General features: G+C 39.4%; 3 protein-coding genes across 3 annotated transcripts; all 3 read right to left on the reverse strand.

The window, feature by feature from the left end:
- Nucleotides 1-16,561: 16,561 nt before the first annotated feature.
- On the reverse strand, nucleotides 16,562-17,129 carry insl3 (insulin-like 3 (Leydig cell)). Its single transcript, XM_053487282.1, has 2 exons — nucleotides 16,943-17,129; nucleotides 16,562-16,804 (listed from the first exon to the last, which is right to left on the reverse strand). The coding sequence occupies exons 1-2, from the start codon at nucleotides 17,127-17,129 to the stop codon at nucleotides 16,575-16,577; spliced, it is 417 nt and encodes a 138-aa protein (XP_053343257.1). The 3' UTR covers nucleotides 16,562-16,574.
- Nucleotides 17,130-21,610: 4,481 nt separating this feature from the next.
- Nucleotides 21,611-27,711, reverse strand: si:rp71-39b20.4 (potassium voltage-gated channel subfamily V member 2). Its single transcript, XM_053486374.1, has 2 exons — nucleotides 26,395-27,711; nucleotides 21,611-21,880 (listed from the first exon to the last, which is right to left on the reverse strand). The coding sequence occupies exons 1-2, from the start codon at nucleotides 27,709-27,711 to the stop codon at nucleotides 21,611-21,613; spliced, it is 1,587 nt and encodes a 528-aa protein (XP_053342349.1).
- Nucleotides 27,712-30,817: 3,106 nt separating this feature from the next.
- angptl4 (angiopoietin-like 4) lies at nucleotides 30,818-35,210 on the reverse strand. The gene is made up of 7 exons (XM_053487255.1): nucleotides 34,659-35,210; nucleotides 33,912-34,022; nucleotides 33,749-33,821; nucleotides 32,585-32,698; nucleotides 32,306-32,401; nucleotides 31,860-32,138; nucleotides 30,818-31,763 (listed from the first exon to the last, which is right to left on the reverse strand). Exons 1-7 carry the CDS (start codon nucleotides 35,133-35,135, stop codon nucleotides 31,597-31,599), a joined length of 1,317 nt encoding a protein of 438 aa, XP_053343230.1. The 5' UTR covers nucleotides 35,136-35,210; the 3' UTR covers nucleotides 30,818-31,596.
- Between the last annotated feature and the right edge of the window lie 36,879 nt (nucleotides 35,211-72,089).

Consider the following 72,089-nt stretch of genomic DNA (forward strand, 5'->3'; position numbering starts at 1 on the left):
GAGAATCAGACAGAGTCTGATAAGCAGCTGGTGTTATCCGGGTATTTTAATGACCTTTAAGCAAAAATACAACATGTACTGTATTCACCTGTTATACAAATCACTGTTTTAACTTTGACTAGTTTTGGAAGAATAATTTTTATTTTCATGTGTGCATGTTTTAATTGTTGGGGGATTGTTTGGGTATAAAAAAAATGGAGACAATTGGCAAAAATTAGAGACAACTTTGGTTTAAATAGTCAAAGAGTTGGGCTAATAATAATAATAAATATTAATATTATTACTGGTCATAGAAACAAATAAAAACAGTTAAACACTTGATCATATGTATCTGTGCTAGTTTGTGTTTGTGATTATGTGACCAATAATCAGGTTTTCTCAGTATAAAATTTTTTTTGGGTTATAAGAACTCCATCAAAAGAGCAAAGACAAACTTAGAAGGAGTGGAAGGTGAGAAACCTCAATGGAGAATACTGACTACGACATGGGGCTAATTGCTCTGTGTTTTTTTTTTTTTTGCGGGGGGACACTACTGACTGTTAGATGTTGCTAAGATGGGTTTCCTGCTGGTGTGCAAATGTGTTTGTGTTAAAGCTAGCTCAGACAAACCTGACGAATGCAGGAGCGTGCACACCCCCACACACACACACACACCGGTGGCACTTTAACCGTTAGTGCGTCAATGTTGTCTTGTAAATAGCTGATTAAACCTATGAACACAGCTATTCAAAAGAAATACTAAACGGACACATGGTCTATTTTGTCCACAAGTGAAATACAGTGGAACCTCGGATTACGAGTAATGCGGTTTACGAGTGTTCTGGAAGACAAACAAAGATTTTAAATAAATTTTGATGTCATGGTTTACGAGCACCGAGTATCATGTATATAACGCATGTGCTTCTTGTTTTGACACCGAGCGTCGCGTCATCACAACTGAGCCAACGGTTCAACATCCGTGTTTATGCGTGTGTGTGTGTGTGTGTGTGTGTGTTTATTTTTCTTGCGTTGCAAAGTGTGTGTGTTGTGTGTGCGCATAATTTGACACCGCCGGTTCACACACAAACACACACACTCTCTTTCTCTCTCGCCTTTACTGTGTGTCAGTGTTTGAGTGTGTGTTATGTGTGTTTTTCTTTCTCTTGTGCTGCAGACTGTGTGTGTTATGTGTGTGCGCATAATTTGACACCGTGCCTGTTCAAACACAAACATACACACTCTCTTTTTCTCTTGCCTTTACTGTGTGTATGTGTGTGTGTTTTTCTTTCTCTTGCGCTGCAGACTGTGTGTGTGTTATGTGTGTGTTGTGCACGTAATTTGACACCACGCAGGTTCGCGCACACACACTCTTGTCGTTAGTGTGTGTCAGTTTTTGACACACTCTCTCTCTTTCGCCTTTAATGTGTTTGTGTGTGTGTGTGTGTATGTGTGTGTGTGTGTGAAACAGAGAGGGGGTGCTTCACTCACACACAACCGGCACGGTGTCAAATTACGCTCGCACACACACATACACACTCAGCAGCGCAAGAAAAATAAAAACACACACACACACACAGTGCCTGTGCGCTGAAACACTTATCTGTCTGGATTTATTTTTTCTTTTTTTAAGGTAACATGCACGTTAATTTGTTTTATTTTTACTTTATATTTTGTGTTAATTATTTTTATGTATTTATTTTTTTGGGCTGTGGAACGAATAATTTTAATTTCCATTATTTCCTATGGGAAAATGTGCTTTGGTTCCACTGTACATTAATACATTAATAATTTACACCATGATAACATTAGTGCAGAATGATTTAAAGGGACTTGTCTTTAGTACATCATGACTTTAAGACGTTCACAGTATATTCGAACCATAGACAGTGTTTATTTTGCTGAACATAAATAGCCATGTCCAATAAGACAGTGCATTGTTAATAAGCCATATTGGTTTCGAGTCAGAAGTAAAATTAACGAAAAACTGAGAAGCCCCGTAAACTTGATCCTGAACAGTAGTAAGCCAGGCTTTAGTAACCTTGGACAAATCACAATATAAGCCCTCTTTCGCGCACACATTTTCTCTCTCACTCTCTTTCACGTACACACACACACATACAAACATACAGCACACACACACACACACACACACACACACACAAATAACACATGAAATCATGTAAAACAAAATGAAACTAGGGCAAAAAATTTAAGTAGTGAAAAATACAGTAGTATCCTGTAGATGATCCCTGTCCTGCGCTAACTTTCTGGAACTGTTTAGTTATTTTAGTATTGTTTTTTAAATGTGAATGTTTATGGGGATTTAATCTGTCTTTGCTACCGTATTTATTCACAGTTGTGATAAATGATTAATGCCCCATCAGATCTTTGATGGGGGAACGTTATGTACAGTTTAAAGTAATACTGATCCATATGGACAGATGTTTGTTCCAGATATTATGCGCAATTAATCGATTTGTTATGGCAATTTTTGACTAGCAGCGAAAAAACATCAGCAATATAACATTAAAAATATAACAAAAACAAACTCAAGCAGAAGTTACATTGTAAGCTTTACTTTGCAGCAAAATATTATTTACCAGTGTATTAAACTAAAATAGATAAAATACACTGTAATGTAAAATAATGTACATAGCCCGCATTTGTATTCCATACCTACAACATTCGGTATAGATAAATTACAAATGTTACCGTGTCTTTAAGGATTATTAAGGATGTCGTCTCGGGTTACTTTGCTGTAATGCTGTTCCCTGAAAAAGCGGGAACGAGATTCTGCGTGAAAACGCTATGGAAACATCTTTTTGTGTTGCCAGTTGTGAAGCATGTGTGTATCAAACACGCCAAATTTTTGGCTTATATAACCTTAGTCAGGTGACGTCATCTGATGAAGTGCACCTGCAGGTTATAAATAGGAGTGAACCGGAAACGTTCCTTAGATCAATTTTGTCTGAAAGGACGTCCAGTCACGCAAGCAGTGCGGTATTGGAGCGCAGAATTTCGTTTCCGCTTTTTCAGGGAACAGGGTTGCAGCAAAGTAACCCGAGACGTTTCCTTTCAAAAGCTACACTCGATGCTGCATGAAAACGCTATGGGAGTGGGAATACCAACGCTGTCACAGTGCAACTGTCTGGACCCCCAGGGTTGTGTTGCGTGTGGGTACAATAGCCAAGGAGGTCTCAGACCTAGCTCTGGGAGGCTGACTCAAGGACCTGTAAGAGTTGCATGAACATCCAAACTATAGAATCTAACAAATGTGTGCGGAGAGGACCAACCTGCCGCATAACACACTTGCTGCAAGGGGACATCTCTTTCCAGCGCAATAGATGAGGCAATCCCCCTGGATGAATGAGCCCTGATTCCTAGAGGCGAAGTGTGACCACGCGCCTCATAGGCCAGGGCAATAGCATCTCCCACCCGATGTGACAGCGTTTGGCATAAAAAGGCTGCTCTGACTTACGCCACTGGCTAGTGCGGTGGACGTAAATCTGAAGAGTGTGTACTGAAAACAGTAAGTGAAACCTTTCCTGCTCCGGAGCTGTAAAAGGCGGAGGACAGAGGCCTCGAGGAAGACTGAAAATAGTTCGGGTGAGGATGCAGAATAGCTCTGACTAGCCCAGGCAGACTAGGCAGGACGGGAAGCCTGCAGATCTCCAATTCTCTTGAAAAAAGTAACTATAAGAAAATCCGTCTTAAGGGTCAGAAGCCAGACAGGCGCTGACTCTAGTTTTGTCAATAAATAAGAACAAAGGGGTGTCAATAAATAAGAACAGTACAGTAAATAAGAAATCTGTTCTTAATCTTAGTCTTGCCTGGATAAATAAAGGTAAATAAAAAATTTAAAATAAAGAGGACTGGGTCTAGATGTTTCGCCATGCACCACTTTCAAATACCCTCACCAGGGCATAAGTTCTTCTAGTGCGTGAAGGTTCCAGGGCTCCCAACTTCATATTCCCTGGAATGTAATTCGCCTTGTGGGACAGGAACTCTTCCTGTGCCCAAAGCAGAACCTGGTGCGCTAGGTTATTCAAGCGTGCACGAGCACAGTCCGCTCTGGCAATTATGTACGAGACTACCAGAGTGTTGTCCACCCGTACTAGGACATGGTAGCCTCAACTGCTTAAGGAGGTGTTTCAGGGCCAAAATAAAGCCATCATTTCGAGGCAATTAATGTGCCACGTGAGAATGTGCGCACCCCAGCCCATGAGGGAGGCGTCTGTCGTTAGTGTTTCGTGATAACAAAACGTGCCTAGAGTGTGACCCAAAGTCAGAAACCGGGGTCTGAACCACATAGAAAGGGTACGAAGCCACAAGGCGCATAACCCGTATTTGCCTACGGGGATTGGCCCTTGAGTAAATCCCCTGGCTTTAAGCTTTTAGAATGTACATCGCCTGCGGACTTATGGAATAGTCTTCCAAATAGTGTTCGGGACTCAGACACAGTCTCAGTGTTTAAGTCCAGGCTAAAAACCTATTTATTTAGCCAAGCATTTTTATAAATAGATTTGCCATAGGTAAAGGAGCAGATCTGGGGGACTCATAGACGTAGAGTATTATGGTGAACTGGTATGTTTGGATGCTGTCTTCCTCACTCTCATTGATCACTCAGGTTTGCTGACGGTGAGGTGATTGTTTCCTTTACATCTCAGGAAGCCCTCATGTTTGTGTTTCCTTTTGGCTCCCTTTTAGTTATGATGTCATAGTTAGTCCTGCCGGAGTCTCTGCTTGCACTTTACAGTTAATATACATTCACATTATACATTGTGTGACTGTGACCATACCTAACTTCCATCTCTCCTCTTCTTCTCTTTCTTCCCTCTTTCTCTTTCCTCTCTCCTCCTGTCTCCCCCTTTCACTCTTTCTCTCTCTGTCGAGCTACCCATGTCATTCCCGAGCTGCCAGTGATCCAGACTCCCTCTGCCCTCCGGACCTGTCTGACCCATCCTGGTGCCCCGCTTCTGGCTGAAGATCTCGTCACATGGATGCCCCGTGTGTCTCTCTGGGATGCGTCTGGTGTCTGGGGATGATTCTCTCTACCTAGAAAATGGTTCTGGCCTTGACTGGTGTTGGCAACTGTTTCTCTGGGGACTTGACAGTTCAATAGTTCAGGACCGGAACTTCTTACAAGTCTACCTGGGTCTTCAATAACTACCTGGACTCCATATTAACATCAATTAACATCAGCTATTATAGCTGAACTGCCTCACACCCTACACACTTTATAAATGCAGATAATTTACTGCTTTCTGTTTCACCCAAATGAGGATGGGTTCCCTGTTGAGTCTGGTTCCTCTCAAGGTTTCTTCCTACTACCATCTCAGGGAGTTTTTCCTTGCCACTGTCGCCCTCGGCTTGCTCACCAGGGACAAACTGACCATTTTGATTTATACAAATTCACATTTCATACAAACTTAAATAATTTTTTTGATTGTGTAAAGCTGCTTTGCGGCAATAAAAATAGCTAAAAGCACTATACAAATAAAATTGAATTGAATTGAATTAAACCTTTCTGTTGTTGGGTTTCTGATTTGGGTACATGGTGATCTGTTTCTGGGTAGTGACAACGTATAGTCTTGTATGGAGGAAGCTTGGCTTTCAATGTCCAATTGGGAAACATAGGTCATCTGAAGGAAAAACATTGTCCAGCCAGTGTGTTGAAACTGGTCCTGAAGTATAGAGTCTGCCCCCCACTGGCCACACCTTGATTATTCTGACTGTTGGTTTCTAACTGTTGGTAGCTAACCCTATTCGACCATGTTTCTGTGAAAATCATGATGTTGGAGTCCACAATTCTCTTTTTGGTGGGAATGCACAGTTTTAGGTTATCCATTTTGTTGATCAGTGACAAAACATTGACAGGGAAAAAGCTGGGTAAAACCCACCAACACTCTACACACATCCAAACCCTCCATTACTCCATAAACGTTAGCACCCTGTGCACCCCCAACACCTCATAACCCTTCTAAAAAAGTGTATTGTAGTGCAGTGTAATGTAATATAGTCTAGTGTAGTGTAGGGCAGTGTAGTCTAATGCAGTGTCATGCAGTGTAGTGTGGTGCAATGTAGTTTAATGGAGTGTAGTGCAGTGTAGTGCTATACCTTGTGTGTGACCTTATTTGGAGTTGATGTCTCCTTTGTCTCCTCCACAGCTGCTCCTTTACTAACAGTCAGACTGAAACACACACATGGGTTTGACCTTATAGTCTGTTTGTGTGTGCACACGTGTGTGTGTGTGTGTCTGTGGGGGGGGTTATTGTGCTTATGATGGGTGTGTTAGTGAACTGATGAAATGCCAGTTTTGTTTGGTTGTGTTTGCTGACAAGCCTGAAGTGATTGTACCTGTCACTGATGAGAGCTGTTTTTTCGAGACACTCTGATAAGTTTGAAAAAATAAAGAAAAATGAAAGTTTAACTTTTTATCTGATAAGTTTCTGTATCTCTTTCTCTCTCACACACCACACACACACACACACACGCACACACACACCTCTGTCAGCCAGTGTGTGTGTTGTGATCTCAGTCTCAGTGTTGTTTCGCTGTTGGGGGAAAAACAGTAGATATTAATAGTGAATATCTAGTATCGAGAATAAATTACACACTTAATTTCTGTTATTTTCATGTACAGGTATGTAATAAACAAACAAACAAATATATATTAAGGCAGAACAATAAAATCACCTTTGATCTCTCAATGCACCACTAATAAAACACATTAAAATGCTTTAGAATAACAAATGTTTAAAACCATCTAGAATAAATGTATAAATGTATAAATTAATGTATTTTACCATTTGTGTGTCTGTGTGTTTGTGGTTAAACCCAGCAGCAGGACTCGCCTCGCTGTCTGATCCACCTGCCAAAAAGTAGCCAAAGTTATCAGTGTTCTTTTTTTGGTCAAACATTCCTGCTCCTGTTCACCCACCAGTCACGTTTATTCCCCGTGACCTGCGCTCCCTCGGCTCTCCCTGTCTGCAGTTTAAGCGCTATCTAGTTGCAGATTACAGAGATCTACAAATGAAAAAAAAAAAAATCCTTAAACTATAGAAGAAAACATTGTTTTTTTTGTGAGATCTTAAAAACTTTAATGTCTCAGGACTGAGACGAGGTTTCTTAACCTCACAGGCTTGCTAGGACAACGTTTTTTTTTTTAAATTATTTCAGTAATCATCATTATTATCTATAAATTTCTTAATCATAAATAAATGCGGTTTAGACTGACGCTAAGATATAATAATGAACAGATTATTATTTCTAACCAATCATAGCAATTTTTAAAAATAATATTATGATTTTTCTTCTTCTGCTTTGCACTGAAGCTAGAAGGCTAATGTAGCTAACAGGTAATAGAAGCTTATGGCCATCGGATTATTACAAATAACAGGGAGCAGACAGACAGGCTAAACCAACCGTCTGCTAGCTGCATAGAGTCATCACCCAGGGTTCACTGTATTGAGACTGTGTCTGTTCCCCGAGCTAAAAACAAATTTAGAAAGACTCAGAAAGTCTGTTTTAGTAATTTAATTAACATAGATATTACAAACTCAGATCACACTGAATGCACAGCCGGCACCTCTAATCTGAAGCTAGGACTGTTAAATATTAGATCTCTCGCATCTAAAGCAGTTATTATTAATATCACAGACCAGGAGTTTGATATATTATGTTTAACTGAAACCTGGATTAAACAGGACGAATATGTAGCTCTAAATGAAGCTAGTCCTCCTGGATACAGCTACATACACCAGCCTTGGTTAACTGGTAGAGGAGGAGGCGTCGCAGTCATTTACAACGATAATCTGGCTATCGTACAAAAACACAGATTTAAATTTAATGCATTTGAAATTCTCTATAGTAACAAAGTCAGCTCAGACGATTCCGCTAATCATCATTTACAGACCCCCAGGGCCGTACTCTAAATACTTTGTCCTTGTCATTTCCGTAGACAAAGCGTTAATTGCTGGAGATTTTAATATTCATTTTGAGACTTCAGAAGACCCTCTGAGAACAGCATTTATGTCCATACTGGACTCAGTAGGAGTAAATCAGTGTGTAGTAGGACCCACTCATAAAGCAGGTCACACTTTGGACTTAATATTATCCTTCGGATTAAGTATAAGAAACATAATTACAATTCCACAGTCTGAAGTTATATCAGATCACTGTCTTGTCTCGATTAAAGTGTCTCATAGTAATAATGTACGCACAGCACCGCGCTACCGCCTTAAACGTACATTCACATCAAATAACACAGAGCTTTATCGATAATCTTCCAGAGTTATCAACTTTGATTGGATCGCCATTTGATTCCACAGAACTCGATCAAGCGACTGAATATCTAGAGTCAATATTCATCATAGCTTAGATAATGTAGCTCCAGTTAAAAGAAAAATGATTAGAAATAAGAAACTCGCTCCTTGGTATAACGATCACACACGCACTTTAAAACAAACCGCTCAGAAATTAGAACGCAAATGGCGTCAAACTAAATTGTTAGTTTTCCAAATAGCATGGAAAGAGAGCATCCTGAACTATAGAAGAGCTCTCAGTGCTGCTGAGAATGTATCTCTCCACTCTTATAGAAAATAACAAAAATAATCCTAGATTTTTATTTAATACCATAGCTAAATTAACTAAAAACAAGACCACTGCAGAAATCTCCACAACAACAACATACAGTAGTGAGGATTTCATGAACTTTTTCAATAACAAAATCATAAATATTGGGCAAAAAATTCAGGCTTTAAAACCAAACAATTTAAGTGATTCGGATGATAAATTAATCACATCACATCAGAACCTAGAATACTTTACTCCCCTTGAAGCGAGTGAACTAATTTCACTCATCTCCTCTTCAAAATCGTCAACCTGTGAATTAGATCCCATACCGACACATTTTCTCAAGCAGATAGTTCCAGCAATAACAGAACCCCTGTTAAAAGTAATTAACTGTTCACTCAGCAGTGGGTATGTTCCTAAATCCCTTAAATTAGCAGTTATTAAACCACTAATCAAAAAACCTGACCTTGACCCCTGTCAGCTTTCCAATTACAGGCCGATATCAAACCTCCCGTTTATCTCTAAAATTCTGGAAAAGGTAGTATCACAACAGCTATGTTTATATTTACATGGGAATAGCATACATAAACTGTATCAGTCAGGATTTAGGCCTTATCACAGCACAGAGACAGCACTCGTTAAAGTAGTACTTCCAAGTGGCCTCTGATCAGGGTTGTGTCACTATACTTGTGTTACTCGACCTCAGTGCAGCTTTTGACACTATTGATCATAGTATTCTCCTTCACAGATTAGAAAATGTAGTAGGAATTAAGGAAACGGCCCTCTTATGGCTCAGATCCTATTTGACTGATCGTTATCAGTTTGTAGATTTAGATGGTGACCATTCCTCATGTTCTCAAGTTGAATTTGGTGTTCCACAGGGTTCTGTTTTAGGCCCACTGCTTTTTTCCCTTTACATGCTTCCTCTAGGCAACATAATTCGTAAACATGGTATTAGTTTTCATTGTTATGCTGATGACACACAAGTAAACGTTTCAGCAAAACCAGATGAGAAAAACCAGCTTACTAAAGTTGAGCAATGTGTGCAGGACAAAAGAGATTGGATGTTAATTAATTTCCTTCTGCTTAATCCTGATAAGACAGAAGTTTTAGTCATAGGACCACAAGCAGCTAGAAGTAAGCTTTCTGATCACACTGTGATTTTAAATGGCCTTTCTGTTCCATCAAGTGCAACAGTAAAAGACCTCGGTGTGATTATAGATTCAAGCCTTTCATTTGAAGCACATGTAGATAATATTACCAGGATAGCATTCTTTCACCTCAGAAATATTGCCATGATAAGAAATATATTGTCACTAAATGATGCAGAAAAACTAGTTCATGCTTTTATCACGTCTAGGTTGGATTATTGTAACGCCTTACTGTCTGGTTGTTCAACTAGGTGCTTAAACAAGCTTCAATTAGTCCAGAATGCAGCAGCGAGAGTCCTCACTCGAACCAGACGATATGAGCACATCACCCCTATCTTATCCACATTGCATTGACTTTCTGTGAAATTTCGCATCGATTTTAAAATACTACTACATTTTTAAAAATAGATTAGCCTTAGGTAAAGGAGCAGATCTGGGGGACTCATGGACGTAGAGTATTATGGTGAACTGGTGTATTTGGATGCTGTCTTCCTCACTCTCATTAATCACTCAGGTTTGTTGACGTGATTGGTTGCCTTACATTTCTGGAAGCTCTCATGTTTGTGTTTCCTTCTGGCTCTCCCTTTTTAGTTATGCTGTCATAGTTAGTCCTGCCGGAGTCTCTGCTTGCACTCTGCACTAAATTTACATTCACTTTTTACATTGTTCGACTGTGACCATTGTTCGACTTATACTGAACTTCCAGTCTCGCATATTATTATGCACATCAATCCCTGCTATCTGTTTTCACCCAGATGAGGATGGGTTCCCTGTTGAGTCTGGTTCCTCTCAAGGTTTCTTCCTATTACCATCTCAGGAAGTTTTTCCTTGCCACTGTCGCCGTCGTCCTAGGCTTGCTTATCAGAGACAATCATATAATTTTGATTCATACACACTCACATTTCATACAAACTTAATTCTTTTGATTGTGTAAAGCTGCTTTTTGATGATGTAAATCGTTAAAAGCGCTATACAAATAAAATTTAATTGAATTAAAAATTTAATATAATATAACATATAATGCATGGAGCATTAGCATGAAGCATTAGCATGGAGCATTAGCATGAAGCATTAGCATAGGGTGTTCCACTACCTGGATTATGATTTTACCTGAGCTGACAGACAGTAAAAGTTCTTCATCTTCAGGGTCGCTGCAGCTGCTGATTAAATCCTGACGATGAGAAGCGTATGTTTAATTACAAACAACAAAATAAAGTAAATAATGAATTAACTAATTAATGAAACAAAGACACTCAACTGTATGTGTGATGACAGTGTGAGGAGATTCTCCTGACTGAAAATCCTCTAAAGAGAGATGTGTTAGCACACACACACACACACACACACACACACACACACACACACATTCAGAAATGCTTCAATATTCATCAGTATCATTATAAAGTCTGTAATATTTATAATGTGGGATATTTTACATGACAAACCTGATGGTGATGATAAAGTCTCCTGATCTGATCTGCACTGTTTAAGTCCACATAATGATGTAATCTAAACACACACACACACACACACACACACACAGAGTGTTCTGGATTATTATAGTTTGAGAGATTTCTGCACTGATTAAGGAGAGTTGAGGCCTCATGGTACAGGATGAAGGGAAAGAGTAAATTTTTTTCTCACCCTGTGAATGAGGGCAGAATCCATGACACACTCTCTGAGCAGTAAAGTGGCTGAGTGTAATTGTGTAGAGGACACACATTCTGACACACATACAGACAGTGACATCACTCCAAAGGCATGAATAAAATGCAAAAGATGGGACGAGTCGATTCGAATGTGAGACACTCCAGCAAGAGGAGTAACGAGTGGGTTCGGAGGACTGAAGGAGATAAAGCATGAGGGTCACAACGTTACAGTTACAGAGTGAGTGTTATGATGTTAGTGTGTCATGTGAAACTCACTGTATGAGCAGGTGCACGAGTGTGTGCTGATTGGTCCTCCGGGCCAGCTGGAGCGGAGTGTCTCCTTCCTGATTGGCCAAATTAATGACCATTAGAGCACCAGGCTGAGAAAGCAGAAACTCACACACTCGAACGAAACCCAAACGCACACACACATGAAGCAGAGACTCTGCATATGCACACACACACACACACACACAAAGACAGTTTAATTAGTTTACTCTCTTGTTGCCATGGTATTAAAATTTCATTAGAGTGCTGGCTTTAATTATAACTAAATTCTGTATGAGTGTGTGTCAGCTGGACATTAAACAGAACACACACACACACACACACACACACACACAACTGCACCGTGTTTGTGTTTCAGCAGGTTGTGGTTGGTTTGCAGGTTTGCCAGAGCGAGAGTGACTTTTTTATCCATCTCAACTCGCACTCTGCTGTCACTCAGACCGTATCGACCAATCAAATCACTGTATTCCATGGGGCCAAGGTCGTTGCTATGGGTTACAAGGTACTCAGCAATCTCCTGTGCATCGTCCTCGACATACTTCAGAAATGAAATGCCAATATATCGCAGCACACCACTAACATGTGTGTATGCTCTCACACACACTGTCTCCTGCTGGTTATGTCCTGCACACACACACACACACACACACACAGAGTGAGCTCTTCACAGATTCATGATTCACATTGCAAGAACATGAGAAACATCTCAAGTTTCAGACTCGAACAGGAAAGTTCAGTGTAGAGGAATAAAATCTAAACTTCCATGTACACAAATAATTACGTTAACTGAATTAGAATGAAAATATTATCAATAATGAACAATTTCATCAGAAATAAGTATATGTGTGTGTGTGTGTGTGTGTGTGTGTGTATAGTGTGTGATGTTAGTTACCTGGAGTAATGAAGTAGGTAAGTCTGTTTACTTTGGTCTGAAGAACGTGAATTAAACTTGAACCTTCTAAAACCACAAACATTTCCTCCAATTCTGTGTGGGATGGAATTAGCACAAAGACTCTTGCCTGTCCCTGACACACACACACACACACACACACACACCATAAAAAGTTATTTATTTCTCTGTCCTTGAGATGTTGGTGGCTCCATCTTTCAAATATTACACTTTTTTTTTTTTTTTTAACGTATTGATGGACTGACCCGTCCTAAGGGGGGGGGGGGGGGGGGGGGGGGGAGGGGTACCTAGCTCTTTAAATCCTGTATAATGGTCCAGTCTGACATGCAGGGAGAGGTACTAGATGATGAAATGAGAAAAGTCGATGGAGCTGCTGAGCTACAGGGGTGTATTTAGGCGCCGGAGCACGTACGAGCTGAATGATCTGTAGATTATATTTCTAACTTAGAAAACCAGAGAAACAGCCAGAAGAGCTCTTCATCCCGTGCTATATATTATTTTCCAATTAAACAAATAATTTAGAATAGAATAAATGAGATAAACGTGAATTAGATAAATGTTTGTATTTGGTTCGATGTCACGGTGAAACACTTTAACAACAGGACTGTGAACTGCGCATAAATTATTTAACCTGTACCTGAGGACGTTGGCTCAATAAGCAATCGATTAATAAATCCATCCATCCATCAATCTATTCATCAAGCAACAAGAGTATTTATCTTAAACAAACACACAGTAAAACCTGATGGCTATAATTTAATCTGAAAAACCTCATTAACCAGCACAGATTTTAACAAATTAACAACACACACAGAAACACACACACACACACACTTTACCTACATAAAGCGGAACTTCTTTCCTGCTCAGCTCCATCTGACAAATCAGTAAAAAATGTAACTTAGATTTAAACTAATAAAATAATGAACGAATGTTCTATAAAGATGAAGCTGAAGAAGAACAGACAGAACAGACAATACAGCGATGGAGGGGAGGAGCATAAAAAGGGAGGAGAAAATGAACGAGTAAAGGAGCAAACAGATGGATGGATGAAAGCAGATAAACAGATTAGTTAATAATGATGAGTAGTAACTTATGAATTTATGAAACTGCTTGTATATGTACAGATTCAACAACACCTACCCCCCCCCACATGCACACACACACACATACATTCACACACACACACACAAACACACACACACACGTACTTCTGTTTATTGTCTTAAAATACCCTACACTAATATAGATACATAAAGATATAAATCATTTGAGCTACCAGATCTTCCAGTTCTGACCACACCCACTTCCTAGCCACACCCCTTACAACAAAGCCAATATAAATGCTCAGTGTATTTGATGTAATGTAAACATTTGATGAATAAATTACGTAGTAACAGTGCAAATTAACACCTTATGTACGGTCAGGTACATCATGTACACTTATTTAGAAAAATCTTTTTTGCCCCTTAATGTGTAGTATGTCACATCTCCACCTGAATGCACTACCCTAAAGAATGTAGCATAATTTTTTTAATGACTTTACCCTTTTCTAATTATGATTTCGCACTATTATTCTACTACACTTGTTCCTTGTATGTTGTTGCATTTCTGAAATAAATGCTATAATCCCTTTAAGATTAATAAATGTCTATCTATCTATCTATCTATCTATCTATCTATCTATCTATCCTTCCTAATTCTACATTTTTTTAGATAATGTCTTTATATATTACTATACACTACATTATTCCCAAAATTGCACAGAAACACACACTGAATTCAGTACATTTCTGCCCTATTATTAAATTTTAATATATAAATGATATGAATTTATGTGAAATAAATACTTAACTTTGGAAAACCAGTACTTATCCTGAGGCTGCTAAAATAAAATTAAAATAATTAAAAATAAAATAAAAGAAATACGATCCTCCTACTAAGAGGATGTTTGGTTATAAAACAAAAGGCTGTTTAATTACAAATGCAAAATCAATACAAAACCTTTTACAGCAATCTGTGACATGAGACTTAGAACAGTAAAATAACCGTGTTTGTTAGTTTTCAATGTTACAGTAAACAAACACAAAGAGCTACAGGTTACAATCATGAATCTTTGCAGATTTTAATTTTAAATAAAATACACAGTGTGTATGGATGCTTGCATTGTCCTTTACTTCACTTTAATATTAATCAGGGATGCCACAAAATATTTTATTTATCTTTTTTTAACATTAGTGAGTTGATTTTAAATTAGTAGCGATATAATCTAGTATTGTTTGTTGGCATTGGAAAATCCTTTATCAGCATTAGTGTGAGGATGGGGTCTTCTCCACAAGAATTCTGTACTGGTCTCGAGGTCTAAGGAAATCCTAAGGAGTTTGCCAGGAGGTTACAACCTGGTACGACTCGCAGCATAGAAACTGGAGCGTTAAAAAAAAGAAGTTTGTGCATGCTCGCCAATTTGAAATGTAGTCAACCAAAAAAATTGAAAACTCTGATCATAGAATAAAAAAAATAATAAAAAAAAAAGCTGTGCCAAAGCAGCTCACTAGTTCGGCTGTCTGCATTTTGAATTTATGTGTACTGCACTATGCAGGGAGGAAAAAGTGATTTGGGGCTTGGCTTCTAGACTGTTCTCTAAGTGCTTATTTTTTGCTATTATGAGATAGATGAGAGAAAATTCTGCACCATCAGGAAAATGTTCATAAGAAGGAAAGAATAACTCTAATATTAATTTAGGGTTTAATCTCTCCACTAAAATATTTTAGGGGGTTTGAGAAAAATCATGTCTTATCAATTTATAGCAGATCATGAATTGTCGTAGGAACTGCATAGGGGAATTATGGAAGTTTAGCATGAGTTTGGCTCAGTTTATAGCAGTGTTGAAAGTGATGCATGAGTACATCATAAAACTTTATGGCGAATGTATCTTTGGAAAAGTTTTAAAGCATGTGCTCCGTCAAGCGACGGAGAACCATCAAGAATTTCAATTTAAAATGGTGGCAACAAAAAGGAAACAGGTTAGGAAAGTGGGAAAGAACCCTGTTACCTGTTATCACCTTGTTCTGTATGAGAGAAGAACCCTATGAAGTCCTGAAGAAACAAAACTTTCCTACCATCTTGAAATCATAGTGATGTAGGATAAAATTGAGCAGAGTGTGAAAACCCTGTTAATCAGCTCCATCTTGAAGAGATATGAGATCCGAGTATTGATATTGCCACATTCTGATCATGTTATATAGTGTATCATTTGTATCTCATTTGTACGTCTTGTAATTCTGATTACATTCTCACAATTAACCTGAGAATGATGAGTGTTCAAGTCAAACCGGGAAATTTCTGGTAATTGAAGCGCTAATGGGCTAAAGGCCTGATGAGACTCTTAGCCCTCAGTAAAACACTTACTTAAAACAACAGTGCAAACCTTTTAAAGAAGGGCGTACATCTGTAAAGGATGATCCTGGCTCGGCTCACTGCTGTCGTTCGCTCCACTGCAATGATGGATAACTTGTAGAAGAGACACATCTGTACACACTGTATAAACTGTACACTTATTCACCAACACCACTTGCACGTTACAGGAACTCAGCTGGGAGAGTTTTGACCTCGATCCAAGACAATTCCACATGTGTGGATCATTAAAGGAGTTCATGGGAGGCCAGTGTTTCAGACATTAATCAGACAGTCTGATCGTGGCTCTGGCGTATTGAGAAAACGTTTTACCTTGATGGTGTCCAAGCACTAGTGAAACACTGGGATAAGTGCATTAGTGTATCAGGGGATTATAGAGAGACATAAAGGGAGTGTTTACTCTGAGGACTGTGGTCTGTTATTCTGTACAATCAAAAGTCCCGCTTTGACCTGAACACGTTTTCTAAAAATAAAATGACTGTAACAAAAAAGATTCATTTCTTAAAATAAAGCACAAAAAAAAAACATGACTTCTGCTGGAGAATGAATTTGTTGGTTTTAAGTGTGTGTGTTCAGCAGTGTGTGTGTGTGTTAAGCAGTGTTAAATGTTCAGCAGTATTGAACCAGCTCTGTCTTGGTGCACCCGGATCGACAGCACACACCCGCAGGACCAACGTCACGTCGCAGCCTGGGCCTGGAAATTTCCTGAGACTTTATGAAGTTGAGAGATGATGATGATGATGATGATGAAGACGAGTTCAGCATGATCTCTGTCTGATCTTCACTGCTGCTCTTCATCTGAGTCAGATTGGGGATCAGATCAGTGCTGTACCAAATTGCTGAAATAAAGGACAAGATATATATTTAAAAAAAGAAAATAAATAAAATTTCACCTTTGGAGCTTTCATACCTTAAACCCTCTGTTTATACAGAATAATTCTCCTTACCAAGTTAACAATAAAAGTGTAAAGACCCACCGTGAGGGCGGATGGACACAGGTCTGATCTCAGGTGCAGAGCGTCTAAGTCGTGAACTTCCACACAGTGTCACAACCATCCTGATAAACTCACGGCCACAAAGCTTCACTCGCACATCTTTCCCTGAAATCCCAGTGTCCTGGACTATTATCAGCACAGTGAGAGCGATGATCCATTTAATGTTCATGATGTATTTCAGCTGGAGAGAACTGACAGTGGTGTGTGTGCGCTGCTGGAGTCTCTGTGGTCATCTGATGGGTTTTATATCACCATAATGTCTGATGCTTTCACGCCTGGCCTTCAGGACAGAAAATCATGTTCTGATCTGTGAAGTTCATCAAGGCTATAGATAAAAATGAGGTGATTTATTATGGAGTCTAAGGCCACAGGACACTAACGCTGAGATTTTAACACCTGACTAACGTTCCAGAGGAAGAAAATTAAACAAAGTCAGACATGACGATGAGCCATTGTCTGCGTCATGAGTCTCAGCCGGAGTTATGTTTTATTTTCTATGCATTTTTACTGACGTATAATAAGAGTATAAGGGTCATTGACGGATAAGACTTTTCAATAGGCCAATTTTAAAATACCAAAAATATGGATATGTTTTGCCATTTTCTAAACATTTGGAATGTAGTGTACACATGCCTTTATAAAGAAAAGTAAAGAAATTGACATTTTAATGTTTTAACACTTATTTTATAATACATAGCCTTAAAAACCCTAGGTGACCGTAATACTGTATATCTCAAAATTCCCATTTTTATGTATCATTAAGACTAGTTGAACTCATATCAGTAAATAGATAAACTGATGAAGAAAGATAAACTTTAGTGCCCTTTCATTTTATGAAAACCATTATTTCACAAGTTTATTCTATAATATCAGAGTCTCCCTCATTATCCAGTTACAATACTGATTTTTACCACAAAAGCAAAAAAACTGAATTAGCATTTATACAGATATTACACATTCAACAGTAGCATACCACTGATTAATATTTGAGGCTAAACTGATGGATATTTGGTTATGGATTTAGTGTAATTATTGCCATTTGTTGGTTACCCCACATGACATATGGTCGCCCCAAATGATAAGAAAACCACAGGTATAAAAATTTCAGTTAAAATGTACACAAAAGAGTTCAAGACAAAAGAAAATTTAACTCTTTTTATTCGAATAACATTTCAACATTTAAATATAACAAATCAGAAGGACATTATCATTTAAAATTATATAATTTTTATTGCAACACACATTAAATGCTTCAAGAACTTAAGAAGCTGAGTAAAGAATCTCTTTTTTGGAACCTTTTTGATTTATTGGACAGGGATAAACACTACTTGCATCTCAATTAACCTTTCAACATTCAAATATCACAAATAATAAGTTTCTTTTTCTGGCCCTTTTCTTTTCCCATTGTAAGGGCCATATTTCATTCTTGTAATTTGTTGTGTTTATTTCATTTCATTTTGTTAGTTAAGCATTATACATTAAGTTAATTAAGTTTATTAGTTTAAGCACTTAGTATTATACTTGTAAGTTGTTCTGTGACATCATCCCACAGTTGTGTAGCTGCATGTATATCACGCACGTTAGTTGCAAGTTGTTGTTACGACATGGAAGGATACAGAAAGGTGTGGAGAACACAAGCTTTTGACCGTGATACTGTGAGGTAAAGGATACAGTAAAATAAGTTGTTGTAACTGTAATCTACCGAAGTTACAGAACACAATAAACGACTTGTCGTGACTACAGTGGATTTATGCAAGAAACTGTAACAAGCGTTGTACTTTGATGTTGAGATAGTTGACTTTCTGTCTATGACGAGCAGTTTTCTCTTTGCTTGTTATTCATGCCATCTAGGAAATAGGTAAAATAGGTTAAAACTTGTTTTAAATGACTAATACATGTATAGTCAAATAAATAAAATGTCATTGTGTAGTTTTTTTAATTTTTTTTTTTTTTACATTTTTCCTGTAGGATTGTACTACAACAAAAAAAATTAATGTTTATTCCTATAAAAGGAATGGAAAATGGCTGAATAAAAAAAAAAAAGATAAAATATACAAATAATTATGCTTAAACAATTAACTCTATGTATATAATTGATGTATAGAATATGAAAACTACAAATATAGGACATATATCTATCATTTAAAACACTCAGCAGTGGTCGCCCCACATGATACTCGGTCGCCCCATATGATGTTTTCAGGTTTACTCAAGTATAACAGGCTAACGGTTAGCCTCAGAAACCAAACTAGCTTCTTCTAGTGACAAAGCACTATCAAATTTATTATCAAAATATAGATTTATGTGAAAAAAATTATAATTCACAGTTTTGGGGTGGTCGCCCCACATGATGACCAAAAGTGACTACGGCATCACAGCAGTTAAAAAACAGCTTTTTCTTACTATATGAGAGAGACTGATTAACTATACAGTTGTTTCCAGGGGGTCTTCACTTGTGTCTGGCTGATGCAGTATCCCATCCTTGAGATGTTTTTCAAAATAAAGGTCCCAAAATTGTGGTTTGTTGATGGTCGCCCCGGATGAAATGGATAGAATCAACATAATTCGGACAACATTCGTTTGTATATCGTGATAGAAATATATGTGCAAATGCTTTATAGTTTTGTCAATGGATGTAAAACATGTTTGAAATTATGCCAACTAGGAAAAGGGATATATTTAAGTTGATTTAAAGTGTTTTTAAACCAGTTCTCCTAACTAAAGTCAAGGCCGGACGGTCGCCCCATATGATGTTTTGGCACTTCGGATAGCAGAAAAATAATAAAAAACTTAAAAATTGGGAGAAGTTAGAGTGGTTTAGTAGGTAAAGAAGGTATAACAAGTAGATGAGAAATTTTTATGTATTTTTTAGTTTTTTCTGCAAAATAAAATTAACCCGGATAGAAAAAGGGGGCGTCACGTTATTGACCCATAAACGTGGAGCTGTCCTTAAATACAAGTAAATAGCCCCTGCAAATAAGCCCACTGTTCTACTGATTCACTTAGACAGAGTTCTTAAGGCTGAACCACACCTAGAACCTTTTAGCACACCTTTTCCACACAGGTTCTTATTTTTATTTTATTTTATAATTTTAAATGATTTTAAATTTTTTTCACCTTTTTTTTTTTTTTTTTTTAAATCTTTATGCACATTAAAATGCAAAAACATCCTTTCAATGCATGCCAAACAAACTGGTGGCGATATAACCATAACTTTATTGGCAAGAGTTTTCAAAAAGGTCGGTTTTCAGTGATTTAAATCAAAGTGTCTGTCGGTATGAAAAAACAAAAAACTTGTTATGTGTTTTACACTTGTTGTGGCTTAAACATCTGTGTAGTTTGATAAGTGGCTATATAGGTGCTAGGCTTGTGTGTGTGTGTGTGTGTGTGTGTAGGACAAGACCAGAGTACAAAATTATATTTTATTTGAATTTAATATAAAATCTTTTAGATCACACAAATTGTTTAAGTACTGTAACAGAAATTTTCAGTCTGTAATGAAATTAAAAATCTTTCAAATAAGCTTTTATTTTATTTTTATTAATCACTTATATTTTAAAAATACTTTTATTAATAACTTACTTACATAAAGTAAGTTATTAATATATTTCTAAATGTTTAGGAATTACTCACTTACATTGTGGGCCTTGTGTTAAAGACTCGCTGGTTCTCTTGTTAAGATCATTAAATCATAAAGCTTTGTCCTTAAATTGCTGCGTCTGTTTAAGACGCAAATTAAATCTTCACAAAGACATCACTGTAGCATTTAAAAATAAATTATTCTTCTAAACTTTTGTGTATACAGTGGAACCTTGAATTATGAGCATAATTTGTTCCGAACGCAGGCTTGTATTCCAAAAAACTCGTAAACCAAATCGAATTTTCCCCTAAGAAATTATAAAAACTCAAATGATTTATTCCACAGCCCAAAAAAACACTAACACAAAATATTAACACAATATATAATTATATTAACACAAAGTATTAAGTACAAATAAAACAAATTAACCTGCCCTTTACCTACCCTTTACCTAAAAACTAGAAATAAATCCCAACAGATAAGTGTTTCCGTTTGTGCACACAGGCGCTGGGTGTGTGTGTGTGTGTGTGAAGCTAAAGTAAGGAGCCCCTCACACACGTGGTCACAGTGGTATAGTAAACAGTACACGCGTGCACGGATGTTGATTATACCAGTAAGAGACGTGCACTAAGACCCAGCAGGGGAGACGATTACCCACAATTCTGCAGCACAAGAGAGAGAAAAACTGTTGGCTCAGTTGTGATCACGTGACGCTCGGTGTCAAAACAAGAAGCGCATGCGTGATACATGATACTCGGTACTCGTAAACCAAGACTTGTTTGTTTTTTTAAGTAAAAATTTATTAAAAATCTTTGCTCATCTTGTGGAACACTTGCAAACACGTTACTTGCAATCCACGGTTTCACTGTATTTACCTAATACACGCGTAATACACCTGATACACACATGATACACACCTAATAACATTTAAAACTTATTGACCATAAATGTTTGCACAAGACTGAAGTTTAAACTTAAATTAAATTTAAAAAAATTCTTAAAGCATTTAATAATGATAAACATTTCATCAGATTGTAATAAACCAGAGCATAAAGTTTCATCTCCAGTGTTCAATGTCTGTCTGTTTCATCATCTTGAGGATTGAAACAACTCTCAAACTTTCTCTGTAAGCGTTTCCTGAGGTGCAGACTGCGCTGGACTTTGGTGTTGGTGTATTCCTGTGCTTTGAGTTTGGCATAATAATCAGAAAATTTATTAAAGAGGATAGAAATTGGCATTCCGCTTAAAATGATCCCGAAGGAAATACAGCCAAAGGCCACAATACAACCGGGAAAAGAACCTGGAATCACATCACCATAACCCACTGTGGAGATGCTCACCTGCAGAAAAACAGAATAAATAAAACAGTTATTTAAACTTGTTCCATCACAACACCCCCAGCGGCTTAGCTCTGTCAGCTTTTAGGTTTAAGCTGCTTTGGAAAAAAGCCTAAGACAAATGAGGTAAATGTTTATTTTGGAAACATGATGAAGCTCACAACCAAAAGAGTGTGAGCAAAAGAGGCTTAGGATTTTTAATTTAATTTAATTTATTTTTTTTTACACCTGAGAAATCCAACAACAGAAATCTTGGAGTTCACATTGACAACAGATTGGATAAGAAATGCAACACAGATGCTGTGTACAGAAAATGACAGAGCGGACTTTACTTCTTAAGAAAACTGCAGCAAAATGTTGCTGATCTTTGATCAGTATGTGGTGGCGAGGGAAATAATCTTTGCTTCTATCTACTGGGGCAGCATCATCAGAATCAGTGACTCCCAGAAACTCAACAAACTCATCGGAAGGGTGAGTGCAATACTGGGCACGCCCCTGGAATGTTTGGAGCTTCTAGTGGAGAGAAGGATGTTACACTAACTGTAAACCATCATGGAGAACATTTCATATCCCCTCTACAACCTCTACAACCTACTGAATGTCATTTGGGCCAACAGCAATTAGACTTTACAACAATTCTGCTTTTTCTGACATCACTATAAATAGGCTCGTATACGTTCTGTCTTCACTACACTATGGTCACATCCTTTATTTATTTGATCCTATCTTTAATTAGTATTAGCTGGTTATATACTTGCTGGTTCATTCTCTCTATTACTATTTCACCTTGCTGGTGCACCTCATGTACAGTTCGTTTATGTATAATCATCATGCACATGTAAATAAAAACAGGATATTCATATATTTTGATCTCATTAACGCACTTTAAATTGTAAACTGTGTATATATTTATTAACATTGCAATTCTTGTTTTTGCTTACTTGTTGTATAATATATAAACTGGCTGTGATAACTATGTGATTTCTGGATTAATAAAATATTTCATCTGTCAATCTAATTAGATTTTCCTTCTTTCCTTCCTTGCCTTAGAGTTTAATCAGATCAGTGGTGAATAAACACACTCATTTACTTATTTTAGCAACAATTATAGTCAAACATAAACAGGTGAGAGTAGCTGGACCAGAGCACCTGGATGGATTCCTTAAAGTTACAGCTGTTCTGTGTGTGCACTAGACATATGAAAAATGCTTATAGTAGAGTCAATTTTCTATTTTAGGTCATGGACAGTCGTTTAGGCATTTTACTGCATGTCATACAGGTTGTGTATGTGACAAATAAAATTTAATTCGATTTTGAGTTTTACCCCCTTATTTACCCCCTTATTCGGATGACTGACTCCTGACTACTACACGTCGTGCATTTCAAGGAGAGAAGTGGAATTGTCTTTTGATTGTGTAAAGCTGCTTTGCGACAATGACCACTGATAAAGGTGCTATACGAATAAAATTAATTGAATAGAATTGAGTTTGATCACACCTGTGTTTTGCTAGGCCCAATTTACAGTTTATATATTATACAACAAATAAGAGTACTGTATATTACTCTTATTTTAATAGCTGTTGCTGTGTGATTACAGCAGCTTATCAAGCCCCTGATTCCTAAATGATTTTAGAAGCAATTAAGCAAGAAAACAGTCATTTCTGACAGTAATGATTTATAATCAGTTATGTTGAGTAGCTAGTTATTCTGGCTATAATATTAGCTAGGAGACTAAAGCTACATATGCTAAGATAAAACAAAAAACAGCACAATTTGTTTATGTTCAATGTGTTAATGTTCAATCTATTTAGATTACAAACTTTACTGGCTAGCTTTAGTTCACAGCTGACGCTATAAGTTCCAAAGCACGTTACAGTACTATAATGTTTATAGTGTGTACTGTATAGTATGACAGCTTACATTCTTATCCTATTTATTTCCTGTATTTTATGTTTCTTCTTTTTTATTATCTTTCTTTTATTTTTATCAATGACTCAGAGAGCTTTTGCATAAAAAAATAAAGATCCAGTGCACTGTTTGTACAAATGGCAAATAAAATCACTTAAATCTTTGATCTTGATTAAATTTCCTTGATGTTTATATAACCTGGCCAGAGTGCCATAGCTTGGTTTAGGAGATGTATGGTGTGCATACAGGGTCGTTGTGGTAGAGTCTATCCCAGGACACTTAAGGCAACAGGGCGTGGTATACCCTGGATGTGGTGCCAATTCATCATAGGACACAAACACACGCACACAGACACACATGTCTATTTAAACACTGTAAACTATTTGGGAACACCAATTAGCCTAATCTGCATGCATCCTGCATCCAAGAATGTCCAAAAGTAAGCTTAAAAGCAGCAGCAATTAAACTGGTACAGTACTGCTAAGAAGCGCTGAGCAAGTGAAAATAATTGACAGAATGGAGCAAGGTGCAAAGACGGCAGTCTGGCTCATTCTTTTAACATGACTCGTTCAACCATCGGCACGATTCTAAAGCTCCAGATTATGGAACGTGTTAGTTTAATGCCATGTATAGCCAATTGTGTGATTATCCTAGTACCTAGATTATGTTTGTTGGATTTACAAACAATTAGACTTATGGAGTTTTGTTCAGAGAGCTTGTTCTTATGTTGGGGACGTATTGTAGGTACAGTGGCAAGAAAAAATATGAACTTTTTGCAATTTCATTGTTTCCTGAATTAATTTGTCATAGAATAGGATCTAATCTTCATTTAAGTCAATGGTATTGACAAATATAATGTGCCAAAAATAATAATAAAAAAAAAAATCTGATCTTTCAGGTCTTTATCGAACACACTCATTCAACATTTCAGTAGAAAATTTAAGCAAACGCTTGGAAGTAATAACTGGTTGACCCCGCCCCCTTCAAGAGGAATTTTAGCCCATTCTTCCTGGCAGCACTGCTTTAGCGCTGTCATATTCTCTGGATGTCTCGTGTGTGTGACTCTGGATGACTCTTGATGTCATTCCATGGTAGTGTTACTTTTGTCAGCTATTTTCAAATTTAATCTTAGTCTTAGTCCAAGGGATAAATGTCCCTGTTAGTTTTGATCGTATTTAGTCAATTGTATCCTATTTTTGTTTAGTCAAGTTTTAGTTAGAGGGACTCTTAAATATTTTAGTCTGGTTTTAGTAAATGAAAACGTAACATTTTAGCAAGAAGACTATTATTAATTAACCCTACAGTCAATCTAGTCTAAACAAAACTATTTTTTTAAGTTTAAAAAATAATAATAATTATCTTAACATTTAAAATATATCTTTTTATTTAAAATGTTAAGCTACTTATATATATATATATATATATATTTTTTTTTAACATTACAACTGCTGCATGTCTATATTTTTAAATACAAAACAATAGGAGCGGTACAGGCAATACAGTGTTTTGAATTCTTTTTTTGTTTTATATGTATTTACACAGTTGGACTGTTGTAGCTCGTCTGGGTCACAATCATTTACTAACCTATTAGATTAATGTGTTTGGCAACAGATTAACTATAAAATAAAATAGAATACATCACAACATAATTATGTTAACATTTAATTACCACAAAGAGGCTGTAAAACTCGGTGATTATTATGGGATGCCTTAATAATCACCCAGATGCGTCAATCACCTTAAGATGCATCTTTTCAGGTTATGTGGTATTTTTCCCAGTGATTGTGTTCCCCCACTGTTTCCCCTCCAATCTTATGACACATCTGCTTTTTCCCTCCGGTTCAATAAGAAGAAAATAGGCCCAGATTTCATCTTTTCTCTTTGGCTCGAGTAAAACTGCTGTAAAGATGAAGAGTTAAAGATGACTGAGCTTGTACCGTAACATCCCGTCACTGCGCGCACAAACTACTCCTAATACGCCGCGTGCCGTAACCTGGGAAACACCGCTGCTTGTTTACAGTTAGGTTAATGTTTTCACGATGATTTTGCAAACTTCTGCCGTTCAGCAATGTGTTTTTTAGTAAGCAGCCGCTTCCTTTATGGTGTCCTGCCATTGAGTTCCAAGATCCAGTGATGCCCTTAAGTCTTTGGCTGTCACTCAGGGTTGTTACTTTATCTCATCGATGAGTCTTCGTTGTGCTCTTTGGGTCATTTTAACTGTGCTAATTTGCCTGACTGTTGACCGGTGAATTATATAATATGCTCAAAAAGTTTGCATGGTAAGCCAAAGTAACTCCAAACTCATTTTCATAACAAGACTCCAGGTATGCTAACACCTGACTCGAATTAGCTTTCATTAACTCAAGCATTCACATACTTTTTCCAGTTGCACTATTGCTTTAGGTTTTTATGGTTGTTTTTAATAAACACATGAAAAAAAAAGTAGTGTTATTAATTTAGGCACATCTTATTTGTGAATATATTTGACTTAGATAAAGATGAGATGTGTGTATGCTGTGTAAGTGTGAGTGTATGTGTTTTCCTTAGGTGAGTGATTGTTTATGTCTGGAAGTGTGTGTGTGTGTGTGTGTGTGTGTGTGTACACTCACTGCTGCCCACCACAATGTATCTGGAATGCTGGTAAACGGAGTTCCCATCACATCCTGTTCCACTGAGTACATCAAGGCAGAAAAAACGAAGATCCCTATAACGATAAATAAAAATAAGCAGCACACCTGCTCGAAACACTGACGCAGAGTGAAACCGAATGCTCGCATTCCTGTCGAGTGCCGTGCTAATTTCAGAATGCGAAAAATTCTCATCAATTTGACAACTTTTAGCACTTTGCTGACTTTGCTCACTCGTGCCATCGCTTTGAGGTCATCTTGAACACTAAGATCTTCGTGATCAGAAAAGGCCTCGAACACCAGTTGGATGAAATACGGCATCACCGCTACTATGTCGACAAAGTTCAGGGCACTTTTCAGAAAATTCTTTACGTTGCAGGTGGTCAAGAGGCGAAGAAAATACTCAAAGGTGAAGAAAAGAATCGAAAGGATCTCGACAAACTCCATGTACGTTCTTCCATACACTTTATATTCTGTAAGTTCGCTCACGGTGTTTAAAGTCATGGACACAATAGAAATGAGCACGAAGCAGGTGGACAACACTGCAAAAAACTTTGCTCCCACAGAGGAGTACGGATTTTCCATTAAATCCCAAAGAGTCTTACGGAAATCACCCAGAAACATTGTTTTGAACCCCCCGTGATTGTGAGCAGGCTCGATTTCAGCCATCAGCTCTTTATTTACTTTAAGCTGGTCACGAATTTCGTCCACTTTTTCCTCATACAAGATCCGACAGCACCGAGGTGTGTCCTTTAGGTTTAAACCCCAAAACTCAATCTCCTCCTCAAAGTGAATGGGACACACACTTTCCATCACCCACAGCACGTTACTGTAGTAAAGGTGAAAGATGTAGTGGAAGAATGTAGGGTCTCGGTCGAAAAAAACCTCATTATTGATGACACAGTAATCGTCACAGAGCGTCAGCCGCTGCACAGGATCAGAGCACATAGCTAAAGCTCCGATTCGTGATTTAGGATATTTATTGGCTAGATGTCTGGAAAAACGAAACACTTTTCCACCTACGTTGATACTAATCATTTCTGAATGTCTGTGTAGTAGCTTTGGTTCTTTAAAATTTTTTTCTATAATTTTATTTTTAAAATCTTCTACTTTATTTGCTGGACTGTCAAGTCTATCCATCGATGTCCATGGTTTAACAGAACTGTCCTGTGAAAAGGGAAAAGCACTGTCTCCTTCCTCAGGGCTTTGTGAGAAGCTGGTATTGAGTTTAACGCTAGCAAAAAGGCTCGACCGCCTCTTTATCAGCTGTTTGAAATGACGTCTTGATTGGTTCATCATGGCAGACCTATAGAAAAAAAGATCTTGAGAAAAATCCACACACGGTCTGTTTTTCCAAATTCAGTCAAATACTGTAATTGAAAGTTTTAAATTGTGACTGAAAGAAACACCTAAACACACCCCAAATGACCAATTCCTCATGTAGCCAGTTTCCAGTCTGCAAGATGAAGAGAAACTGAACAGAAGGCAAGGAGCAGGGGGTTTAATCACTTCACACACTCTTAATCTCTTGGAGTTAAAAATATAGCCGTGAGGATTACTGCAGTGATTTAAAGTTCAAACAGGAAAGGCAGACGTTTGGAAGCTTCATCACGACACAGTGAGGCACAAACCCCTGTTAACGGATCATCGACATTTATCTCCATTAAATGTCTAAATCTGCCTTCTCTTAAATGCATTGTACATCATTATCGCCCCTGCGTGTTACCACTTTTTTTTTTCTAGTGCACACAGCGTTGCTGTATTGTGAGGCAAAGTTGGAAAATGTTTTGTACATTTGTTCATTTTTTCACATAGAACCAAGCTGAAAATCCAATACGCAATACAATACACACCAACACACCCCTAGTGTTAGTCACACAGAAACACAAACCTAGTGGAAGGGTTGAGGTGTTTTTTTGTTGAGATTCTTGTTTTGTTAAGATGTTTGTCACAGTTGGTACCAAATACTGGTCATGTAGGCAAGAATTCAATACAGTTAAGCACAAATACTTTATAAAACAGCAGCACCCCTTACTGTTCATGTTTATTAACACAATGAGTTTTTAACGATGATGCAAATTTCCCAGCGCCATCTGGTGTTAATAAAGTCAAGGATCATGTTTAGAAAAATGGTGAGTGCGAGCGTACTGGATGGTGAGATGGCAAGAAACTGATCCACCCGAACAGGGGCAGGTTCTAGGGCCTGGGATTAAATCTGCACTTGGATGATGGTCTGTTTATTTAGCTTTTTCTCAGGATGTAAAATCCACAGTACTTTTATACTAGAATAAAAATCTTTTCCATGATTAACTTTAGTACATTCACCATTTCCAAACATATCTTAAAAATAATAAATAAAAAGCATTACAGGATATTTATTACATGACAGACCAGTTTTCATATAAAAAAACAAATTTCTCTTCTTTTTCTTATTATTATTTCTGTTATTATCATTATTAATAATCTAATGTAAATATGTTGCATGAAAACAGAAAGAAGCAGGTGTGACAAAGTTATCAGAGGAACTCATATTATTTATGATAGCGCACAAATCTGCATCTAACACTACTGATTATTTTCAGGGAAAGGATTTTTATACTTAATAATGGCCTAAATGTTATTCTTTAGTTATTCTTAATGTTTTTCTAAATTAGAAAACTTCTGGTAACTTTTTGCTTCTTTCTGTTTTTATGCAAAACCCAGAAGCCTACATTAGGTTTTCTTTTTGTTTCCATCTGAAGATTAGTCTATCATGCAATATTTTGCTTTCTTTATTGGCATGCAAATATTCTTCTTAAATACTATTACTATACTAATTTTTAAGGTATGTATAAAAATTGCTAGTGTTTTTTGACATAATAATATGACATACTGAATAAGAAACATGCATTACAGAATTTGTACAACACATATTACAGTGTATAGATAAGACTTTTGCATTGTACAGTACAAGATCGAGTCCTGTTGGCTTTACAAGAACAAAATCTGTGTTTAAAACTGCATTAATCGATTTGTTCACAAGTTTAAAAAAGCATCAAAAGCTAATTTATGTTGAGCTTATACAGTATTTTTCACTAATACACATTTGAATGTAGAATCTTTTCAATGGAGCACTTAATTTTGGTTTTGTCTGACTCCAATGGCTAAGAGACACTGGATTTCCTCTCCATATATTTGCTAAGAACTTCTGCTCACCCATTGCAGACTAACATTCCTCCATCTGGGCTCAAACAATGATAAACCAGAAGCTATGGAATTGAGATTTAAGTCAGAGAAACCATGAGAAGAGTAAAATATAATGTAACATAGGAGAACATAAACCTGTCAGGGTCTCCTCCTCCCCAAAAAATAATTTTCTCTGATCTACTTTTATGTTTTTTTGGATGATTTGACAATAACAGCTATAAAACCATGTAAGTGGGCAGCAGCATAAATTATCTGTCAAGCTGTAATGCATGAGAATCGTGTTAAATTTGCAATGAATAATTCACACTACAATCTGGACATGCAATTCATTTCATTTTTATTTGGACAGCATGCTTTTAACAATAGACATCGTCACAAAGCAGCTTCACAGGAATATACTGTAAATTCCAGAAATTATTTTAAATGGTTTATATTATAAGCTCTATCAATAACCCTAGCACAAATACACAGGATCTATTCTTCACATGACGTCAGGAAAGGAAGTTGAACTAGAAGTAGTCCGCTGGTAAAATTCTCTAGTTTCCCGTAACTCAGTCGGGCGGATACAGCGATCTGTCTGGGTAGCTGACAATAAACTGAGTATTAAGCAAAGATTTCATGGTAACGATGAGAACATTCTCTCCACCCAGAGCAAATGAGTTATGTGACCAGGTAAGAAAGGTGGTTATCTTCACTTTGTATGTCTAAGCAGCAGCAAAGTTCAGGTATTTCAGGTGATTATTTTATGACTTTTCTTATATTCACCTAAAACAAATTGTGAATGTTCTTGATCATTAAAGTTAGAACTTAAATATACTGTATAAAATATTACTATTATAATGCATGAACAGATGGCTGGAGGGTGAGGTCTGTGAGAAACCTGTAGTTCTAGTCGACGTCTTTCTGAAAATGTTATACATCAGAATAAAGCAGAAGGAAGTTACTCAACATGCAGGGACTCCTGATTACACATTCCTTTATTAAACCACATGGCCGCGTGTGTCACTGGCAAAGTAGGAGTGTGTGTGTGTGTGTGCACGTACACCAGGCAGCATGCTGGCTTTACATGTGTTCATGCCTGTGCTCTCGTCCCTGTCATTGCCCCCCCCCCCCATCACGCTCCCAACCCCCAACCCCCGACTGCCCCCTCCTCACCCGACCACCCCGCCCCACCCATGGCCTCCCTGCTGATGAATAAATTATAGAAAGGAAGCAGAACCACTTTTAAAAATAAGCTTTAATGGTCTGTTTGAGACCAATTTTTTTTCCTTGTAAAAAAAAATTAAAAAAGTAATAATAATAATAATAATAATAATAAACACTATGGCTTATTTCACAAACATAAATTATGAGGCAAAAAAAATGAAAAATTTACAATGTTAAAACCACAAGACTAATGAAAGTAAGACAAATCCTATATCTCATCAAATAACATTAATATTTTATACGACACTGACACAAACACACAAACATATATTTCGACATTAAAGTGAAAACAGCAGTACAATATTAAACACCAGTCAATGTGACTGAAACTTTGCCCACAGGAATGTGCACAGGTTCACACTCGCTCAATTACACATTTACATTTTACATATTTATAGAGTTACAATTATTTTTAGTTGTTATTCTGGAAAATGCCTTTCAATAATGCCATTTTTTAAAATGGTTTAAAACAGATATTCTGCAGTTTGGTCCGTAACTGACTGATTTTTTTTGGTAAACAACCCCATTAAGAAGCTCCCTAAACTGAACTCTGATTTTTCTGTAGATGTTGAAGATGATCCCCTCAGAGTGGTCCCGACATGCCAAACCGGGCGTCGGCTCAACCCTGGAATTTAAAGTGTTTTTTTTTCCTGACTCGTAGCATCTCTCAGATAAATCAATCAATCCAGACACCTTTATTATGAGAGACCTGTCTGATCTTCTGAGCACCTATAACCTCTTTAGTTAAGATGATCTGACAGGAGCCATGCTTCTGTGGCATTACCGCTGTGCTTAGCGAACTGGTGAAATCATCATCACTGAGGTTTTCAGGGAGTAATATCGACCGTGCCAGGTCTTCCAGAACATTCCCTGTTTCCTCTGATGCCTCTGTTTGGGAGGCGTGATGAAGTACTTTCCGTTGAGGTTGGAGCGGCCGCAGTTGCTGAACCACCAGCCACCTGAGAGGAGGACAAGAGGACATGAGGAAATGTTAGAATGAGCACTGACTGTTTCTCTACAGCAGTGCAGACAGATGTTACGATATTGTTGCTCACCAGACAGATGTTTGGCGCAGTTGAAGTCGTGTTTCCGGTCGTTGTCCCGGTCGCGGGTTGAGAAGGGCAGACTGGAAGACTCGGTGCTAAAAGAACTCTCCAGATTCCCGTCAGGACTTTCCAGAATCTGCAGAGAATAATTCTTGTCCTCGCCGTTGAGACGGAACCGGTACTGCACGCTTTGATGCTCATCTCTCCAGTCAGACATTCGGATCTTCAGCATGAACTCCTCATCTTTAGTCAGACGGAACACGTTCTCGAGTCCGAGCCAAAACTCACCTGCAGAGACAATTTTAGTTTAAACCTCGCTGAGATTCCTGATTCAGAGTAATAATAAAACCCATCAACTGACAATAAAGCTAGTAAAGTCTGAGCTAATGCTAAATGCCAACACAGGATAAATGCCAACTGCTAGACACTCGCGTGTTTTCAGATCAGTAACTCACCATCGAGGTTTCCGAAACCATTTTGATATTCGTTCCACAGCTGGTCGAAATCCACAGATCCATCATGACGTCTCTGGATCACGGTCCATCCACCGTCTACACACACACACGGCACAAACCTGTTTATTTATGGCCAAAACAATTTTTTATATCTACACACACTTATTTTTGGCATTTGACATTTGCAAAAAACAGTTTGGGCTTTGTGAAGATTTTCAGGTTTGTTTGCTCAGTGCCACACATTTGAAGGTTTTTTGGTTTGTTCGGTTGCGGCCGTACCTGAGGCCATCTCACAGGAGGCGCGGATCGGCGGCGAGTCTCGCGGCTGCAGTGTGTATACTCCGTTTGCCGTTTCGCCACGCAGGAACAAATCATGACAATTTGACGCTGTGACTGCAAAATAACAAACACATTTAGCACAAAACTTAAGCACAGGTATGATCATTTATGTATGCGCGTGTGTGTGTGCGTGGATGTGGATGTGGTCGTGCTATTGTTCTCTTGCAGTTTCCCATTTGGAAGCACTAAATGTGTAAACATGACCTTTCCCCTAGTTCCCAAGCTAACTTCCCTCATCTGCTATTCATTACACACACACCATGCCTCTTTCACGTGCACAGCAGTGTGTGTGTGACGTCACAGTGAGTGCTGACATTTGAGATGCAACCTCAAGGAGATGCAGTGGATTAAACTACACCGTTAAACGCCCATTGTTGTGTTCAAATCACTGAAAGTATTTTACTCCGATTCATAATTAGACAAAACTTCACATTTGCATAACACCATTCAGCTTTATTACAAAAGGGTCTGTGTGTGTGTGTGTGACAGATCTAGGGTATAGGTCACGTTGTGTTTCTCTCTGTGATGGAATAAAACCCCCCTGAACAGCAGAAAGTCTGTACAAAGTTCACGAGACAAAAATACTTGTCTGTGTTCCATCTGGATCTCGGCCAGAAATCTGATCTAAACCGCGGCGTCTGTGCGGATCGGAACAGCACGCCTCAACTTTCACCTAGTTGGAAACTTTACAACTCTTTTGTTTTATTAAAGATATATATATAAAAAAAAAAACTTTATCCGAAGCCTTTCTCCCTGACCTAATAACCTTTTATAAACAATAAACAGGTTACTGTTCCCTTTAAACAGGACATGGAGTACCATTAATACTTTTACTAATGGTGGTGCCAAATTATTGGCACCCCTTGACTTGTCAGAAAGAAAAAAAAAAAAAATAAAAGATATGCATGGGTGGTTTTTGTTCTTATTCTCTGTGTGTGTGTATGTGTGTGTGTTTGGAGGTTTGTGTTTTCACACTTTGAACACTTGTGTGATTACTGCATTTCATTAATCACACAGTCAACTGCTCTATTACTTCAAGGAATGTGTAATAACATGTGTAATAAACACTTATGACTTATAAACACAGCATAGGGTGTAACTCACCGGTCGGCGTGTCCTTCTGCTCAGTTTGAACTTCGTGAGCACTCGGGTTTAGTTTCTCCTTTCTCATCTGAATCTGTAAACACATAAATAATTAATTTAAACAGAACTGCAGCATCAGTGTGATAAATTTATGACTTGAAGAGTTTAAATGAGAAAGTGTCACCTGACTCTGCAGTGCACGAATGCGAATGTTCTGTTTGTCGAGTTTCTCCTGCTGCTGCTTGACTCTCTCCACCAGGTCATCGATCCGCTGATTCTGGGCCTCCATCAGCAACTAAAGGCAAATCACACATTACAGAGGATTTTAATTATGTGTGTAACGATGGGGTTTATTAAATACATTCAGAGTGAATAATACCACTGACGGAATAACACACACACACACACAGTAAAGATTGTATGGTTTAAACATGTCATCAGTGTGACTGTAGTGTGACTCAGAACTCTACACACTTCTCCATCAGCTTGTTTCAGTCTCAGTTCCTTATCATCATCATCATCATCATCATCATCATCATCACACCAGCTGGACTTAAATCTCACTCAGTCCATCTGGGGAAATGTTCCTGCACGTACAACACGCTTCTGCCCACACACGCACAGTTTCTCTCTCTCACACACACGCACACAGATAGACACGCGCACTGACGCACACACACACACACACACACACATGTTGCAGGTGGACTGTATTATTATATAAATTATATATTAATACGCGTATTATTATTAAAATACTAATTATAAAGAATCTGAATCTGTTTGTGCCTCTGACGTTATGATGATGATGAAGTGCCTCTGATCCCCCTCCCACCCCCGGTTCTGTACCCACCTGCAGCGCGCTGTGTGATTATTATTATTTATTATTATTATTATTTATTATTGATGCCTCTGCACAGTCTGTACCCACCTGAAGAGCGCGCAGGTCGCTGTAGTTGCCCCCGGTAAAGCCCCCCCTCCCCATGCTGTCCACTTTGTCCTCCAGGTGACGGATCCTCTCCGTCGCGCGCTGCCGGTCCCTCAGCAGCCTCCCGAGCTTCTCGTGCAGACCGGACGACATGTTGATGACGCGGCTCTCGCGCTCTTCCAGACTGTGCGCGCGCGCTCTCAGGGCCTCAGTGTCCTCGTGCAGGCGGCGGGTCAGTGCCGCGAGCTCGCTCACGCTCCCGTTAAACGCGCGCAGCTTGGCGGAGATCTCGCGCACCTGGCCCCCGGTCCGCTCCACGTGCTCCCTCAGACCCTGCCCGAGCTGCAGCAGGCCGTGCGCGAGCACGTTCACGTCATCCCAGGCTGCGTACTGCACGCGCTTCTCCTTAACCGCGGGAGAGCCGGAGCTCACGAGCACCGTGAAGCAGAGCAGCTCCGACAGCTTCATCCTCATCTTCATCTCTCAACGAGTGTGTGTGTGTGTGTGTGTGTATGTGTGTGTCACCAAGACAACGATCTATCGGGATAAACACCGTGTTTCTCTCCTGAAGGGCTCGGTTCCATTTATACTCCTCCTGCTCGCCTGTGATTGGTCAGTCTCCCCCCCCCCTCCTCCCCCTGCTCGCCTGTGATTGGTCAGTCTCTCCTCACTGAGTTTAACCCTCTCAGCGCGCGCTGGCGCAACACTGCAGCGGTACAGCAGCAACATCTCACGAGATTTTAAACTGACAGAGGATCAGTTATTAATAACCAGCGTTTACTGAGGGTTAAAGAGTTTATAGATATAGTTAAAGTGTTAAACCTAATAATAATCTGATCTAATCTTTAATGTAATCAGTGATATGATGATTATTATTATTATTATTATATGAGGTTGAAGCCCACGTCCATGTCTGTGTGTCTCTCTGTACAGCAGAACTCTCTGTCTAACTTATTAATACAAAGAAATCCCATTCTGTAAGGTTGAGTATCTTACGCCTTGTTTACACTAAGTTGTCCTTCTTTGGTGCTCAGACAAATACACTCCCTGTTCGGTAATCGGAGAGTGAATCACAGATGAGAAATGGAAAAAGTAGATCAAAGGATAAAGATGAAGTTTTGTCTTAAAACCACTCCAGCGTGTTAAAATTCACTTATACCACTTCAGCGCTGTTATTTCAGCCAAAGTGAAAATATGAACTAATCCCAGTCAAAATATTCACTTTATCTTTTCTAATTAATATCTATTGGTGCAGGTGTTTGTTTACATTGAGACAGTAGCGCATTAGTAGATTATTTTACAGTAGATTATTAAATCCCACACATAACTGTTCATAACATCACTTTTACTCCACATTTAGATTTGACAGCATAACACTCTTATTTCGGTTATTTTACACCCCCTCACCTCAGACTGCTGTGGATGTGCTTGCTCTAACAACCTGTGTTTTATCACACAGTAGCGCTTCACATTACTGCTTTTTATTAACACCACAGTTTTCTTCCTGCAGGAATAAAAAACATACATGGAGCTGTCCATTCATCTTTAAAGGTTCAGCTTTCATAAGATATATATATATATATATATATATATATATATATTGGAGTAATCTATGCTGTGTTGTGCATTTGTTGGTGTTCCGTGAGGATTTGGCTGCTTTGTAGATGCAGTACGGTTGTTTCTGTGTCTTCTGCATACTTTGTCTGTAGATGGTACACTATCATACTGTTGGACTCTGTTGAGTGATAAGTACAGTATAGCCACGCCCACATCCAGGGGAAAAAGCACTGGATTCTGTGACGTAATTTGGCACATAATTGATTTCATTTATGTCGAAGAACTGGCAAAGTTTCATAAAATTCTGTCCAGTCAGTTTTATGTGGCGGTGTGACAAGATCACCTGGACAGACAGAAAGAAAATGATCTGAGGCTGGTTTCTGGTTCTCCAGTGTATAAAACAAAGATGTCATTAGAAGAGCGAGTTCTGTGTACCAATGTAAAGACAAAACCGATCCATTATTTATGTAGTCGAGACTACAATTACAGCACGATTACTGTGTGTGTCTGAGTGTGTGTGTGTGAGAGTGAGTTTCAGTTCAGATGGAGCAACGGGAGTGCCGCGTACATGCGTTCGTGCATGTATGAACTGGGGAAAAGGTCATAAACAGAAAAGCAGAACAACGTAAATGGTGTTTATAGCGGACAACAGGTAGAGGGTGTGTGTGTGTGTGTGTGTGTGTAAGAAAGAGAGAATGTATTGTAACAGTGTTTATTGTAACAGTGTATAATTCTTTTGATTGTGTAAAGCTGCAACTCTTTAAAGAATATTAAACTTTTTTAAATATTTCTGTATAAATGTATTTTTTAAGTATCAATTTTATTAACTTTACGTTAGTACAATTAGTTCTTTATTTAATGTCAAGAACAAACAGGTGTGTAAGCTAAAACACAAATAATACACAGATACTTTATTTATAGATACTAGATGCTGTATATATAATCAGCATGCTATATGAAGTAAAAAAAAGCCAATCCCAAGTAGCACAGAGTTTAAGGTGTGTGTGTGTGTGCGTGTGTGTGTGTGTGTGCGTGTCTGCACGTGCGTGTGTGCACATGTATGCGTGTATGGAGTTAATGGGGTGTGTATGACCAGTGTGTTTTGTGAGGTGCGTGTTAACTGGTGTTCAGGCTGAACAGCTGCATTTCAGCTCAGAGCACAACAACCTTTCACCTACATTCTAACTCACATCTGGGCAGCAGCAAAAAATCTGCACTTCTGAAAAGTGACTCAGCTACATTATGATTCACACACACACCACACTCCTTTTATTTTATTTATTTATAGTTTTACATAAACAGGTAATACACACACCACATTTATGAAACACAGGTTAAAATAGACGGTGGAAAAATGTGAAAATCCATTTGAGAAAAATACTGTAAGTAAAATGACACATTGAGTAATGCTAGATAGACTGACACTGTCTGTAGGGAAAATACATTTTGCAGTTCAGTGTAAAAACACCCATAATTTATTACGCTATAAAGGCCTGGGCCATAATTAAGTTCTAAATAATTAAACTGTTGCCCGGAGCTCTGTTTTCCTGACATGTGTAATAGTGGTGTCACAATACACTCCAGTCACTATTTGATTCCGTCTCTGATACCGGTGTTATGCACTAAAATGCCCTCCTGCCATGGATTGACCCCCTACATAATCTCTACATATCTGTATATATAATTTTTTTTTCATATACAACATGCATATTTTTATAATGTTTATTTTATAATAAAATTCATTTATTTTGTTTACAATATTTATTTAGTGTTAATATTTTTGTATTACATGACAAACCTCTGCAAAAAATATGCCATAAAATATTTTGTGAGAATTTGTATTAATCTTCTCAACGGCTGTCACTGGGGTTCATTTTAATAGTAATATCATATTTAATACTCATAAACCTATGAATTTATTTTCTAATATAAAATGATGGAGATTATGTAAGTGGGGCAATCCATGGCAGGGGGACATTTTAGCGCATAACACCGGGTTCAAAATTTGACAAATTCGTTCTATGCACAATGGAGACTGGGACTGCTAATGTTCGGGATTACACTAACATGTACAGTACTGTGGCGAAAGTCTTAGGCGGCCAGCTCTCTTCAGTACAAATTTAGTTATAAGTTTATCATGTGTGTGTTATCTAATATTAAGTAAATTTTATATTTCCAAAGGTAAGTTTAAAATAACTAAATAAATAAGTAAATACCTAAATAATACAGACAAATGTTTGCATGCCTCTAAAGAAACCAGCACATTACACAACAGACCAATTTTTTATATGAAAACATAAAACACAATGAATAAAAAGACAAGTTTGATAAGGTCCTAGGAAGTACACTCAGTTATTTGATTTATAAAACTGCACAACTACACTGTGTAAAACTACCAATTATTTTTAAGCAGAGTTTTCACATAAAATATTGACTATTTTATAATGGTTTAGAGATATTCATAAAGGTTTCTCGTATATAGAACTGTTTCATTAAACGTATTTTTGAAGGCAATTTTGCTTTAAGACTTTTGCACTGTATGGTAGTTGTGGCTTTCTCCCTTAAGAAGAGTAAAGAGGTAAACATTCGGAAATGCATAGTGTGGTCACCCCATTTATTAAAAAAAAATTCCAATTGTGTTTTTGTGTTTGGCTAATGGCACTTCAAATCACTCTTTTTAAGTTAAGTTAAGCCTTTATTTGTCACATATACATTACAGCACAGTGAAATTCCTTCATATATCCCAGCCTAACTGGGGTCAGAGCGCAGGGTCAGACATAATACGGTGCCCCTGAAGCAGTTAGGGTTAAGGGCCTCGCTCAAGGGCCCAATAGTGGCAACCTGGTGGAGCTGGGGATCCAACCGCCGATCTTCTGATCAGTAACCCACTGCCTTAGCCCTCTGATATCTCATTCCCACTACACTGGTGCTGGTGCCAGGTGCTGGTTCTGGTGTTCGGCCGGTGCTGGACTGGGAACCACCGAGAACCGGCCTGCATTTACACTAGACTGGAGCTCAGCGGGAGCTGCATGATAATACGTCACAGGCCACGCCCACTAAACAGAAACAAACATGGCCGAAGTCAGTTTACTGGTTATTCTCCAAACTATGAAAATGTATTTCAGTATCCAAAGGCAGCTTATTAAACGTGTTATAACCGCTGAAAGAGATCAACATAGACAACTAGCCTATTCACTATTTGGTCGGTTGTTCGTGTGAAGCCTGCAACTATTAGTTCTTCTCTTATTTCCTCATACACTTTTTTTTTCTTAAAGCACTTTCCAATTTTTGCTGAATCTCGGCGGATGTCCAAATTGCTAAAAGCGCTTTTGATTCGTCTGCGCTCCACATTAACGGAGCCACATTTGGGTCTCTATTTTTTTTTAACACTCCCTATAACTCCGCCCACCACTTGTGACGTCACGGGTTCTCACGACTAGACCAGCAGAGTTTAGGGGCCGGTTCGGTGCTTATTTTATGGCACCGGCACCAACTTTTTTTTCTGTTCCCGCCATGGGAACCAGAGCAGTGGAAAAGGGGTATGAGCCACCACTGCCCCCAAAGGGTAACTCTGATAAGAGCGTCTGCCAAATTCTTGCTCCTATGTTTACTACCTTAACACCATATTTTATGTTCTGATGTGTCGTTGTCGCACTGTCACTTTGTTGTTGCTCGTTTGCACATTTTCACGTGCACTTTATGTTGTCTGTTGTGTGTAAAAACTGTAGATAGTCTTCCTTAGTTAGTTAGTTTAGTTAGTTTATGTTAATTTATGTTGTAAATTATGTTGTAATTTATGTTAGGACTATCTTTCTTGTCTCTGCTAGCCAGCTAACTAGGCCTCTTAGTTAGCTTAAAAATTTTGTGCTTCTCTCAAATGTTTAAACTTCTTGTGTTTCGACTGCAATCCCCTTTTGATTCTTCCACTCTTGGTATGATGAAGATCATAGAAAGTTCTGATCTGATTCCTAATTTTTGTTTGCACAATGTAATTACTGGAAAGTCACAGGCTTTTTAATTTGGTTGTTACGGCTTTTTACCAGGCACAACAGACAAAAAGACACAACAGACACACATGAAAAAAACTTAATCTCTTTAAACCATTTACATCACATTTATATTTAGGCATTTGTTCAAGTTCAAGTAGGCTTTATTGTCACTTCAACCATATACAGTTAATACACAGTGAAACGAAACAACGTTCCTCCAGGACCAAGGTGCTACATGCAACATAAACTTACAACATAAATTAACAGAGAAGCTTAACTAGATGCTTTCAGTTTTCAGAATGTGTATTTGTACTGTAACACACTGAGACAGAAGCTACTGCAGCTTAAACACATCAAATGTCTACAATAATAAAATGTATAATTCAGTGAAGTGAAGTACACTGATCTGTTAATTGATGGAACACTTGCTGATTTGGGAAAGGATCACAGGAACAAGAACAATAAAAATCAGTTTTTCAATGGTCCACAAGCCATTTGACTTTTTATTGTGATCAGCTGTGATCATTTTTAAAGCAGGAGCATTTCAGTCCCTGGTAATGCAACTGAAGCAAACAACCAACTATGGGTGGCAAGGCACTTTCAAAAGATCTCCGGGCTAAAGTTGTGCACAGGTCAGGAGATGGACAAAGGCTGGAAGTAATAAAGGCTACAAGTAATAAAGTCTATTATTAAGAAGTGGAAGGTATTTGGTTCAACATAGATCATCGCTGGATCAGGATGCTGCTCCTAACTGGCATACAGAAACAGGCAATTACTGTATGACAAAAAGCAGTTATTATGTGCATGTGACAACAATATCACAAATTCTCCACAAATGTGGCTTGTACGGTAGGGTTACAAGAAAGGCCACATGTGGTCACGATTGAGTTTTGCAAAAATGCAAGTGGTCAGATGAGACAAAAATTTCATTATTAGGCCACAACTCCAAATAATATGTCTGGCAGATATCCAATACAGCTCATCATCCAAATAATATCATTCCTACCTAATGACCGAAAGCACACAGAAAAACTGACAACACGGTGGTTAAAGGAGAAAAATGTAGTTGCATGGCCTAGTCTGAGGCCAGACCTAAACCTCATTAGAAAACTTTGAATGACTGCAGTCCACAAACACTCACTATCAAATTTACCTCAACTTGAGCAGTTCTGCAAAGAAAAGTGGGCAAATGTGCAAAGCTTTGTGTGCCATTAAAATGATGATTAGCTTGACTTGATTGAGTTTACAATAAATTTTTAGAAGGGGCTTTTTCATATGAGTGATTCATTTTTTTTTTTTTTTAATTAGTTTCTAACATATTGGTGTTATATCTTTATGTTAATGAGCTAATGTTAAAAGTTGCAATGAGTAAATATACCTGGATCAAACAAAAACTATCTCTGTCTTTATCTTTGGCAGAAAAGCAAATATTTTTTAAAGGAAGTGATTATTTTCTATAACCACTAAATTTCACATATTTATATTAAATTATTTTTAACTGTTGTTTTTTCATTCACTGTTATAAGCAGCACTTCAGCACTTTATTATTACCCTGTTTTTGACACTGCTCAGGGGTTAACAAATTTCTACCACAGATTAGACAAATTGATGCCCAATCACTTTTTATCTTTAGAGTGGGGCAGAATTACCTTTAATGGCCCTTCCTTGATTTGACATCATGAGGATATTTTGTGCAGTGGTGGAAGTACAGTACGGTACAGTAAACTGTGACTGTGTTAACATTGCTTACTGAACTTTTTACATGCGCAGTTACTCACACGTCGTTAACGAACAGAGTTGCCTGAATGTACTACGGAGCTCACTGCTGCTACATACTAAACGCCCCCCCTCCTGACAGCACTTAACAAGGTGTTTTGCGTTTTCATGTGGACAAAGATATTTTAAAAATGTAGGTGGTATGGACAGAATTATTTAAAAAAATTAAGCAGAAAAATCTCAGCCTTTAAAAATACCTCACTACGTGTGGACATGGCCTAAGCTGCTTAGTAAATACAGGTTTAGATTTTTTGTATTTGATCTAATCAAGCAGAACCCCGACATAAGAGCAACAGTGCCATCTTGTTGTCATTACTAATAATATTCATTTCAACTGAAAAAAAACATTCACAGCAAAGAACCAGGAAAAAACCCTCTTTTAAACCTTAAGATATGGTATTGTGTGGAGAAAATAAGTTTCTTCACGAGACAGTGACACTCACTTATCGTCTATAACGCTTTATCCTGTATTCAGGGTCATGGGGGCCCTGGAGCATATCTCAGGAGACTTAAGGCACGAACCATGGTACAGTACACTCTGGACAGGGTGCCAATCCATCACAGGGCACACACACATTTACACACGATGGCCAATTTGGGGAACACTGATCAGCTTAATTTGCATGTGTTTGGACTGTGGGAGGAAACTGGAGCACACAGAGAGAAACTCACCAAGCATGGGGAGAACAGATTCGGTAATCGGTGAGCATGGAGAATTAAACCCAGTCCCTGAGGTGCTAGGTGACCATGCTTACCACTAAGCCAATGTGCCGCCAAGACAGTGACACTAACTTTAAAATTGCCCAGCGACCACGGGAGGTCCCTCCTGACCTTACATTCACTAGTAATAAGACCACACATCCTACTATATTTACCATATTGCTCATTCCATTAATAAAAACCAGATTCAAACAAAAAAAATTATTTGTTACATAAACAACCAAACGCAGTATGATATTCAGTGAAAACCATATATGGCTGTTTGTGACCTAAAAATAAAGTTAGGTTAGAATAGAAAGACTAAAATTGCTCCAATAAAAGTTAGACAGCTAGTTTCCTTGTATATGATTGTAATACATTACACTAAAGCAGTATTGCAGTATATCAGACCCCCTAGAGGGCGCCGGAGACATTGTTCTGGTTTTGGGGCTTCATTTCCCAGAGTGCACTTTGATCGTGTGATGAGGCACTCACCCAAGCCAAATGTTATACAGTAACTACAGGATATCTATTCAAGCCAGGGTTCTAGGCAATGTTCTAGCATTTTTTTTGCCGTATTTACTGTTCAGTGTATATTATCACTTACTGTATACTATGAAATTGTGATTTGGAGAAGGCCGGAATGTGATTTAGTTTGGCAGGGATGTACCCATACAGGATGTTTAGTTTTGTTTCGCAACTCTGGGACCCAAATCTGTGCAAGCGGGAATTTTGCTTTTGCCACTCTTAAAGCTGCGTGCAGTGGTTTACTAGCAGTGACCTTAGTGCTCTAATTCCAACTGTTAATGCCCAGTGCTATAATTAGATGCACAACATCCTTAGGGGATTTTATTAATTACAGGCTTCATGTGTCTAAACGTGGTCCCCGGATAGCTTTCTTTTTGGAGCTCTCGATAGGTTGAAATCCTCGATAACCAGCCATTTTTTAAGGACAGTCAGTTACCATTCTGTCATTTTTCTAAGTGTGTTTTTTTTGCCTGTTTGGACAATCCCTCTGGGAGGCGGCCTGTGTGGCCATCCTAATGCTGCCCAATTTGCATGTGCATTTTGATCTGACCAAACACTCAACCCACTGGTCACGGGGGATATGGCCTCATACAATTGTCAATTTTCAGTTTTTAGCGGTCTAAATAAATCTTGTAGCAAGTTTGCCTCAGCTTTGGCATGAACCAAGGGCTGCACAGTGATGGTTCTTACAATTGTGTTTAGTGACGGAGAAGGAGGGACACTTAGTGTCCCTGTCTCCTTCCTCGCCCCCTTCAAATCAACAAAGGGTTTGAGGACCTGCCATTTGTCCTTTATCAGTGTGTGAGCCTCCTGTATTGTTTTATGTTTGAGCTTTTTACCAAGCCCAAGTTTGGCCCATACCACAGAAGCATCAAAGTATTCCTCCCAGGCATGGGAAGGTTATTGCTGAAACTTGGGCATTTGATCCACCAATGTATCCTCACAGTTGTAAGAAAAAATGAAGAGTACGTCCAAGATCTTCATGAAGACAAGTTTATTACAGCATACCAGTAACAGAACTCCATACATGCAACAACATAAATTAACAACACATTTGACCGGAACCAACTAGCTTACTAAGAGATCTAATTAGCTGACTAGCTATGATATGACAGATTTACATTTTTAAGTTTAACCTAAAACCTAAATCTATTTCTATACAAAAAGGAGACAACAATAGACAACAGACAACAAAGTTCAAATGTGCAAACAATAAGCTACACAGTGACAAACACAACAATGTAACACGTTACAGTACTAAAATAAAAAATAAAAAATCATTGCTGCTACTTCAGGAATGTCAAATGTTTACCGTTTTTTTTTTGTCAAATGCAATGTTCATGTTCATTTTTTGTGGTGTACCAGTATTATTGTATTATTATTTAAAATATAGTATGGGTTTTTGTAATGAGTACTTTGTATTAATACTTTGTTTCTGCTGTGTGCACTTATTTTGCTGATGTGAGTCAGTTGCCACTGTTTTCTTCTGGAATCTATACGATGATTGCTTTGTAAAGGACTTTTGTTGTTGGCTCAATATGAAGAGTCCCAAATAACCCTGAGTTTCAAAACATCGTGGTTTGATTGACCACAATGGTGGTCCACTGGTGGAATGCAGTATGGTAAGTTTTTGCTGCCCTCGTGTGGCTACCATAATTCACCGCATCTGCATAGAAGAATATCTCTCCCTGTGGATGGTGTACAGTACAGTGGTAGGGACTGGGCATAGGTGGGACCGTGCCCTAAATGGCATGCTCACGTCTGACCACCATTAAAGAATCTTTATTTGGCAAAATCACGTATAAGAAGGTTTTTTCCTTTATTTTATTTTCTAATTAATTATATTGTGTGTGTGTTTTGAGGTAATTTCTGATTTTTTTAAATAAAATAAAATGAAGAACTAAAATTACAAATATCTGTTTAGTACTTTTTCAAAAAGAAAAAAATCCAAAATAAAACAAGCAGTTTGTAAGGGTCCACCACCAGAGGTCACTGTTTTTTATTTGTAGTTTTTGTTGGCTGACTCAGTTTCCCAGCAGGCACCTCGGTCAGGTGATGCGAGTGCACACCTGAGCCGAGGTAGAAATTAACCCATCTATAAATAGCTGTTTAGTCTGGGAAACTGGGTCGAGCATTTTTGGTTTTACCACTGTCATTTGTGTGGGCCTTTTGTTCTGTTTTGGTTTGTTTTGTTCTTTGTTTAGTTTGTTTTGATTTAAGTTGTGTTGACTTGAGCTCTCAGTTTGGCAATGTTTCTCCGTAGATGTTCTGTGCGTGTGTGGAGCTGATTTCGTCATGTCATCTGTGTATGTATGTACTGTGGTTCTTGTCCCCTTGTTTTCATGTGTGCTTAGCTAGAGCAGGTAAGTAGATAGGTGTGTGTTTGGCTAGAAGTGTGTGTAGCTAAAATCTAGGTTAAGCTAACTAGCATGCTTCTAGTCATAGCCCCTTTGTGGCTCTAGTTATTCTGTGTTTCCTGTCTCCCTAGTGTCCCAGTGGGCTTGGCCTTTGAATGTCTCCTAGCCTAGCCACTGGGTATCCCTTGTCTCTGTGTTTCTGTGCCCCAATTCCCTGGTGTGTTAAGCTATTAGGTAAGTGTAGCTTAGTGCATGTTGGGGCTGAAGACATGTTTAGCTAGGTGTATGTGTAGCTGACTGCCATGGTTAAGAGCAATCTTAACCATGTTTAGCTAAAAGCCATGCCTAGCTGACTGCCATCTTTAGCCCTAGTCCTGTCTCTCTCCTGTCTCTAGTGTCTACGTGCCTCAAATTCAAATTTTATTTGTCACATACACAGTCATACACAGTAAGATATGCAGTGAAATGCTTAGACGACTGCTCATGACCTAAGAATATGAATAGGAAATAAATATGAAAATTACAATAAAGGGTAAGTTTAACTAGAGGAGAATTAAATAAAATAAAAAATATACAAATAAAAGTTAAAATAAAATATCTGTACACAAAATACACAATATAGAAAAAATATGAAAAAAATGCAAAACAATAAGAGCAGCCGAATAAATGGTAATAAAAGAATGGTTATGTCCATGGTTGTGCAATCCACATATTAAAACTGACTTGTGCAGTGCAAATATGCTTAAAGTGATTTGTGCTGGAGTGATTTGATGTGATTTGATGACCACGAAGTGTAGTTGTGCAGTGGCCAATAGTGTAAACAAATGTCCAGAATGTCCAGTGTGTGTGTAAAAACCATATGTGTGGGTCAGTACTGTGTGGTGGTGTGATTGTGATTGAGAGACTGTATTGCCTGCGGCAAGAAGCTCCTCCCCAGTCTCTCTGTGTTGGCCTTCAGGGAGCGGAATCGCTTTCCTGACCTCAACAGAGAGAACAGTCCATTGTTGGGATGGCTGAGGTCCTTCACTATCTTCCTGGCCTTAGTCCAGCACCGCCTGCTGTAGATTGAGTGCAGGTCAGGGAGCTCTGTGCGAATGGTGCGCTCAGCTGATCTCACCACCCTCTGTAGAGCTCGTCTGTCCTGCATGGTGCTGTTCCCGAACCAGGTTGAGATGTTTCCCGTCAGGATGCTCTCTATGGTGCAGGAGTAAAAGTTCCTGAGCACCTTGGAGGGCAGTCGGAAGTCTCTCAAGCATCTGAGGTGGTAGAGACGCTGTCTGGCCTTTTTTACCATGGTGTTGATGTGACAGGACCATGACAGGTCCTGCGTGATGTGAACACCGAGGTATTTGAAGCTGTCCACTCTCTCCACTGGGATCTCGTTTATAACCGGGGTCTGGTAGTTCCCCTCCCGCTTGGTGCTGAAGTCCACTACCAACTCCTTTGTCTTACTGACGTTTAGAAGGAGATTGTTCCTCTGGCACCAGTTCTCCAGATTCCTAATCTCCTTCAGGTAGGCCGTCTCGTTGTTATCAGAGAACAGGCCCACCACGACAGTGTCGTCAGCAAACTTAATGATGGTGGTGGAGCTGGTAGTGGCCACACAGTCATATGTGTACAAAGAGTACAGCAGGGGGCTCAGAACACAACCCTGGGGGGCTCCAGTGCTGAGAGTGATGGAGGCTGAGACGTGTCCGCCCATCCTTACTGCATGTGGTCTGCCAGTAAGGAAGTTGGAGATCCACTGACACATAGATGAGCTGAGTCCCAGGTAATCCAGCTTGGTGGTGAGTGTGGAGGGAATTATGGTATTAAATGCAGAGCTGTAGTCGATGAAGAGCATTTTAACATAATTCCCCCTTCTGGTGTCCAAGTGAGTAAGTGATGTGTGGGGGAGATGTGAGATTGCATCGTCTGTGGAACGATTTGGACGGTAAGCGAACTGTAGTGGGTCCAATGTGTCAGGTAGTGATAAAATGATAAAGTCTCTGACCAGGCGTTCAAAGCACTTCATCACTACTGAGGTGAGGGCTACAGGGCAATAGTCATTGAGGGAAGCAGGATGAGGTTTCTTTGGGACAGGAACAATGATGTACTCTTTGAAGCATGTGGGGATCACCGACTGAGATAAAGAGATGTTCTCTGTGAACACAGGTGCTAGCTGGTCTGCGCAGGCTCTGAGGATACGGCCTGAGATGCCGTCTGGTCCTGCTGTTTTCTTGGTGTTCACTCTCTTGAAGGCTCTCTTCACGTCGTGCTCGGTAAAGATGAACGTGTTTCCGGTGCTGGCAGTGTCTTCCTGTCTGCAGCCGTTAGCGCTGCTAGCATTAGCATCGCTAGCATCTTTAGCTGCAGCCTTGAAGCGAGCATAGAAAGTGTTCAGCTCATCTGCCAGAGTCAGGGTTAGGTTAGGGTAAAATAATCCGCTGCCCCGGGAAGAACCCGGAACCAGCGTTGTGCACGGGCCAGCCACTCAGGCCTCATTTTCAGCCTCCTCCACTATGACGGTCGATCGGTGTCGCCTGTTTAAATTTTAAGAGCTAAAGACTTTGCTTTTAGCTAAATTGTTGTAAAGACCCTCCATGAGCCGAGATACCCGCTTAAGGGTTAAGATTTAAATCAGGGCCTGGGGGTTGAGATTCGGGGTCATTTCTAGTTAAAGTTAGGCCATTGTACGACGAAGGCTAACGACCGTGTAATAACCTATGTTAGTGTAAATGCCTGTGACTTTCAGGTCAAACATGGGCACCGAGTAAGGTAAGGGTTATGGAAAATAGGTAGGGTTAAAGACAATAAGGGTAACGGTCCCGGGACAGGGTCCAAGGCAAGGAACTTTGGGGTTAGGATAGGTTTGGGGAGAGGTTGGGAAGACTCGGTTCCCTGCAGACCTAAAACCTAAAGTTAAAGGTCAGAGGTCAAATACATTTAAGGTTAATGTTGAGACTTAAAGCATTAGATTTAAAGCTAATAGGGTTCTAAGAGTTTAGGGTTAAAACTGACGGTTATGCTAAGAGTTAAGGTTTAGGCCTAGGGTTCAAAACTGATGGTTATATTTAGGGTTAAAGGTTTAGGCATAGAGTTTTTGATAAGCAGCTGAAGACACTGACGGTTATGTTTAGGTTCAGGGAGAGGAAACGTATTAAATTCTATTTAAGGTTAAGGGTATGAGCTAAGATTAAAGTTCCCTTTAACCCAACGATATCCTAAATTGTGAGACACGTCATCAGTAGTAAACCATAGAGTCACAGGGTGTTTCGGCCTTTCATTACTATACACCCTCATCCATGGCGGCCAGCCGTAGGTGGATCAGTCCTCGGCTCGTGTCCCATAGCCAATTGAAAAAATAATTCATGTTTATTTATTTATTGATTTAAAATTTTAATTTTAATAAATAAACCTTTTTAAAGTCCTATTTAAAATACTGGTATAATTAAAGACTATAGAACTAAGGTTTAAATGTATTGCAATTATGCTAATACAACCTGAACCATCATACAATCACTTTAAAATATTTTTTGTTTATTTGATAATGATTTAAAGAAATGAACTTTAATAAAGTCCTATTTATGATACCAATGTAATTAAAGATTAGGTTTAAATTCACTGCAAAGATCCTAATACAGCCTAAACCATCATACAGTAACACTCCTAAATATACCAAACACAGTGAAGACTGGTAGAAGACCATGACTCACCTCTCCGCCAAAGGCCCTTTTGTTAACACCGCAAGGTTTCCGGAACCATTTGGGCAGAGTGCTGCACCGGGAAGCGAGTGGAGACCGTCTCATCCCAGCGGATGACCCCGAAATCAGATCAATCAAGCTTCTACTGGAATGGCCTCCTGAGGAAAATTCTATCAGAATGATAGTAAAATCCCCAGCCAAGTAAAGCCTTAATGGAAGGCCAATCCAGGTTCTTAATCGGCATATTTTTCACACTGATGGTAGATTAAATATTTTTGTGGTATTATTCAGTTATTTATTGTTTCCATTCAGTGTGTCACAAAGATCACGTTGCCAAAAACGGCACGATTCTATCTTTTGTGGTTTAGGAGTTATTTGTTAAAATATACTCCAGATTTAGGTGGCCCATGATGCTTAGGGGCACAGTCGGTTACGGAACGCCAATAGGGTAAAAAATCTTATAGTTTAAAATATCTAATAAATATCTTTAATTTAATGTTTAGGCCACAGTTGCAGCCTAAATATTTTATATCAGAGCGGATCACAGTTGCAATCACCCTCCTTTATATAATTAGCAAGTTTATACCTATTTAAAAATAATAGAATATGATTTTGTAATTATTTCAATCTAAAGTCTAATAACCTATGATACATTTCACATTTAAAAATCAATATTTCAGATCGCTGCTAAAGTAAGAATTGTATATTTTTATATTTTTAAATTAAAATATCTACTAAACGTCTCTAATTTGTGATTCAGGCCACAGTTGCAGCCCAAATATTTTATATCAGAGTGAATACAGTTGCAATCACCTCTGTTTCCCTACTCAGCGATGTTTTAGCCTATTTAATAAATAAATAACATCAAGTATTAAGATTATACAAAGGCCTAATAACCTACGACGCATGTTAAATCACTCATGCCTGAGCTTTAACGCTCTGAGTGGGACAGATTGGACCTGCAGGCGCCTATTTAGGGGTCCCAGAAGGCCGACGGGGATCAATTAAGGATGCCCCAGGACAGCATTGGGCGACAGGTTGAGGCACGCAAACAGAGCCTAAGCTAAGAGATTGCCTATCGGCTCGGGGTGGACTGGACCTCCGAGGATGGCACGAGATCGCGGGTCGTGATCGGCCTACCCGTTCCTTCCGAGGGTGGCACGGACCCCTACACTAGATTCGGGCTAATCCCAAATCGTGCTCCGGAGCACGCCTGCTGAACCTTGACGCCGTATGCGCTTACGCCCGAGGTCTAACGTCCCGTCCTATCTCCCCTGCCGACGCATCCGAGCCCGTTTGTTCGGCCGCCCTAAACAACGGATCACCCGTGTCTCTCAGTCCAATCATCACAGCATGTGCTCGTGAATAAGCAGCAAAACTGTTGTCCCCAGCTAATAGGGTGCCTAGGTGGGTATCTATATTAAAATGGTATTATCTTTTACATAGTGAGGTTAACAATTAAGATAATGTTTTAACCTCTACCCACTAGGACATGGAGATAGCTTCCAACAAGGTGACCGAGGGCGGCACTGGCTGGGTTAGGTTAGGGTAAAATAATCCGCTGCCCCGGGAAGAACCCGGAACCAGCGTTGTGCACGGGCCAGCCACTCAGGCCTCATTTTCAGCCTCCTCCACTATGACGGTCGATCGGTGTCGCCTGTTTAAATTTTAAGAGCTAAAGACTTTGCTTTTAGCTAAATTGTTGTAAAGACCCTCCATGAGCCGAGATACCCGCTTAAGGGTTAAGATTTAAATCAGGGCCTGGGGGTTGAGATTCGGGGTCATTTCTAGTTAAAGTTAGGCCATTGTACGACGAAGGCTAACGACCGTGTAATAACCTATGTTAGTGTAAATGCCTGTGACTTTCAGGTCAAACATGGGCACCGAGTAAGGTAAGGGTTATGGAAAATAGGTAGGGTTAAAGACAATAAGGGTAACGGTCCCGGGACAGGGTCCAAGGCAAGGAACTTTGGGGTTAGGATAGGTTTGGGGAGAGGTTGGGAAGACTCGGTTCCCTGCAGACCTAAAACCTAAAGTTAAAGGTCAGAGGTCAAATACATTTAAGGTTAATGTTGAGACTTAAAGCATTAGATTTAAAGCTAATAGGGTTCTAAGAGTTTAGGGTTAAAACTGACGGTTATGCTAAGAGTTAAGGTTTAGGCCTAGGGTTCAAAACTGATGGTTATATTTAGGGTTAAAGGTTTAGGCATAGAGTTTTTGATAAGCAGCTGAAGACACTGACGGTTATGTTTAGGTTCAGGGAGAGGAAACGTATTAAATTCTATTTAAGGTTAAGGGTATGAGCTAAGATTAAAGTTCCCTTTAACCCAACGATATCCTAAATTGTGAGACACGTCATCAGTAGTAAACCATAGAGTCACAGGGTGTTTCGGCCTTTCATTACTATACACCCTCATCCATGGCGGCCAGCCGTAGGTGGATCAGTCCTCGGCTCGTGTCCCATAGCCAATTGAAAAAATAATTCATGTTTATTTATTTATTGATTTAAAATTTTAATTTTAATAAATAAACCTTTTTAAAGTCCTATTTAAAATACTGGTATAATTAAAGACTATAGAACTAAGGTTTAAATGTATTGCAATTATGCTAATACAACCTGAACCATCATACAATCACTTTAAAATATTTTTTGTTTATTTGATAATGATTTAAAGAAATGAACTTTAATAAAGTCCTATTTATGATACCAATGTAATTAAAGATTAGGTTTAAATTCACTGCAAAGATCCTAATACAGCCTAAACCATCATACAGTAACACTCCTAAATATACCAAACACAGTGAAGACTGGTAGAAGACCATGACTCACCTCTCCGCCAAAGGCCCTTTTGTTAACACCGCAAGGTTTCCGGAACCATTTGGGCAGAGTGCTGCACCGGGAAGCGAGTGGAGACCGTCTCATCCCAGCGGATGACCCCGAAATCAGATCAATCAAGCTTCTACTGGAATGGCCTCCTGAGGAAAATTCTATCAGAATGATAGTAAAATCCCCAGCCAAGTAAAGCCTTAATGGAAGGCCAATCCAGGTTCTTAATCGGCATATTTTTCACACTGATGGTAGATTAAATATTTTTGTGGTATTATTCAGTTATTTATTGTTTCCATTCAGTGTGTCACAAAGATCACGTTGCCAAAAACGGCACGATTCTATCTTTTGTGGTTTAGGAGTTATTTGTTAAAATATACTCCAGATTTAGGTGGCCCATGATGCTTAGGGGCACAGTCGGTTACGGAACGCCAATAGGGTAAAAAATCTTATAGTTTAAAATATCTAATAAATATCTTTAATTTAATGTTTAGGCCACAGTTGCAGCCTAAATATTTTATATCAGAGCGGATCACAGTTGCAATCACCCTCCTTTATATAATTAGCAAGTTTATACCTATTTAAAAATAATAGAATATGATTTTGTAATTATTTCAATCTAAAGTCTAATAACCTATGATACATTTCACATTTAAAAATCAATATTTCAGATCGCTGCTAAAGTAAGAATTGTATATTTTTATATTTTTAAATTAAAATATCTACTAAACGTCTCTAATTTGTGATTCAGGCCACAGTTGCAGCCCAAATATTTTATATCAGAGTGAATACAGTTGCAATCACCTCTGTTTCCCTACTCAGCGATGTTTTAGCCTATTTAATAAATAAATAACATCAAGTATTAAGATTATACAAAGGCCTAATAACCTACGACGCATGTTAAATCACTCATGCCTGAGCTTTAACGCTCTGAGTGGGACAGATTGGACCTGCAGGCGCCTATTTAGGGGTCCCAGAAGGCCGACGGGGATCAATTAAGGATGCCCCAGGACAGCATTGGGCGACAGGTTGAGGCACGCAAACAGAGCCTAAGCTAAGAGATTGCCTATCGGCTCGGGGTGGACTGGACCTCCGAGGATGGCACGAGATCGCGGGTCGTGATCGGCCTACCCGTTCCTTCCGAGGGTGGCACGGACCCCTACACTAGATTCGGGCTAATCCCAAATCGTGCTCCGGAGCACGCCTGCTGAACCTTGACGCCGTATGCGCTTACGCCCGAGGTCTAACGTCCCGTCCTATCTCCCCTGCCGACGCATCCGAGCCCGTTTGTTCGGCCGCCCTAAACAACGGATCACCCGTGTCTCTCAGTCCAATCATCACAGCATGTGCTCGTGAATAAGCAGCAAAACTGTTGTCCCCAGCTAATAGGGTGCCTAGGTGGGTATCTATATTAAAATGGTATTATCTTTTACATAGTGAGGTTAACAATTAAGATAATGTTTTAACCTCTACCCACTAGGACATGGAGATAGCTTCCAACAAGGTGACCGAGGGCGGCACTGGCTGGGTTAGGTTAGGGTAAAATAATCCGCTGCCCCGGGAAGAACCCGGAACCAGCGTTGTGCACGGGCCAGCCACTCAGGCCTCATTTTCAGCCTCCTCCACTATGACGGTCGATCGGTGTCGCCTGTTTAAATTTTAAGAGCTAAAGACTTTGCTTTTAGCTAAATTGTTGTAAAGACCCTCCATGAGCCGAGATACCCGCTTAAGGGTTAAGATTTAAATCAGGGCCTGGGGGTTGAGATTCGGGGTCATTTCTAGTTAAAGTTAGGCCATTGTACGACGAAGGCTAACGACCGTGTAATAACCTATGTTAGTGTAAATGCCTGTGACTTTCAGGTCAAACATGGGCACCGAGTAAGGTAAGGGTTATGGAAAATAGGTAGGGTTAAAGACAATAAGGGTAACGGTCCCGGGACAGGGTCCAAGGCAAGGAACTTTGGGGTTAGGATAGGTTTGGGGAGAGGTTGGGAAGACTCGGTTCCCTGCAGACCTAAAACCTAAAGTTAAAGGTCAGAGGTCAAATACATTTAAGGTTAATGTTGAGACTTAAAGCATTAGATTTAAAGCTAATAGGGTTCTAAGAGTTTAGGGTTAAAACTGACGGTTATGCTAAGAGTTAAGGTTTAGGCCTAGGGTTCAAAACTGATGGTTATATTTAGGGTTAAAGGTTTAGGCATAGAGTTTTTGATAAGCAGCTGAAGACACTGACGGTTATGTTTAGGTTCAGGGAGAGGAAACGTATTAAATTCTATTTAAGGTTAAGGGTATGAGCTAAGATTAAAGTTCCCTTTAACCCAACGATATCCTAAATTGTGAGACACGTCATCAGTAGTAAACCATAGAGTCACAGGGTGTTTCGGCCTTTCATTACTATACACCCTCATCCATGGCGGCCAGCCGTAGGTGGATCAGTCCTCGGCTCGTGTCCCATAGCCAATTGAAAAAATAATTCATGTTTATTTATTTATTGATTTAAAATTTTAATTTTAATAAATAAACCTTTTTAAAGTCCTATTTAAAATACTGGTATAATTAAAGACTATAGAACTAAGGTTTAAATGTATTGCAATTATGCTAATACAACCTGAACCATCATACAATCACTTTAAAATATTTTTTGTTTATTTGATAATGATTTAAAGAAATGAACTTTAATAAAGTCCTATTTATGATACCAATGTAATTAAAGATTAGGTTTAAATTCACTGCAAAGATCCTAATACAGCCTAAACCATCATACAGTAACACTCCTAAATATACCAAACACAGTGAAGACTGGTAGAAGACCATGACTCACCTCTCCGCCAAAGGCCCTTTTGTTAACACCGCAAGGTTTCCGGAACCATTTGGGCAGAGTGCTGCACCGGGAAGCGAGTGGAGACCGTCTCATCCCAGCGGATGACCCCGAAATCAGATCAATCAAGCTTCTACTGGAATGGCCTCCTGAGGAAAATTCTATCAGAATGATAGTAAAATCCCCAGCCAAGTAAAGCCTTAATGGAAGGCCAATCCAGGTTCTTAATCGGCATATTTTTCACACTGATGGTAGATTAAATATTTTTGTGGTATTATTCAGTTATTTATTGTTTCCATTCAGTGTGTCACAAAGATCACGTTGCCAAAAACGGCACGATTCTATCTTTTGTGGTTTAGGAGTTATTTGTTAAAATATACTCCAGATTTAGGTGGCCCATGATGCTTAGGGGCACAGTCGGTTACGGAACGCCAATAGGGTAAAAAATCTTATAGTTTAAAATATCTAATAAATATCTTTAATTTAATGTTTAGGCCACAGTTGCAGCCTAAATATTTTATATCAGAGCGGATCACAGTTGCAATCACCCTCCTTTATATAATTAGCAAGTTTATACCTATTTAAAAATAATAGAATATGATTTTGTAATTATTTCAATCTAAAGTCTAATAACCTATGATACATTTCACATTTAAAAATCAATATTTCAGATCGCTGCTAAAGTAAGAATTGTATATTTTTATATTTTTAAATTAAAATATCTACTAAACGTCTCTAATTTGTGATTCAGGCCACAGTTGCAGCCCAAATATTTTATATCAGAGTGAATACAGTTGCAATCACCTCTGTTTCCCTACTCAGCGATGTTTTAGCCTATTTAATAAATAAATAACATCAAGTATTAAGATTATACAAAGGCCTAATAACCTACGACGCATGTTAAATCACTCATGCCTGAGCTTTAACGCTCTGAGTGGGACAGATTGGACCTGCAGGCGCCTATTTAGGGGTCCCAGAAGGCCGACGGGGATCAATTAAGGATGCCCCAGGACAGCATTGGGCGACAGGTTGAGGCACGCAAACAGAGCCTAAGCTAAGAGATTGCCTATCGGCTCGGGGTGGACTGGACCTCCGAGGATGGCACGAGATCGCGGGTCGTGATCGGCCTACCCGTTCCTTCCGAGGGTGGCACGGACCCCTACACTAGATTCGGGCTAATCCCAAATCGTGCTCCGGAGCACGCCTGCTGAACCTTGACGCCGTATGCGCTTACGCCCGAGGTCTAACGTCCCGTCCTATCTCCCCTGCCGACGCATCCGAGCCCGTTTGTTCGGCCGCCCTAAACAACGGATCACCCGTGTCTCTCAGTCCAATCATCACAGCATGTGCTCGTGAATAAGCAGCAAAACTGTTGTCCCCAGCTAATAGGGTGCCTAGGTGGGTATCTATATTAAAATGGTATTATCTTTTACATAGTGAGGTTAACAATTAAGATAATGTTTTAACCTCTACCCACTAGGACATGGAGATAGCTTCCAACAAGGTGACCGAGGGCGGCACTGGCTGGGTTAGGTTAGGGTAAAATAATCCGCTGCCCCGGGAAGAACCCGGAACCAGCGTTGTGCACGGGCCAGCCACTCAGGCCTCATTTTCAGCCTCCTCCACTATGACGGTCGATCGGTGTCGCCTGTTTAAATTTTAAGAGCTAAAGACTTTGCTTTTAGCTAAATTGTTGTAAAGACCCTCCATGAGCCGAGATACCCGCTTAAGGGTTAAGATTTAAATCAGGGCCTGGGGGTTGAGATTCGGGGTCATTTCTAGTTAAAGTTAGGCCATTGTACGACGAAGGCTAACGACCGTGTAATAACCTATGTTAGTGTAAATGCCTGTGACTTTCAGGTCAAACATGGGCACCGAGTAAGGTAAGGGTTATGGAAAATAGGTAGGGTTAAAGACAATAAGGGTAACGGTCCCGGGACAGGGTCCAAGGCAAGGAACTTTGGGGTTAGGATAGGTTTGGGGAGAGGTTGGGAAGACTCGGTTCCCTGCAGACCTAAAACCTAAAGTTAAAGGTCAGAGGTCAAATACATTTAAGGTTAATGTTGAGACTTAAAGCATTAGATTTAAAGCTAATAGGGTTCTAAGAGTTTAGGGTTAAAACTGACGGTTATGCTAAGAGTTAAGGTTTAGGCCTAGGGTTCAAAACTGATGGTTATATTTAGGGTTAAAGGTTTAGGCATAGAGTTTTTGATAAGCAGCTGAAGACACTGACGGTTATGTTTAGGTTCAGGGAGAGGAAACGTATTAAATTCTATTTAAGGTTAAGGGTATGAGCTAAGATTAAAGTTCCCTTTAACCCAACGATATCCTAAATTGTGAGACACGTCATCAGTAGTAAACCATAGAGTCACAGGGTGTTTCGGCCTTTCATTACTATACACCCTCATCCATGGCGGCCAGCCGTAGGTGGATCAGTCCTCGGCTCGTGTCCCATAGCCAATTGAAAAAATAATTCATGTTTATTTATTTATTGATTTAAAATTTTAATTTTAATAAATAAACCTTTTTAAAGTCCTATTTAAAATACTGGTATAATTAAAGACTATAGAACTAAGGTTTAAATGTATTGCAATTATGCTAATACAACCTGAACCATCATACAATCACTTTAAAATATTTTTTGTTTATTTGATAATGATTTAAAGAAATGAACTTTAATAAAGTCCTATTTATGATACCAATGTAATTAAAGATTAGGTTTAAATTCACTGCAAAGATCCTAATACAGCCTAAACCATCATACAGTAACACTCCTAAATATACCAAACACAGTGAAGACTGGTAGAAGACCATGACTCACCTCTCCGCCAAAGGCCCTTTTGTTAACACCGCAAGGTTTCCGGAACCATTTGGGCAGAGTGCTGCACCGGGAAGCGAGTGGAGACCGTCTCATCCCAGCGGATGACCCCGAAATCAGATCAATCAAGCTTCTACTGGAATGGCCTCCTGAGGAAAATTCTATCAGAATGATAGTAAAATCCCCAGCCAAGTAAAGCCTTAATGGAAGGCCAATCCAGGTTCTTAATCGGCATATTTTTCACACTGATGGTAGATTAAATATTTTTGTGGTATTATTCAGTTATTTATTGTTTCCATTCAGTGTGTCACAAAGATCACGTTGCCAAAAACGGCACGATTCTATCTTTTGTGGTTTAGGAGTTATTTGTTAAAATATACTCCAGATTTAGGTGGCCCATGATGCTTAGGGGCACAGTCGGTTACGGAACGCCAATAGGGTAAAAAATCTTATAGTTTAAAATATCTAATAAATATCTTTAATTTAATGTTTAGGCCACAGTTGCAGCCTAAATATTTTATATCAGAGCGGATCACAGTTGCAATCACCCTCCTTTATATAATTAGCAAGTTTATACCTATTTAAAAATAATAGAATATGATTTTGTAATTATTTCAATCTAAAGTCTAATAACCTATGATACATTTCACATTTAAAAATCAATATTTCAGATCGCTGCTAAAGTAAGAATTGTATATTTTTATATTTTTAAATTAAAATATCTACTAAACGTCTCTAATTTGTGATTCAGGCCACAGTTGCAGCCCAAATATTTTATATCAGAGTGAATACAGTTGCAATCACCTCTGTTTCCCTACTCAGCGATGTTTTAGCCTATTTAATAAATAAATAACATCAAGTATTAAGATTATACAAAGGCCTAATAACCTACGACGCATGTTAAATCACTCATGCCTGAGCTTTAACGCTCTGAGTGGGACAGATTGGACCTGCAGGCGCCTATTTAGGGGTCCCAGAAGGCCGACGGGGATCAATTAAGGATGCCCCAGGACAGCATTGGGCGACAGGTTGAGGCACGCAAACAGAGCCTAAGCTAAGAGATTGCCTATCGGCTCGGGGTGGACTGGACCTCCGAGGATGGCACGAGATCGCGGGTCGTGATCGGCCTACCCGTTCCTTCCGAGGGTGGCACGGACCCCTACACTAGATTCGGGCTAATCCCAAATCGTGCTCCGGAGCACGCCTGCTGAACCTTGACGCCGTATGCGCTTACGCCCGAGGTCTAACGTCCCGTCCTATCTCCCCTGCCGACGCATCCGAGCCCGTTTGTTCGGCCGCCCTAAACAACGGATCACCCGTGTCTCTCAGTCCAATCATCACAGCATGTGCTCGTGAATAAGCAGCAAAACTGTTGTCCCCAGCTAATAGGGTGCCTAGGTGGGTATCTATATTAAAATGGTATTATCTTTTACATAGTGAGGTTAACAATTAAGATAATGTTTTAACCTCTACCCACTAGGACATGGAGATAGCTTCCAACAAGGTGACCGAGGGCGGCACTGGCTGGGTTAGGTTAGGGTAAAATAATCCGCTGCCCCGGGAAGAACCCGGAACCAGCGTTGTGCACGGGCCAGCCACTCAGGCCTCATTTTCAGCCTCCTCCACTATGACGGTCGATCGGTGTCGCCTGTTTAAATTTTAAGAGCTAAAGACTTTGCTTTTAGCTAAATTGTTGTAAAGACCCTCCATGAGCCGAGATACCCGCTTAAGGGTTAAGATTTAAATCAGGGCCTGGGGGTTGAGATTCGGGGTCATTTCTAGTTAAAGTTAGGCCATTGTACGACGAAGGCTAACGACCGTGTAATAACCTATGTTAGTGTAAATGCCTGTGACTTTCAGGTCAAACATGGGCACCGAGTAAGGTAAGGGTTATGGAAAATAGGTAGGGTTAAAGACAATAAGGGTAACGGTCCCGGGACAGGGTCCAAGGCAAGGAACTTTGGGGTTAGGATAGGTTTGGGGAGAGGTTGGGAAGACTCGGTTCCCTGCAGACCTAAAACCTAAAGTTAAAGGTCAGAGGTCAAATACATTTAAGGTTAATGTTGAGACTTAAAGCATTAGATTTAAAGCTAATAGGGTTCTAAGAGTTTAGGGTTAAAACTGACGGTTATGCTAAGAGTTAAGGTTTAGGCCTAGGGTTCAAAACTGATGGTTATATTTAGGGTTAAAGGTTTAGGCATAGAGTTTTTGATAAGCAGCTGAAGACACTGACGGTTATGTTTAGGTTCAGGGAGAGGAAACGTATTAAATTCTATTTAAGGTTAAGGGTATGAGCTAAGATTAAAGTTCCCTTTAACCCAACGATATCCTAAATTGTGAGACACGTCATCAGTAGTAAACCATAGAGTCACAGGGTGTTTCGGCCTTTCATTACTATACACCCTCATCCATGGCGGCCAGCCGTAGGTGGATCAGTCCTCGGCTCGTGTCCCATAGCCAATTGAAAAAATAATTCATGTTTATTTATTTATTGATTTAAAATTTTAATTTTAATAAATAAACCTTTTTAAAGTCCTATTTAAAATACTGGTATAATTAAAGACTATAGAACTAAGGTTTAAATGTATTGCAATTATGCTAATACAACCTGAACCATCATACAATCACTTTAAAATATTTTTTGTTTATTTGATAATGATTTAAAGAAATGAACTTTAATAAAGTCCTATTTATGATACCAATGTAATTAAAGATTAGGTTTAAATTCACTGCAAAGATCCTAATACAGCCTAAACCATCATACAGTAACACTCCTAAATATACCAAACACAGTGAAGACTGGTAGAAGACCATGACTCACCTCTCCGCCAAAGGCCCTTTTGTTAACACCGCAAGGTTTCCGGAACCATTTGGGCAGAGTGCTGCACCGGGAAGCGAGTGGAGACCGTCTCATCCCAGCGGATGACCCCGAAATCAGATCAATCAAGCTTCTACTGGAATGGCCTCCTGAGGAAAATTCTATCAGAATGATAGTAAAATCCCCAGCCAAGTAAAGCCTTAATGGAAGGCCAATCCAGGTTCTTAATCGGCATATTTTTCACACTGATGGTAGATTAAATATTTTTGTGGTATTATTCAGTTATTTATTGTTTCCATTCAGTGTGTCACAAAGATCACGTTGCCAAAAACGGCACGATTCTATCTTTTGTGGTTTAGGAGTTATTTGTTAAAATATACTCCAGATTTAGGTGGCCCATGATGCTTAGGGGCACAGTCGGTTACGGAACGCCAATAGGGTAAAAAATCTTATAGTTTAAAATATCTAATAAATATCTTTAATTTAATGTTTAGGCCACAGTTGCAGCCTAAATATTTTATATCAGAGCGGATCACAGTTGCAATCACCCTCCTTTATATAATTAGCAAGTTTATACCTATTTAAAAATAATAGAATATGATTTTGTAATTATTTCAATCTAAAGTCTAATAACCTATGATACATTTCACATTTAAAAATCAATATTTCAGATCGCTGCTAAAGTAAGAATTGTATATTTTTATATTTTTAAATTAAAATATCTACTAAACGTCTCTAATTTGTGATTCAGGCCACAGTTGCAGCCCAAATATTTTATATCAGAGTGAATACAGTTGCAATCACCTCTGTTTCCCTACTCAGCGATGTTTTAGCCTATTTAATAAATAAATAACATCAAGTATTAAGATTATACAAAGGCCTAATAACCTACGACGCATGTTAAATCACTCATGCCTGAGCTTTAACGCTCTGAGTGGGACAGATTGGACCTGCAGGCGCCTATTTAGGGGTCCCAGAAGGCCGACGGGGATCAATTAAGGATGCCCCAGGACAGCATTGGGCGACAGGTTGAGGCACGCAAACAGAGCCTAAGCTAAGAGATTGCCTATCGGCTCGGGGTGGACTGGACCTCCGAGGATGGCACGAGATCGCGGGTCGTGATCGGCCTACCCGTTCCTTCCGAGGGTGGCACGGACCCCTACACTAGATTCGGGCTAATCCCAAATCGTGCTCCGGAGCACGCCTGCTGAACCTTGACGCCGTATGCGCTTACGCCCGAGGTCTAACGTCCCGTCCTATCTCCCCTGCCGACGCATCCGAGCCCGTTTGTTCGGCCGCCCTAAACAACGGATCACCCGTGTCTCTCAGTCCAATCATCACAGCATGTGCTCGTGAATAAGCAGCAAAACTGTTGTCCCCAGCTAATAGGGTGCCTAGGTGGGTATCTATATTAAAATGGTATTATCTTTTACATAGTGAGGTTAACAATTAAGATAATGTTTTAACCTCTACCCACTAGGACATGGAGATAGCTTCCAACAAGGTGACCGAGGGCGGCACTGGCTGGGTTAGGTTAGGGTAAAATAATCCGCTGCCCCGGGAAGAACCCGGAACCAGCGTTGTGCACGGGCCAGCCACTCAGGCCTCATTTTCAGCCTCCTCCACTATGACGGTCGATCGGTGTCGCCTGTTTAAATTTTAAGAGCTAAAGACTTTGCTTTTAGCTAAATTGTTGTAAAGACCCTCCATGAGCCGAGATACCCGCTTAAGGGTTAAGATTTAAATCAGGGCCTGGGGGTTGAGATTCGGGGTCATTTCTAGTTAAAGTTAGGCCATTGTACGACGAAGGCTAACGACCGTGTAATAACCTATGTTAGTGTAAATGCCTGTGACTTTCAGGTCAAACATGGGCACCGAGTAAGGTAAGGGTTATGGAAAATAGGTAGGGTTAAAGACAATAAGGGTAACGGTCCCGGGACAGGGTCCAAGGCAAGGAACTTTGGGGTTAGGATAGGTTTGGGGAGAGGTTGGGAAGACTCGGTTCCCTGCAGACCTAAAACCTAAAGTTAAAGGTCAGAGGTCAAATACATTTAAGGTTAATGTTGAGACTTAAAGCATTAGATTTAAAGCTAATAGGGTTCTAAGAGTTTAGGGTTAAAACTGACGGTTATGCTAAGAGTTAAGGTTTAGGCCTAGGGTTCAAAACTGATGGTTATATTTAGGGTTAAAGGTTTAGGCATAGAGTTTTTGATAAGCAGCTGAAGACACTGACGGTTATGTTTAGGTTCAGGGAGAGGAAACGTATTAAATTCTATTTAAGGTTAAGGGTATGAGCTAAGATTAAAGTTCCCTTTAACCCAACGATATCCTAAATTGTGAGACACGTCATCAGTAGTAAACCATAGAGTCACAGGGTGTTTCGGCCTTTCATTACTATACACCCTCATCCATGGCGGCCAGCCGTAGGTGGATCAGTCCTCGGCTCGTGTCCCATAGCCAATTGAAAAAATAATTCATGTTTATTTATTTATTGATTTAAAATTTTAATTTTAATAAATAAACCTTTTTAAAGTCCTATTTAAAATACTGGTATAATTAAAGACTATAGAACTAAGGTTTAAATGTATTGCAATTATGCTAATACAACCTGAACCATCATACAATCACTTTAAAATATTTTTTGTTTATTTGATAATGATTTAAAGAAATGAACTTTAATAAAGTCCTATTTATGATACCAATGTAATTAAAGATTAGGTTTAAATTCACTGCAAAGATCCTAATACAGCCTAAACCATCATACAGTAACACTCCTAAATATACCAAACACAGTGAAGACTGGTAGAAGACCATGACTCACCTCTCCGCCAAAGGCCCTTTTGTTAACACCGCAAGGTTTCCGGAACCATTTGGGCAGAGTGCTGCACCGGGAAGCGAGTGGAGACCGTCTCATCCCAGCGGATGACCCCGAAATCAGATCAATCAAGCTTCTACTGGAATGGCCTCCTGAGGAAAATTCTATCAGAATGATAGTAAAATCCCCAGCCAAGTAAAGCCTTAATGGAAGGCCAATCCAGGTTCTTAATCGGCATATTTTTCACACTGATGGTAGATTAAATATTTTTGTGGTATTATTCAGTTATTTATTGTTTCCATTCAGTGTGTCACAAAGATCACGTTGCCAAAAACGGCACGATTCTATCTTTTGTGGTTTAGGAGTTATTTGTTAAAATATACTCCAGATTTAGGTGGCCCATGATGCTTAGGGGCACAGTCGGTTACGGAACGCCAATAGGGTAAAAAATCTTATAGTTTAAAATATCTAATAAATATCTTTAATTTAATGTTTAGGCCACAGTTGCAGCCTAAATATTTTATATCAGAGCGGATCACAGTTGCAATCACCCTCCTTTATATAATTAGCAAGTTTATACCTATTTAAAAATAATAGAATATGATTTTGTAATTATTTCAATCTAAAGTCTAATAACCTATGATACATTTCACATTTAAAAATCAATATTTCAGATCGCTGCTAAAGTAAGAATTGTATATTTTTATATTTTTAAATTAAAATATCTACTAAACGTCTCTAATTTGTGATTCAGGCCACAGTTGCAGCCCAAATATTTTATATCAGAGTGAATACAGTTGCAATCACCTCTGTTTCCCTACTCAGCGATGTTTTAGCCTATTTAATAAATAAATAACATCAAGTATTAAGATTATACAAAGGCCTAATAACCTACGACGCATGTTAAATCACTCATGCCTGAGCTTTAACGCTCTGAGTGGGACAGATTGGACCTGCAGGCGCCTATTTAGGGGTCCCAGAAGGCCGACGGGGATCAATTAAGGATGCCCCAGGACAGCATTGGGCGACAGGTTGAGGCACGCAAACAGAGCCTAAGCTAAGAGATTGCCTATCGGCTCGGGGTGGACTGGACCTCCGAGGATGGCACGAGATCGCGGGTCGTGATCGGCCTACCCGTTCCTTCCGAGGGTGGCACGGACCCCTACACTAGATTCGGGCTAATCCCAAATCGTGCTCCGGAGCACGCCTGCTGAACCTTGACGCCGTATGCGCTTACGCCCGAGGTCTAACGTCCCGTCCTATCTCCCCTGCCGACGCATCCGAGCCCGTTTGTTCGGCCGCCCTAAACAACGGATCACCCGTGTCTCTCAGTCCAATCATCACAGCATGTGCTCGTGAATAAGCAGCAAAACTGTTGTCCCCAGCTAATAGGGTGCCTAGGTGGGTATCTATATTAAAATGGTATTATCTTTTACATAGTGAGGTTAACAATTAAGATAATGTTTTAACCTCTACCCACTAGGACATGGAGATAGCTTCCAACAAGGTGACCGAGGGCGGCACTGGCTGGGTTAGGTTAGGGTAAAATAATCCGCTGCCCCGGGAAGAACCCGGAACCAGCGTTGTGCACGGGCCAGCCACTCAGGCCTCATTTTCAGCCTCCTCCACTATGACGGTCGATCGGTGTCGCCTGTTTAAATTTTAAGAGCTAAAGACTTTGCTTTTAGCTAAATTGTTGTAAAGACCCTCCATGAGCCGAGATACCCGCTTAAGGGTTAAGATTTAAATCAGGGCCTGGGGGTTGAGATTCGGGGTCATTTCTAGTTAAAGTTAGGCCATTGTACGACGAAGGCTAACGACCGTGTAATAACCTATGTTAGTGTAAATGCCTGTGACTTTCAGGTCAAACATGGGCACCGAGTAAGGTAAGGGTTATGGAAAATAGGTAGGGTTAAAGACAATAAGGGTAACGGTCCCGGGACAGGGTCCAAGGCAAGGAACTTTGGGGTTAGGATAGGTTTGGGGAGAGGTTGGGAAGACTCGGTTCCCTGCAGACCTAAAACCTAAAGTTAAAGGTCAGAGGTCAAATACATTTAAGGTTAATGTTGAGACTTAAAGCATTAGATTTAAAGCTAATAGGGTTCTAAGAGTTTAGGGTTAAAACTGACGGTTATGCTAAGAGTTAAGGTTTAGGCCTAGGGTTCAAAACTGATGGTTATATTTAGGGTTAAAGGTTTAGGCATAGAGTTTTTGATAAGCAGCTGAAGACACTGACGGTTATGTTTAGGTTCAGGGAGAGGAAACGTATTAAATTCTATTTAAGGTTAAGGGTATGAGCTAAGATTAAAGTTCCCTTTAACCCAACGATATCCTAAATTGTGAGACACGTCATCAGTAGTAAACCATAGAGTCACAGGGTGTTTCGGCCTTTCATTACTATACACCCTCATCCATGGCGGCCAGCCGTAGGTGGATCAGTCCTCGGCTCGTGTCCCATAGCCAATTGAAAAAATAATTCATGTTTATTTATTTATTGATTTAAAATTTTAATTTTAATAAATAAACCTTTTTAAAGTCCTATTTAAAATACTGGTATAATTAAAGACTATAGAACTAAGGTTTAAATGTATTGCAATTATGCTAATACAACCTGAACCATCATACAATCACTTTAAAATATTTTTTGTTTATTTGATAATGATTTAAAGAAATGAACTTTAATAAAGTCCTATTTATGATACCAATGTAATTAAAGATTAGGTTTAAATTCACTGCAAAGATCCTAATACAGCCTAAACCATCATACAGTAACACTCCTAAATATACCAAACACAGTGAAGACTGGTAGAAGACCATGACTCACCTCTCCGCCAAAGGCCCTTTTGTTAACACCGCAAGGTTTCCGGAACCATTTGGGCAGAGTGCTGCACCGGGAAGCGAGTGGAGACCGTCTCATCCCAGCGGATGACCCCGAAATCAGATCAATCAAGCTTCTACTGGAATGGCCTCCTGAGGAAAATTCTATCAGAATGATAGTAAAATCCCCAGCCAAGTAAAGCCTTAATGGAAGGCCAATCCAGGTTCTTAATCGGCATATTTTTCACACTGATGGTAGATTAAATATTTTTGTGGTATTATTCAGTTATTTATTGTTTCCATTCAGTGTGTCACAAAGATCACGTTGCCAAAAACGGCACGATTCTATCTTTTGTGGTTTAGGAGTTATTTGTTAAAATATACTCCAGATTTAGGTGGCCCATGATGCTTAGGGGCACAGTCGGTTACGGAACGCCAATAGGGTAAAAAATCTTATAGTTTAAAATATCTAATAAATATCTTTAATTTAATGTTTAGGCCACAGTTGCAGCCTAAATATTTTATATCAGAGCGGATCACAGTTGCAATCACCCTCCTTTATATAATTAGCAAGTTTATACCTATTTAAAAATAATAGAATATGATTTTGTAATTATTTCAATCTAAAGTCTAATAACCTATGATACATTTCACATTTAAAAATCAATATTTCAGATCGCTGCTAAAGTAAGAATTGTATATTTTTATATTTTTAAATTAAAATATCTACTAAACGTCTCTAATTTGTGATTCAGGCCACAGTTGCAGCCCAAATATTTTATATCAGAGTGAATACAGTTGCAATCACCTCTGTTTCCCTACTCAGCGATGTTTTAGCCTATTTAATAAATAAATAACATCAAGTATTAAGATTATACAAAGGCCTAATAACCTACGACGCATGTTAAATCACTCATGCCTGAGCTTTAACGCTCTGAGTGGGACAGATTGGACCTGCAGGCGCCTATTTAGGGGTCCCAGAAGGCCGACGGGGATCAATTAAGGATGCCCCAGGACAGCATTGGGCGACAGGTTGAGGCACGCAAACAGAGCCTAAGCTAAGAGATTGCCTATCGGCTCGGGGTGGACTGGACCTCCGAGGATGGCACGAGATCGCGGGTCGTGATCGGCCTACCCGTTCCTTCCGAGGGTGGCACGGACCCCTACACTAGATTCGGGCTAATCCCAAATCGTGCTCCGGAGCACGCCTGCTGAACCTTGACGCCGTATGCGCTTACGCCCGAGGTCTAACGTCCCGTCCTATCTCCCCTGCCGACGCATCCGAGCCCGTTTGTTCGGCCGCCCTAAACAACGGATCACCCGTGTCTCTCAGTCCAATCATCACAGCATGTGCTCGTGAATAAGCAGCAAAACTGTTGTCCCCAGCTAATAGGGTGCCTAGGTGGGTATCTATATTAAAATGGTATTATCTTTTACATAGTGAGGTTAACAATTAAGATAATGTTTTAACCTCTACCCACTAGGACATGGAGATAGCTTCCAACAAGGTGACCGAGGGCGGCACTGGCTGGGTTAGGTTAGGGTAAAATAATCCGCTGCCCCGGGAAGAACCCGGAACCAGCGTTGTGCACGGGCCAGCCACTCAGGCCTCATTTTCAGCCTCCTCCACTATGACGGTCGATCGGTGTCGCCTGTTTAAATTTTAAGAGCTAAAGACTTTGCTTTTAGCTAAATTGTTGTAAAGACCCTCCATGAGCCGAGATACCCGCTTAAGGGTTAAGATTTAAATCAGGGCCTGGGGGTTGAGATTCGGGGTCATTTCTAGTTAAAGTTAGGCCATTGTACGACGAAGGCTAACGACCGTGTAATAACCTATGTTAGTGTAAATGCCTGTGACTTTCAGGTCAAACATGGGCACCGAGTAAGGTAAGGGTTATGGAAAATAGGTAGGGTTAAAGACAATAAGGGTAACGGTCCCGGGACAGGGTCCAAGGCAAGGAACTTTGGGGTTAGGATAGGTTTGGGGAGAGGTTGGGAAGACTCGGTTCCCTGCAGACCTAAAACCTAAAGTTAAAGGTCAGAGGTCAAATACATTTAAGGTTAATGTTGAGACTTAAAGCATTAGATTTAAAGCTAATAGGGTTCTAAGAGTTTAGGGTTAAAACTGACGGTTATGCTAAGAGTTAAGGTTTAGGCCTAGGGTTCAAAACTGATGGTTATATTTAGGGTTAAAGGTTTAGGCATAGAGTTTTTGATAAGCAGCTGAAGACACTGACGGTTATGTTTAGGTTCAGGGAGAGGAAACGTATTAAATTCTATTTAAGGTTAAGGGTATGAGCTAAGATTAAAGTTCCCTTTAACCCAACGATATCCTAAATTGTGAGACACGTCATCAGTAGTAAACCATAGAGTCACAGGGTGTTTCGGCCTTTCATTACTATACACCCTCATCCATGGCGGCCAGCCGTAGGTGGATCAGTCCTCGGCTCGTGTCCCATAGCCAATTGAAAAAATAATTCATGTTTATTTATTTATTGATTTAAAATTTTAATTTTAATAAATAAACCTTTTTAAAGTCCTATTTAAAATACTGGTATAATTAAAGACTATAGAACTAAGGTTTAAATGTATTGCAATTATGCTAATACAACCTGAACCATCATACAATCACTTTAAAATATTTTTTGTTTATTTGATAATGATTTAAAGAAATGAACTTTAATAAAGTCCTATTTATGATACCAATGTAATTAAAGATTAGGTTTAAATTCACTGCAAAGATCCTAATACAGCCTAAACCATCATACAGTAACACTCCTAAATATACCAAACACAGTGAAGACTGGTAGAAGACCATGACTCACCTCTCCGCCAAAGGCCCTTTTGTTAACACCGCAAGGTTTCCGGAACCATTTGGGCAGAGTGCTGCACCGGGAAGCGAGTGGAGACCGTCTCATCCCAGCGGATGACCCCGAAATCAGATCAATCAAGCTTCTACTGGAATGGCCTCCTGAGGAAAATTCTATCAGAATGATAGTAAAATCCCCAGCCAAGTAAAGCCTTAATGGAAGGCCAATCCAGGTTCTTAATCGGCATATTTTTCACACTGATGGTAGATTAAATATTTTTGTGGTATTATTCAGTTATTTATTGTTTCCATTCAGTGTGTCACAAAGATCACGTTGCCAAAAACGGCACGATTCTATCTTTTGTGGTTTAGGAGTTATTTGTTAAAATATACTCCAGATTTAGGTGGCCCATGATGCTTAGGGGCACAGTCGGTTACGGAACGCCAATAGGGTAAAAAATCTTATAGTTTAAAATATCTAATAAATATCTTTAATTTAATGTTTAGGCCACAGTTGCAGCCTAAATATTTTATATCAGAGCGGATCACAGTTGCAATCACCCTCCTTTATATAATTAGCAAGTTTATACCTATTTAAAAATAATAGAATATGATTTTGTAATTATTTCAATCTAAAGTCTAATAACCTATGATACATTTCACATTTAAAAATCAATATTTCAGATCGCTGCTAAAGTAAGAATTGTATATTTTTATATTTTTAAATTAAAATATCTACTAAACGTCTCTAATTTGTGATTCAGGCCACAGTTGCAGCCCAAATATTTTATATCAGAGTGAATACAGTTGCAATCACCTCTGTTTCCCTACTCAGCGATGTTTTAGCCTATTTAATAAATAAATAACATCAAGTATTAAGATTATACAAAGGCCTAATAACCTACGACGCATGTTAAATCACTCATGCCTGAGCTTTAACGCTCTGAGTGGGACAGATTGGACCTGCAGGCGCCTATTTAGGGGTCCCAGAAGGCCGACGGGGATCAATTAAGGATGCCCCAGGACAGCATTGGGCGACAGGTTGAGGCACGCAAACAGAGCCTAAGCTAAGAGATTGCCTATCGGCTCGGGGTGGACTGGACCTCCGAGGATGGCACGAGATCGCGGGTCGTGATCGGCCTACCCGTTCCTTCCGAGGGTGGCACGGACCCCTACACTAGATTCGGGCTAATCCCAAATCGTGCTCCGGAGCACGCCTGCTGAACCTTGACGCCGTATGCGCTTACGCCCGAGGTCTAACGTCCCGTCCTATCTCCCCTGCCGACGCATCCGAGCCCGTTTGTTCGGCCGCCCTAAACAACGGATCACCCGTGTCTCTCAGTCCAATCATCACAGCATGTGCTCGTGAATAAGCAGCAAAACTGTTGTCCCCAGCTAATAGGGTGCCTAGGTGGGTATCTATATTAAAATGGTATTATCTTTTACATAGTGAGGTTAACAATTAAGATAATGTTTTAACCTCTACCCACTAGGACATGGAGATAGCTTCCAACAAGGTGACCGAGGGCGGCACTGGCTGGGTTAGGTTAGGGTAAAATAATCCGCTGCCCCGGGAAGAACCCGGAACCAGCGTTGTGCACGGGCCAGCCACTCAGGCCTCATTTTCAGCCTCCTCCACTATGACGGTCGATCGGTGTCGCCTGTTTAAATTTTAAGAGCTAAAGACTTTGCTTTTAGCTAAATTGTTGTAAAGACCCTCCATGAGCCGAGATACCCGCTTAAGGGTTAAGATTTAAATCAGGGCCTGGGGGTTGAGATTCGGGGTCATTTCTAGTTAAAGTTAGGCCATTGTACGACGAAGGCTAACGACCGTGTAATAACCTATGTTAGTGTAAATGCCTGTGACTTTCAGGTCAAACATGGGCACCGAGTAAGGTAAGGGTTATGGAAAATAGGTAGGGTTAAAGACAATAAGGGTAACGGTCCCGGGACAGGGTCCAAGGCAAGGAACTTTGGGGTTAGGATAGGTTTGGGGAGAGGTTGGGAAGACTCGGTTCCCTGCAGACCTAAAACCTAAAGTTAAAGGTCAGAGGTCAAATACATTTAAGGTTAATGTTGAGACTTAAAGCATTAGATTTAAAGCTAATAGGGTTCTAAGAGTTTAGGGTTAAAACTGACGGTTATGCTAAGAGTTAAGGTTTAGGCCTAGGGTTCAAAACTGATGGTTATATTTAGGGTTAAAGGTTTAGGCATAGAGTTTTTGATAAGCAGCTGAAGACACTGACGGTTATGTTTAGGTTCAGGGAGAGGAAACGTATTAAATTCTATTTAAGGTTAAGGGTATGAGCTAAGATTAAAGTTCCCTTTAACCCAACGATATCCTAAATTGTGAGACACGTCATCAGTAGTAAACCATAGAGTCACAGGGTGTTTCGGCCTTTCATTACTATACACCCTCATCCATGGCGGCCAGCCGTAGGTGGATCAGTCCTCGGCTCGTGTCCCATAGCCAATTGAAAAAATAATTCATGTTTATTTATTTATTGATTTAAAATTTTAATTTTAATAAATAAACCTTTTTAAAGTCCTATTTAAAATACTGGTATAATTAAAGACTATAGAACTAAGGTTTAAATGTATTGCAATTATGCTAATACAACCTGAACCATCATACAATCACTTTAAAATATTTTTTGTTTATTTGATAATGATTTAAAGAAATGAACTTTAATAAAGTCCTATTTATGATACCAATGTAATTAAAGATTAGGTTTAAATTCACTGCAAAGATCCTAATACAGCCTAAACCATCATACAGTAACACTCCTAAATATACCAAACACAGTGAAGACTGGTAGAAGACCATGACTCACCTCTCCGCCAAAGGCCCTTTTGTTAACACCGCAAGGTTTCCGGAACCATTTGGGCAGAGTGCTGCACCGGGAAGCGAGTGGAGACCGTCTCATCCCAGCGGATGACCCCGAAATCAGATCAATCAAGCTTCTACTGGAATGGCCTCCTGAGGAAAATTCTATCAGAATGATAGTAAAATCCCCAGCCAAGTAAAGCCTTAATGGAAGGCCAATCCAGGTTCTTAATCGGCATATTTTTCACACTGATGGTAGATTAAATATTTTTGTGGTATTATTCAGTTATTTATTG

The sequence above is a fragment of the Clarias gariepinus genome, chromosome 25, assembly GCF_024256425.1.
Source record: "Clarias gariepinus isolate MV-2021 ecotype Netherlands chromosome 25, CGAR_prim_01v2, whole genome shotgun sequence".
In the NCBI taxonomy this organism is placed as follows: domain Eukaryota; kingdom Metazoa; phylum Chordata; class Actinopteri; order Siluriformes; family Clariidae; genus Clarias; species Clarias gariepinus.

Bases quoted from the DNA above. Each gene is read 5' to 3' on its own strand.
- insl3 (XM_053487282.1), bottom strand. From the start codon at position 17,129: ATGAACATTAAATGGATCATCGCTCTCACTGTGCTGATAATAGTCCAG. The intron at 16,805-16,942 runs GTGGGTCTTTAC...CCTTTATTTCAG, and splicing joins TGTGTCCATCCGCCCTCACG to CAATTTGGTACAGCACTGAT.
- si:rp71-39b20.4 (XM_053486374.1), bottom strand. From the start codon at position 27,711: ATGATGAACCAATCAAGACGTCATTTCAAACAGCTGATAAAGAGGCGG. The intron at 21,881-26,394 runs GTGAGTGTACAC...GTTTTTCTGCAG, and splicing joins ATACATTGTGGTGGGCAGCA to GTGAGCATCTCCACAGTGGG.
- angptl4 (XM_053487255.1), bottom strand. From the start codon at position 35,135: ATGAAGATGAGGATGAAGCTGTCGGAGCTGCTCTGCTTCACGGTGCTC. The intron at 32,139-32,305 runs GTGAGTTACTGA...TTGTCTCTGCAG, and splicing joins TGGTTTCGGAAACCTCGATG to GTGAGTTTTGGCTCGGACTC. The intron at 31,764-31,859 runs GTGAGCAACAAT...TCCTCCTCTCAG, and splicing joins CTGCGCCAAACATCTGTCTG to GTGGCTGGTGGTTCAGCAAC.